Source organism: Numida meleagris, chromosome Z (assembly GCF_002078875.1).
Source record: "Numida meleagris isolate 19003 breed g44 Domestic line chromosome Z, NumMel1.0, whole genome shotgun sequence".
Lineage (NCBI taxonomy): Eukaryota > Metazoa > Chordata > Aves > Galliformes > Numididae > Numida > Numida meleagris.
The window spans coordinates 15,458,963-15,531,051 of record NC_034438.1 but is presented as its reverse complement, the minus strand read 5'-3'; positions in this window follow the sequence as shown (position 1 = coordinate 15,531,051).

The window sequence follows — 72,089 nt, the reverse complement described above, 5'->3', positions numbered from 1 at the left end:
ATTATATTATTATTGAATGGACTTCATAAATCAACTGTGAAGCTTTGCCTACACAACCTTCATTTCTCCAGTTGTAACCAATGCTGCTTAATCTCTAAAGAAGTATCAGGCTGGATATTTTTAAATTTTTTAAACATTTCTGATTTGATAAACTTTTTTATAGGAATATTAACATCAACTATAATCATTAGATGTCTCAGTTTCATTTGGCTACTGGTTAATAACTGCATAAGTAACTGGCCTTCAATGCAAAATATATAGATTACTTTAAAAAGTTGTATCTGTCTGTGGCATATCCATTGTCTAATCATTTGTGTTTTAAAAAAATGACTTGGAAGAGTAAGCAGACCTAAACAAGAATGGCCCCCTAAGAAAAAGTCCTTCTACTGCAGCTTATTTCTAACCAGTCATAGCTAGGAGAAGCTGTTGCTTTATTCTATAATAAAATGAATATTTTGAAGGTTAAAGAGAAGTGAATGGTATAACTTATTCCAGTGACTTCTTCCCAGCTTACTCCTCCGCATGTAACTGCTCTCCATTCCAAACCCAGATTTAATTTTTAATTAATACGTATCAAGCTGTCTCAAACCTGTTTTCAACACAGTGCTCTCAGTCACAGTTTAAACTTCAGTTATCCTTTAATAAAAATAAGCTGTTTTAAGATCTCAGCCAGCTCAGTCACATACACCCATTGTTTTCTGTTCTGAATCAGAAAAGTGTGCTACAGAATAAATCTTTTTTTCACTGTGACCCTTTGTAAAATTTTTGCTGAAAAGCTGGCCTCAAAGTGCTGTGTGATCATTTAGGCTATATTGTGGCTCTGAGTCTTACAACCAAAACTAGTGTTAGAAAAAAGATGAAGTAAAATTCTGCCTTGGAGCCTGATGGCTTTTGGGTGGCTAGGTCAAACTAAAACGAGGCAGGGCCTCTGGCCCTCATTCTGTCAATTTGGCTTTAAATCTAGGCCAAGGGAAGGCTTAGGCCTCCAAAGCAGAACTGCAATATCAGAACTAAAGCTTGCAAACTCAAAACCACTCATCCTGTATAACCATAGAATTGGTTAAATTCAACAGCTATATTTCGATGCTTTTAACTGCAGATTCTAGCTCATTACTGCAACCAGCAGCTCAATACGTGTGTCCCGACTGGGGATCAGTATAGAGTTCAACTTTTGACTAATTTTCATGTAAAAAAAGTATATTTGCCCAAATGAAGCTTTTCAGTGATAGTAACTAATCAACTTATAGTAATGGAATACTTATTCAAAACATCATGATACCCTCACGATACCTCACGATACCCTACTTTTATATCTTGGCATCTTCGTCAGGGAGCTGAAAGTTAGACAAGGAGGTACCAGAAGCATTTGGAAACCTAAATTTAAAGAGTAGCAGAGGGGAAGCTTCTAAATCAATTTCAAATATCTCAGCTGTGTTGAAGGCCTCCTTAGCACAGAAGACTTTTACTGGATGTTTTTAACAACTTCTTGATCTGTAAATCCGGGCTGTCAAAACCAGGACACTATGAGAAAATATCTGTTACAGTCATTGTTATTAGTATTAGTAATGCATTTTGCATAGCTATTCAAATACACTATATTTTATCCACAGTGCAACTAGATTTGAAAAAGTTGCTTTGATTCCTGAAAATACAAGATGATTCATTATAATAATATACTATATTATAAAATTATGTTTTTGAAACTATATATTCTTCTCTAGATTTTATCATCATTAACATTTCACTCTTTTTTGCACTCAATGCCTAAAGGTACTCTCAAAGTACATGAGTTTGGGAAAGTCACGAAAAAGGGTAGACACACACTGAGAGTCATCAGCTGCTGAAAGCTAAAACTATAAGAAAACAAGCTAAAAACAGTATGTACATTTTTAATACATTTAGCCACAGGAACAACTAACAGAGAACTGTGGCAAATTCATAATCACCTGAGGCCAATACAATCTAGAGGCCTACTTTTCAAGTGAAGTTCCAGGGCAACGTGTAATTCAGATGCAATATCTGCAGCTACCAGGGAAAAGGGGAAAATTGTGAAAGCGTAGATGAGATTAAAGATGTTGTCAATGGTTTACAGGCTGGTTCGGCCCACTTCCATGACAAATGGGACAGGGGACCCATGGACCCATGCCCCGGGAAAGGGAAAAAGGGAAAAAAGGGTAGGGAAATGGGCCTGAGAGCAAAGAACAGCGGCAACAATCTGAGGAGAAACAAGCCAATTTACTAAATAAGATATCGGAATGCAAAACAACACATTATAGTACAGTATAATTACAATTTAAATGATAATCCAATGATAAATGATAAATGATAATCCAATGATAAATCCAATACAGCGAGAGAGAATATACAAAAATCAAGGTAGGCCTTACTCTAATACCAACGATAAGACGGCTGGGGAGCAAGATGCTGCCAGGACGAGAGACGGGCGGAAAGCGAAGGGACAAGGTCTCATGATCTGCCAGTTTTTATCTTTTCCCTCTGGCCGGAAATGGTAACAGAGGAGCAAAGTACCCTGGGGAATGTAGTAGTCCTTCTCTTCTGAGAACCAGGTACATACACTACATGATGTTATGATGTGGAATACCAACAACGGAAAATCACAAAACCATGACAGATGTAGTTTATTCTCCTAACTAAGAAAGTATGTGAACTAAGTTTTCAGTGAAAGTAATGGTATTTAAGACAGAGGCAGGTGACGTTAAGGGATGTCTGGGAAAGGTAAATTGTTTCATCTCAAAGGCTTTTGAATTTTACTTTACCTTCAGCAGTGGCAGTTTCTGTTCCATGATCCTGAAAGATCTGACACTGCATATTCAGCAAGACAAAGTATTCTGTAAATGCATTAACTTCAAAATGATTTTTTTTTTTTTACCACAGATCAGTAAACACCACGTTCATGATGAAAAATAATTCAAGCAACAACAAGCTTTAAAGCCTGAGCTCAATAAAGTGCAAAGCTTCTGAGAGGGAAAAAAAATATTAAAAGAAAAATAGAAAGAATAAATATAGGGAGATATGTTGAAAAAAAGGATGAAATGCAAAATATCTTTGTCAGAAGTAAATCATGTCAGTTTAACCCTGCTATCCTGGGTTTTAAATGGCAGTTGACAGAGGAAATGTGTTCCGTATAGTCAGTCTAGATTTCACTAAAGCATTTGATATGGTGCCACATGGGAAATTACCAATTGAATTTGATAATATGCGGCTAGTAGAAGAACTTTTAAAGCGGATAATATGAGCTAAGTGGGAGGTGATAATGGATTATGCTGCAAAGGGAATTACTAGCTTGGAGAAATGCAATTCCATGAATAACCTAATGACCCATTTTGAGACCAGTCTTATTGAATACTTCGTTCAATGCCATGGGCAAAACCAGAGTACTAGTGGTGGTTTATGACAGGAATTTTGGAAGGCATCATTAATATGGGTCTTGACTGGACTATTGTCTGGGAAAAATCACATGATGAATAGTGTGCTAAAGTGTGTTAGTTGCATTGTCATAGGAAACTCTGATTGCACTGAAGAAGATGCAGAGAACAGTGGATAGGAGGATCTGTATTTCAAAACAGAACAGCAGCACAGGAAGGGTGGAAATGGAAATCGTCAAGGCTGATAGTGAGGAACTGGCAGACTCTTGGTCTCCAGTGCAGCTTATTTTGTGCTTTTCTCTAGTTTGTTCCTAAGGACTGTATGTTCATTATTGTTAGAGAACCTTAGCTGGTCTCATGAGTCATTTTTTTTTATCTTCAACCTAAAAACATCCAGACTGTATACTGAAAAAGCCCCATGATGCAAGTTGAACCAATACAAGCACTGACAATCAGTATGCTTCAAATTGCGTTCTTAGTTCAAGAAAATAATAAAAGAAAATCTTGTTCAGATACAGTGGGTTATATCAATTTGCTTACAATACACAGGCAAGTGAATGCAATTTGTGTTAAAAAAGGATATTCATGTAAAAAGATTATATAAACTGGAAAAAAGTCTTAAAAGTAGTTGGAAGACAAAGAAGTGGCTCAAAGTCATTTCAGATCACATTATGAATCCTGCCATTAAGTTCTATGAAGCTCATCAGCCATGATTTCTGGAAATACTCCATTGATGTCACAAGGGCAGGAAAACAGCAGAACAAGCTGTCTTAGATGTTTTTTTTACATTTTTCCTTTTTTTTTCTCCTGAAAGCTAATGCAGAAGAATGCAAGAATGGGTGACAAATAACAAACAGTAATTTTAATTACTGTATTTATTCAGTGCTGTAAAATTATGGTATTTATTCACTCTTTCTGTACCAGAAAATATTCAGGGTTGTGTTCCAGGAAACTGTTTGTACCAGAACTATTTGTTCTGAATAGGAATTACACTTTGTCCTGGTTTCTGATGGAACACAGTTGATTTCTTAAGTGTCCGGTATAATGCTGTTTTGTCTTTAGGAGAAAAATAATGTTGATAACACACTGATGCTTTAGTTGTTTCTGAGCAGTGCTGCAGAGAGCCAAGGACATTTCAGCTTCTCAAACTGCCCTGCCAGTGAGTAGCTGGGAGGTAGAAGGAGCTGGGAGGGGACAGAACTGAGACTGTTGACCAAAACCAACAAAAGGTATATTCCATATCATAAGGAATCATGCAAAAACTATTAAAATTGGAGTGAGTCAGCCAAGGGTAGTAACTGCTGCTCAGGGACTTTTCTAGACATTGGTCAGTAGGTAATGAGCTACTGAGTTGAAAATCACTTGTTTTGTAAATATATATATTATTATCATTACTATTATTCTTTCTCTTCTCTCTTCCTTTTCTGTTTTGGTAAATAGTTTTTATCTCAACTCATGGGTTCTACTTTGTTTTTTTTTCCCCTGATTCTCTCCCCCATCTCACTGGCAGGGCTGAATAAGCAAATGGCCTTGTGGTGCATAGCTGCCTGCTGGGTTAAATCACAGTTTTCTTCTTAGGAAATAAATAAATGGGTATCTGTCACCAAACTCCTGAATCTTTTGATCACATGAAGTCTATCTTTTATATCATAAAAATATTTTAGTGATTTGTTTGCTTGTTTGTTTCCTTACATTGTTTTAAAGAATCGAAGTTTGATGGAGGAACAATATCTCATAAGATAGAACAGTGGATAGATCAGAGAAAGGATGCTGTGGCTGAGAAGGCTAGCAAAATTGTGTCTGGAGAGCATATTTTTCTCGAAACACTTGGAGGGGAACTTACTAATAAGAGAGCATGTGCTTTAGCTGTGCTGTCTGGAGCGTAGATAAAGTGCACGCAAGTAAATCTAATTCATTCTTATCCAGGGTGACCAATATACAATAAATGCACATATAGTACATATATTGTACATATAACTGTATATACCTAATATGCATATTATTGTTATGCACTTCTTTTGCTGCGGTCAATTTTTATTTCATGTCTTTTACCTAGGGATTTGTTCTTGGGAGAAAAGGACTCTTCAGTCCATTAGTTGATCTGAATTTATGATGATAAATCCCTTGATGTTCAGCCATGACAGGAATTACTCTCCTCTAATGAGTAATAAATGTGTATAAGTCATGTGTCCCTATGGATTTCTTGGCCAGAAATTGCATTTAGAAGAAGGCTAATTGTCTTAAATTTATCCAAATTCAATACAAATTTTATTGTCACTAATTGCCTTTCCAGGTTTTGCAGCATTAAAAATATTTAAATGTATTTGTCATAGCACTTTTGTGCATGGGTAATGCTGAAGAATAGTACCAACTGCCATCATATTTAAGCATTTCAACTATTTCTGTAATTCAGCACTAAATCATTATGGCTTGCAACACAATTTTCCATTTTTAATACCATAACAGATCATGTTTTAAAAATTTTATTAATGTTTCTGTCATAGAAGGTGTCTTTACCACATTTGTTTTGTAGCTCTGACATGCTTTAATTACCATGGCAGTGTTATAAGCAGGGATACTGTAGTCACTAGAGTTAAGGTTGTGTCAGCATTACAATTATAGACCATATTTTTCAGGTGTTTTCAAGTCAAATGGTACAATTCACTGTGAGCTTGAACTATAGCATGCATTGCCTCACAGTTTAAGCTCTGCAAAAGCGTTATGCAAGGTGGAGAAGAGATTATTATTATAGTTCTAACAATATATGCAGAATTGACAGGAGATGCTGCTGTACTAGAGTCCCTGTTCCCAAGATGCAGCTCCCAAGGCCCTTGCAAACACTGTATTTCACATAAGTGCTATTGTTTAGGATTACTGTTTATTGAAAAAAATAAAAGCTATGATGTGCTTAAGAAAGATGGCTATGTTAGTACATAGAATCATCGTCTGTTTGGCAAGTATGTTCACTGCATACCAGAGATAATGTGGAAAGCCCATTGTAGGATGTCTGTTACGATTAGGGTCACAAATGTTCTCTAATACACAGAAGTTAAACTTTATGCTTTTGTTATCACACTTTCATTCAGTTTTATGGCATATTTCTATGCAGTCAAAGGAAATGTGAAAACTTTCCAGTACATGGATTTTTACTGCACTAAAATACCAATGCACGAGATTCAGTTAGGATAGGTTAACATTTTCCTACTATTATCATTATTCTGTTAAATTCAAGTGTTTTTGTTGTTGTTTTTCTTTTTGAGTTGGCAGCTTTTATTCTTGCTATTTAAAAAAAAAGATTATTTTGAGGCAGATCTGAGCAGTTTGCTAGTACAACTGTTTTTCTGCAGAAGTCAAGAATGAGACTTCTTTGTTAGTGTTCTGATTTCCTAAGCCAAGACCAAAGGATGAAGAATCTCAAATACTGAGAATAGGAAATGAGTTATTGGAACATAACCCTTTTTTAAGATACTTAGGTTAGAAGTACAGATTTCACTTTTCCCGATTTTAGGTACGGTCATAATCTATGTGTTTAACTGAAAGTGGAGATGGTGAAGAGAGAGAAATGAGGAGTGACTTACAAAATGATGAGCAACAACATACTCCAGCCTTTCATGTCCTATCCCTGTGACCTTCCCTTCTCCCAGAGAAGATGGTAGCTTACAGTCCTCATGTCTTGATGAGCAGCATTCCAAAGTTTTCATCTTCCAGCACATCTGTCCCTTTGGACTGTCTCCATTAGGGAATAGAGCTTACTGTACTGTTTTGCTGTTTTTAATAATAATTTATTTTTTGGCCTGTTCTTAAAACTTTTCAACTGGCATGCTCTGAAGAATTATGTTGCCTTGCCAAGCCCTTTGCAAAGCTTTCCTTTCCTGATGATTATGGTGTGCTCAACTGGGTTTCATTTCAACCAATAAGCAGAGTTTTATGCAAAGAATGGGAGAGTCCCTAGCTAACTGTTCCATTGAAGTAAACAGTACTGCTTGCACGCTTAAGAACTGGAGTTGCTTAATCTAGAGAATGAAAGGCTGAAAGAAAGTATGATAACACTGCATATATGCAAAGGCTTTTGTGAAAAGAAAGGAAATAATCTTTTTGCTATGTCTGTAATATATAGCACAAAGAATAAATGGTTTACTTTTCAGTGAGCAAGAATGTTGGATGTTAACAGAAACTTTTAAATACTGTGGATAATAAAGCTGGCAGATAGACATGGAAGGCAGTCAGGTCTCCATCATCTGAATACACTGGTGTAAGGTGATCTTAGTTGAGGGAAAAGAAGATGTCTTAGATAATCCCTTTAGTCTTCCTTCACCTTTTTAAATCAATCTTTCCTTCTGTAGCAGTAAGAAAAACAGTTTAGAAATCTTTCTGCAATAAATGATACTTGAAACACAGTCATTTGAACCAACCAAACAGAAAACATCACGCTTTCCTGATACTTCTGTTCCCAAACTCTTTCTTCAATTGTTTTCATTGATGAAAAACAAGGCTACTCCCATTGGCTGATCACTGAAAACGTGCAATGAGAACTTTTAGTTGAAAATCGTTGTCAAAATATCTCAATCTCAGTGATGAAAATGTGGGCAGGTGTGCTCTGTGTAACTATGGCATGAATAATAACTGTCCTATTTACATTCTCTTCTTATAGTTGTTTAGAAATTTTTAGCCAAGGTTCTCTATCAGACCACAGCTATTTCTAACAATAATGAACTTTTTGTTGTATTCTTACTCCTTTGGCCTTCTGCTTGCAATCTGTTCAAAATTCTGCCTCTTGTTTAATTTATTACTGTTTCTGCTACTCTCATATTACCCTTTACTCAGTCAACTGCATTGGTTGACTCTAAAGCTGAGAATCAACTTCAAAATTTTATTGTTAACATTAAAGGCTCTTCAAACCTTTTCCCCTTTCTATTTGTGAAATCTGGTTCATGTTTATGACCCCTCTCATAATTTATGTTTGGCTTCTGACCTGTTTCTCCTCCATTCCTACCATTTGCTTTGTCAAAATATCAGGCTTCTCCTCACTTAACACTACTATTTTGGAAGTCTTTCCCTTTGTAGAATTCTACAGCTGAATCTTTCAGACCATCTATCTTAGAAGTAAACCTTTTGCTGTTGCTTTCTGAGAGAATATTATTGAGAAGTTTATTTTATGCCCTATTGTGCCATTCTTCTTTGTTATTTTGCTGTAATCTGATATTTAAAGGTCAGATGTTAGTGCACAACAAGGTAGTTGTGTTTGTGATTATTCAGCTTAGATAGTTGTAGTTATTATTTGTGTTTGTAATTTAGTTCCCAGGCATGATGTACATGCATACAAAACCTTAATTGTTGTCCTGGAGCTGTAAACGACCTGTCATCTGGAGAGAGCAGATGAAGAAAACCAAACAAATTTAAGAACTATAAAGCAGGTCTACCATTTGGAAAAAAAAAAAAAGTCTAATTTATAATCTGTAAACATAAACTGTGCAAACCAAATATGTTTAGTTTTAGACTCAAACTAAAATCACCTGGTTCCTAAATGGTGATGATGATACGTCAAAGCAGAGCTAAAACAAAATCCTAAGATGTCTCCTGATTTAAGCAATTACTATTTCATAAATCTCCAGGTTGCTTCATAAATCAGTTTACATCTTTTCCTCACTATTGGTCATGGAATTGTGCAGTGTACCGGATATGAGTTCTGAGATGGTTGTAGTTCTCTGCAATGGAGTTTTGTGTGTCTTCTTCACAGACAAAAACATCAGACTGTATAAAGGCTGTGTCAGCTGCATGCCTGTATCATGTACCTCTGGATGCCTTGCCAGAGTAGTCAGGTTGGCTGAGGGGCAGCAAACTCCTTGCTCAAGTTCCTTTTCTTGATCCTCTGTTTCTTCATCCTACTTCCTTTTGTCCATTTGGTCAGTTGATGGTTTGTTCTTGTTGTTATTGTCTGGGTTTTTTTGTTTGTTTGTTTAGTGGGAACAGTAACTTCATGAGCGGTAAAATTCAGGTTTTTTCACATTCCAAAAAAGTTCTTAGGTTGTGACGTCTTGTTTCACGTGTTTTTCTTTCCCTTTTTCAAAAATTAGTATTTTGAAAGACTTTCCCCTGCACTATTTTTAAATCATGGAGACCTTTACTGATGACTTTGCGCAGGGATTGCTCCCATACTGAAATGATGTGGATCAGTGCTGTAGTTCAGTAGCTCAATTTCATGTATAATTCAGGCTTCCAGCTTGGAAGGTATATTTTTTTCTGAATAGACACATTCAAATTGAGATATTTTGAAAATTACACTGATTTCTTTCTCCATGATCCCCAGACTGATTGTGCAAATACTATACTTAGAGCAACAGCAATCATGTGAGCCAGTCACATCTGATCTAAATAAATTTCAAAAGTTTTTATAAAGGCAGAATGTTTATGTACCAGAAGCCCTCATGATGCGAAAATAATTTTTTTCTTTTATTCTGATACAGAATCATACTCTTACAACTCAAAGGAAAAGCTTTCAGCTTGCATCTGAAACTATATTAAAGGAGACTCACAGTCTCGTTTTACATATGTAATTGTCTTTTTCTTGATAGGAAGACATTTCTCTTTAATTCCTGCAGTGTAAGTAATCAATATTTTGTGTACTTGAAAAGATTTTCTTAAAAATATACTAGTGTAATTTGAAGCTGCATCTTGACTTCCACAAGAGCAGATCCAGTCTATTATATTGAAATATACTGGCCTAATATTTGTGTTCAGAAGGAGAGATCTAATACAATGAAGGGACTGTCAAAATTGTGATGTGTTTGAAACATGTCTGTACACTTTGGAGCTGTTTACACGTCTTGAGTAGGTGCAAAGACACAAAGATTGGAGTAGATACAATAATTTCCTGATTTAGACAAGAAATTTTAGCTTTATGGTATTGCAGGCGGTGCTGTAAACATGTCTCTGTCTCAGAATACTTGTAAGTATATGCAATGATTGGCAAAGAAAATACTATTGTTATTACCAAATTTATCATGAATGGGTAACTTCAAGTATAAAACAGTCTCCAATGCAACAGTAAAGTAAAAACAAATACACAGTCAAGTTGCTTGAAATGTATTCCGGTACTCTGTCATTTTCCACTTTAATCAAAAGGTGAACTAAACAAGTACCTCAGTTGAGCCTGAGGCTGCAGATAAGCTCTTGTTTTTGATAAAATCTGGAGCACAATATCAAATTTGAAACCATATTTTTTACTGTGTTTGACTGTACTTATCTGTGTCCCAATTTTCTAACCTGTCTGCTGAGATATTATTTATCTATTTTACAAAATGTTAAGCCTGAATTAATTGAGACACGATTTTAGCCTTTCCTCATATGTTTATGAGATTGGAAAGAGAAAACAACGAGTTGTACTGGTGGCCAGCCACCCTCTCATCTCTGAAATGGAAGTACGTGTTTGTTGACCATCAATGTGAAGATTGTATCCCCAAAAGAAAAATGCCTAAGCCTTTGTGGGGACCTGTCAAATCACTATTGCATGTATTTGCACTCTCTTGGTCAGCTATGTAGGCATAGGGTCTTCAGGGCAACCTTAAGCAAATTTGAGTGTCTACCAAATCCTGGGTGACTTTTGAATTAAAACCTCTACATTTATCCACACACATCACCCTGCAACTACTGATAATGTCACTGCAATTATTTGTAGAACAAAAATGTTATCTGCACGGTAAGTACAGAGGGACCTTGTCCAGTGTGCCAGTTGCACTTCCCAATGAACACCTATTTGCAATCTGGGTCTGTTCCTGCCCACTTCACAGTCAGATTTTGCTTTAATTCATGATTCTGGAGGAAATTTTGTCTGAATCATGAAGCAATGATTCCAGCAAATGGAAAATGATACAGAAAATACTGAGAGCAGTGTACTCTACAAGCTGTCCAGAGATACTAGAGGAGCGTTGTGAGCACAAGTCACACACTGGGCAGAACTCGTGAGTGCCCCCTGAGTCTTCTCTCCCCATGTCATTACAGCATCCTTCATACTTAATGGCGCTCAGTACCTAAATGATTGATATGCATGAGTTAAAATTGTGCATCTAATCTTTTTTTTCTCCATATGTATAAGCATATCCAATAGCTTAGGAAATGTTATTTGGAACTCAGATTAGGAGGACTAGTATCTTGCAGAAATGCACATATATAATTTAAGGAAATACTTTTTATTTTAGAGAATGCTGTTCTAATTTTAAAAATATCTTTGCAGTACCTTTGATCCGAGATCTTAATCGGTGGCCTGCAAAGTCAGTGCTCTAACTTTCATATGGTAGAAGAGTCCTCAATGCACAGAAAGGCAATAACAGATCTTGTTATGCGCACACTTACTATCAGTGGTGTGAAAGAACTTGGCTGGGGAGCTGTAGCATGGATGAAGTGTCCTGAGATGTCTGATTGCAATAATGGCTCCAGGAGACAGTTAACAGCTGGCACAAGTTAAAGAAATGTTCGTGTTGCTGAATCATCTGCTTGCAACAGAGTGGTATAGAAGAGCCTGCTCTTTTATCTCCATTAGGTCTTACTGTTGTTAATTAAATTTTTCTCACATGAGCCACATAACAGACTGCTGTCTTCCTGAGTCTGCAGACAGTTACATTCACTAGATCACAGGGATGAACTTTTGCAGTAAAAATAGTAATAATAATAAACTGACAATATAAAAGTCACAATTAGCTGTTTCATTATTGATCTCTCTAAAACCAGCAACCTGACGTGCTCATTTTGCAGTTCCAAATTTCTGCTGACAAATAGCAATGATGATACACAGCTCCCACCATCTCTTTTTTCTCTTTCAGTTTGTCGTGCACTCCTGCTGAATACTAAAATATATATATATCCATAACATAATAAACATAGGGAGTATTCATAACACACATAAAATCTATTTTAAAGGGCGTGTTCACCTTCTGCTTAATCTGAGGCCCTGGGCAACTCAGAAAAAAAGGCACAGGGGCAGATGAAATGGTAGATGACTCTTTAGTCCAGAGTAAGAAGGGAGGATCTACAGCCTTCCTGTCCTCTAATAGGTGTTTATTGTCAGTGTGGATAAGTACCAGGTGTGCTTCTTACAATGCATCCTGTAAGGAATAGGAAATTGCATCTCCAATAGCCTGTCCTGCTCTGCTGTACAGAAGCTTTTAATTATGCTCAGCAGAAGCAACTAGATTTCCTGGAAAAGCAGTAAAGGAAGATGAGCATTTCATCTGGGTTCTATTTTCATTTGCTCTATTGAAATTTAGGATGTAGGAAACGGCACTGTTTTAGAGGGTGGGGGCTAAATGTTGAAAAAATTGAGCACACTGAATATATAGTCCATTCTGACTATGGTTCCTAGAATGTATTATACATCTCTTTCAAAATTCTGAATAGTCTAGTGCTTTTCAGTGTATACCTGAAGTAAATCTAGACTTGCTCTTGGATTGTATCTTCTTTATTGTGGTGCTTGAAATAGTTCACAAATGTCACAAGCAAATTAGTTAAAAAACAGAGTCCCTCTGAGCAATTTTTGAAGATAATTGTATGCCATAGGCATACACATAATTTACTGATAATCCACAGCAAATTTTTATGTGGTTAACATTCTTCCCTAAGCCCTCAGATGACCTTGTATTTGCTGTATATGCATACAGACTGCTGACATATGGTAACTGAACCCTTCACGGCTTTAAATAGATTTAGTTTACTTCCCTGTAGAGGTGAAGTCACCTAACTGAACTACTATCACCTTAGGTGCATGCACATATATTATTTCAGTTCAACTAATTAATGTGATTTCACTTACTGTCTTAATTCAGACAATATTCAACAAATATTTACCAAATGTCTCTATACAGATAATTCATAAGCAATAGTCTGTCTTCCATTATAAATAATTCTAATTTGTCTGAGTTTCTATTTTTTTAAAAAAATTCTCTCCTTGTATTTCATCTTCCAGTTGTGGATAGTTTCTTTGACATTCCCAAGGGCTGAGCTCCTTTAATAAATTACCCAGGTGTCTATATTTCTCTTTTATCTTGAACAAGCATGGCATACAGTCTCTGCTGGTTTTGGATTAGTGTAAAAACAAAGGTTACATTGTTAATTGGAATGTTCTTGTAAATGCTCTTGATAAAACTGTGCCAGGCTCAACTCTAGGTATCTGCCATGCATTTGATTTAGTTTCATGGAAAGAAAAACCTTCCATTTTAAAAATGCATTCTGATTTAACTTTTTCTGGCTTACAGTGTTTGTCTTTTTGATCAGTAAGACCACAGTCTTGAATATCACTGATCTCTCATACACTTGCACACCTATGTGCATATATTTGCATGTAATAAATCCTAGAACTGAATGTAACTTTTACTTAGAATTTACTGCCATGTCCAAACAGAAGCTTTATTGTGAACTTTCCCTTTTCTTGTCATTCTACCAAGGATTTCCATCTGAAATTGCTCCCAAATTTTTCAGTATCTCTCATGAGTGCAGCTGAGGAATTGTGGGTTGCTGTTGCACAAATCTAAGGTCAACTGAAAAAAAAATGCTTTAAAGAGAGTGAGAATAAACAGGTTATCTTTTTTTGCATATCATAGTTGCACAATTTTTCACATTTTTTTTCACATACTCCAGATGCAAATGCCTCCTACCAAGCTCAGACATCACTTTATGAGATCTCATTTTAGATTAATCGTTTCCTATTGAAAATGATATTCAATTAATAACAAAGCTGCAACAGTGTGCAGGAGCACTTGGAGCCACTTTTGGAGCAGATCTACTCATCACTGTTTGAGGTTTGAGGTTCTAATATACTGCTCCACCAGGAGTGTCCACCAGCAGAAAATGACCTGCATGGCAAATTTGGGAGGAGTGGGTCTGCTCCAAGAGCAGCTCTAAGCACTTCTGTGCAATCTTACAAGCACTCCAGCACTGATGAGGCTTCCAGCGCTCTTCAGGCACTGACAATCTGCCCAGCCACTTGAGGCACTGGCACAAAACTGCCTTCATGGCATGCCTACAGGATAAACATGCTTCAGAGATTAACAAAATAATAAGAAATATGCTTACTAGCAGTGCCACACACAATATATATGGCACCAGAAAGGTATAGATGCAGCTTAAAGATCAGAATAAATGCAAAAAAAAAATCACTTAATTGCAAGTATAGTGTCAAAAAATTCTGGAAATAAACTAGGTTTGAAAGGAAAGTCCCAAATTGCAAGCAGAGAAATGACAAGGACCTCCATTTTCCTGACAACTTCCTTGGGGAAAGGGAATTGTTCTCAGGATGAGTTATGCAGCACTGACAGCTTGTCTGTCTACTTTACGCAAAGCACAGTGCCTCATTCATCTCGATTTTCTCTGTAATTTTTTGCACAGTGAAATAATTATCAGAAATGCTTATTTCCTTATAGTAGTCGCCAGATGATTTAAAAGAATAAAAAAGGAAGAAAATCTCATTTTAAAAAAGATTAACTATTTTAGCAGAATATGGAATAAAATGAATTCTAAATAATACCATTTTGCAGGTAATATTTCCTCAAAAATTAGTTTATTTATCCAGATCCATGATCTTGTCATATTTATGATTTGTTTTTTAAGAGCATTTAAGTTGTCAAACTTAAATTTTAACTCAGAGGTCTCAATATGCATTGAAACCAGGGAATTAATAAAGGACAGATAGGACAGTAAAATTCTGAAATTTTATATATATATATATATGTATGTATATAAAGAGAATTTGTCCTATGTAGTGATTTGTTGAGAGATTTGAGACTGTAGACTTACCAAAATAGTTGCTTATGATGTACCTACAACCACAAGTTTTGAATGTAATCTATGAATATGGACATTGGACTGCACTAATTCAACTCAAATAGTGAATATTTGTAACAGGTTATGTACAAATAACTCATGAAGTTTGCTCATCAAGTGAGTACCTTTGAAATCATTTCAGAGCTTACTGAAATATTAAAAAAAAAAGATTGGGTGATATTTACTCAGGGCCTTTGACTTTGGAACTTGATTCTTCCATTGATCCCAGAAGTTTGCTGGCCCTAGGTCACCCTGCAAGACAAATTTATTACCTTCTCTTGACTAAAGAAATCTCTTAGAGTGAGGTGGATTCTGTGCTCACACTGAGAAGGATTACTGAGTTCACATCAGATTTCACTGATTTTTGTGAAGTTTAAGTACATCAATCTAGATCTACAGTAGCATATTTTACAAGCCAGCCACTAAAACACTATATTAATTTACATATTTTTCTAGGGAGTGATGAGTTACCATTTTCACCTTAGTTTGGTCTGATAAGTGATAAGAATAATTTTTTAAGTTACTTTATAGCTGAATTCTTCTAAGTCTGCTCTTCTAAGGTTAGCAGCATACAACTCTTTACTTTCAATATATATAATTTAATTGTGATTGGTTTGGTTGTGTTGTAGGCTGTGTCCTTTGATGAGAACAGATTTTTAACTTCTGTATAGAGCTAGTTGAATTTCTCACTGCAGCCAACCAAAATAACCAACCTACCAAGTGAAAGACTGAAAGACTTACTTTTAAAAAATCCCTTTTCCTCGTCATAGCTATGTATTGCTTTAAGTTGGCTAAATATGCTTTTTTATCTTTTAGTATTTCTTCTCTGAAGTACAACTTTCTACTGTTCAGAGGTTTATCTCTACAGTCACACTTTCAAAAAACTCAAGACAAGTATTACAAATTGTTTCAAATGAAAAGTATGCTAGTGTACATATTAAGTAAATTCTTTAAACTGATTTCATTCTAGTTTTCCAATTTCCATCGAAATTAATCATTCAATGTAGTAGATAGTGAAAATGGTCCTTTTGGTAGTCCCATCATAAAGATTGTAGCAGTTCACAGCACAACATGATCCAATTAAATTGATTGACTGACTTCCGGAAAAGTCAACTAGATACACTCCTATATACTTCTGTGGTACTGATGGCATTTTTTAAATTCATTTTTAGTAATGTCCTTCAGGTATTTTTATGCTACTTGTTTAAACCACTTTTTTTCTTTGAAAGCTGCATGTTGAAACAGTCTTTCGAATTCAGCAGCAAGTGTACTTATTCATATGCTTTCATCAGAAACATCCACAAGAATATGCTACTCAGAATTAGTTCAGATGAAATTCGATAGACAGAAATGAGACAACTTGACAGAAAAAAAAAAAACTGCAGTACATTCCTTGTTTGTAGAAGCCAAGTATGTACCCATTTCCTTTGTTTTTATTGTAAATGTCAATATTTCATTGAAAATCATATGATATCGGTCATCTTGATTCGTTTTCAAAACCAGCAGAAGCATATGGGTATGGTCTGAAAAAAAGACTTAAATGAATGTATCAATTTAGAAGCCTTCTCACATGGTCAAATCATACCAGAAATGTTAGCTGATGTACAGGTAGTGATTTCCAGTTGAGTAATACTGAAATAACCCTGAAAAGAGACCATTATCATCAAATGATCGAATCATAGAATGGTTTGGGTTGGAGGAGACTTTAAAGACCACCTAGTTCCAACCCTGCTGCCATGGGCAGGGTTACCACCCACTAGATCAGGCTGCCCAGGACCCCATCCAACCTGGCCTTGGGTGCCTCCAGAGATGGAGGCAGCCCAACTCGCTCAACATTTCTTCATAGGATAGGTGCTCCTGCCCTTTAACCATCTTCATGGCCCTCCTCTAGACCTGCTCCAACATTTTCACACCCCTCCTGTACTGGTGTCCCCACACTGGACATAATACTGCAGGTGGGGCCTCACAAGATCAGAGCAGAGGTTGACAATAACCTTCCTCTCCCTGCTGGCCATCTCTATTTTGGTGCAGCCCAGGATACTTTTGACCTTCTCAGTTGCAGTCACACAGTGGTGGGTTGTGTCAAGATGATGATGTAGCATGTAGACTGGAGTTGTGATGCTGGAGCTGTTGGAAGCTCTTTCTAGAACTAATTTCTCTAGATTGGTGGTCTTCTTGTGGTTAGTATGGATGGGAAGAACTGCATCTGTCATTCGAAGACCACAGAAGTACAATGCCCTTGTTCAGTATCTGTGATATTCACATATTTGGTACAAGCAACTGCAGGATTTGTGGTTCACAAGATGTTACATGGGTCTGCTGTGGATCTTGACCAGATCTGGCAGTTTTTCAATGGTTTTTCACTGACAAAGTAGTCAAAATTGTTTCATCCATGGATAATCTACAAACAAAAGAAAAAAGACAACAGAGAGTATGTCTAGTCCATTTTATCAGTTACTAGGTGCAAGAAGGTCCCTAGATCTGTCCAGCAATCTCCTGTTACTATCCTTACTTTGAATGTTCCTCTGTGTTTATTCCAGCAAGGTACAATCCGTATACTGGAAAGCTTGAAAGTAATTTTTGTATTTTGTGTTGAAAACATTATGTATTTCTACTTTTATATTTCCCATTAATGGTTTTAGAAGTATACATATGTTACTGCATTAAATATACAAATTGAAAAATATATGTATCATTTTCTGAAAATTTGAAAAATAACAAGTATTTCTACAGACAAAGTAAATCTCTATGTACAGGACTGAAAGTTTTGGATGATTAATATTCCCACTAAAAATTTAGTTATTAGCTATGTGTGTTTATACATGTTTGTATCTTCCTAGATAAGCTAGCATATTTTTTTTGTTCACTAACTTCATTACCTAAAATATGCAATCCATAATGTAAACCTAAATATAAAAGCTGTATTCACTTCTCTTTTGATTGGAATTTCAAGGTTGCATAATTCAAAGCTTTCAAGCTTTTCACATATATCACAAGCAAGTTATGTTGTGAAAAAAATTGTAATGTTGAAAGGATGATTAAGGTCATTTGTCCAGTCTTTTTCAGCATCTCAAAGGACATAAAATGGAAGCTCTCCTAACAAAATTGTTTTGATTAAGAATGCTTTTCCTGAACTAAACTCTTGTATTCACAAACAGCCAAGTTGCTTTGTCCAAGTCTTTATCGTTATTACAAATGAAATATGGGCCATATGTAATTTATACATATTTATACATCCAACTGTTTATAAATACATACTCAGTGACAGAAAATAATTTTTTAACTCTAAATGTTACTTTATAGTATTTTCAGTTATAAAAGTCGGAAAGAATTGGACTAATGTTCTGATTGTTCAGGAATTTTTCAAGGTAGAAGTACAAAAAAAAAAAAAAAGAAGCACAAAACAGCTAACAGCCTTCAGGCAAGACAATTTGAGCCTTTCAAAACAGTCTCTGTTTGAAGTACTACTTCATTTTACAGTACAAGTGAAAGAATGTTGCTTTTAACCATCTGTGTTTTCACTTTCTTTCCACAAATGTGTTTCTTTGCCAGCAATTTGGAATGATATGACTGTATAGTTTTTTGAGACCTTTGAAGTAATCTTTTTTCACTATCTCATATTGTAATTTAGGGACCTGTCATTGGTTACATGAAAACTATCTTGGCTTTGCCTCCCTTTGTGGTATCCAAACACGGGCTAAACCGGCACCTTTATATTCAAAATTGTCCTTCCTGAGAGTACACTGGAGTGGAAAAATATTGAATCAGCCTTTTATTACTTAGCTGATTATACAAATCCCTGAATACTTGCTTACAAATATTTTGTTTGTTTCTTTAGCTATTTTGCATTCTGAATCTCTCTCTTTCAAGGTTTCCATAGCAACTCTTGTACAGCTTGATCATTAGAAAGAAGTTCTCTTTAATTGATTTCCTAATGTATAGCTTAATAGTAACTGTTAAGCAGTCTTTTGTTTCCAGGTCATATTTAAGGTTCATATATTTGCATAAAAACATCTCATTAGCTCAAACCAATCATTATTAGTAATTTTCTTCCTTTAGTTTTTTAATAACTAAACCCTCATTGAGGTTTTCCAAATAGCAAATATTTATAGCTCGTAGAAAGAGCTTTCTCTGGGAGCCTGGGTGCTTTGTTTTTATGAGCAGCAAGAAAATTATAGAGCTTCAAAATTTTGATCACATAATACAAAAAGAAGGTGTCTTTTTCTCCAATTGAATTTTAAATAGACTGTGCTAACTATAGGCCAGAGGCAATATTTAATGGCAAAGTTGCAGTGTATTAGAAGCTTGTACAAAAACGAATAACAATGTAAAAATAAACAAGAATAACTGAGAATTTCCCTACCCCCACTGGCATCACAAAAGCCACAAAATTCTGCTAAATAGCAGATTTTCAATGGAGTCCTTACTTGAAGGAAAATTAAGTGTAGATATGTGAATGTAGATATTACTATTTACCTGACAATCAGACAACCAACTTGATATCTGTGATTGTTACATGAAGAATTGAGATTAATTATATGTTTCTCAGAGAATAAATTCTGATAGTAGTTGCAGATTAATATGAGTATAAAATGAGTGTTAATTGACAAGATCCATTGTAAACACATACCTCTACAAATGTGCAGTTTGTGTCATCTTTTTCTGTATAGAACTGAAACATAAATTTGGATACACTGAAAATGGAAGATCTTCTAGTTAGGGAAACTGTGGGGCAAAGGGAGTGTCAGCTTTCATTAATTTAATAATCCTGTATTTTCCTCTGCTATTCTGCAACAGATTTCATACACTACTATAGAACAAGTTAATATTGAAAGAATAGTTTTAAAATAATATCATCAAGCCAAAACGCATAAACATAGGTCACACCATCATGCTAATCTCCAGAAAATGTAATTAGCACATATAATCTTTTATTCTTTTCCCCTTTTCTTGTTTTTCCTCTTGCATCCTTGACCTCTGTGTGTCTTTATAGAAACTAATAGCATTAACATTATGCTACGATTAAAAAGCTAGACAGCACAACAATGCTGCTTGACAAGATATTTTTACAATCCTTTTTGATGTCATTCTGTTGGGATTGAATGTCCTTTGAACTCTTGCAAATTAAGTGGATGTTCAGTGAATGTATTCTCATATGGGCTTGCTTTGTGTTATCAGTTAGGTCTCTTCTGCTGTTTGGAATGAAGGATTTGTTTCAATTTATCCTAGCACCTATAATTTTGTTAAACAGTAATTATTTATGCATAACATGGATTTCAGAATTGGATTTAAAAAATAAATTTACTATCACTTTGCAATATGCTTAATGTATGTTTTAAACAATTTGTATTAATTCTATGCAAGCTAAGCTGATAAAAATGCATGAGTTTTTGTTTCCTGCACTATGTTCATCATTTAATATCAGAGTTTAACCACAAACATGAATCCTGCTTGCGGAATATCAGCAGTGTAATGTTTTTACTGTTTGTATTATATTTTGTATCTTCTTGTCATGTTATACAGGCATAACAACAGAAAGACTGAAAAGTTGTGTAAATTATGTGTGCTATCTAGAGAAAGCATCAAAGCTCTTAATGGGGTAAAAAGAAGAGCATTATCATAGCATGAGTTCCTTTTACAACCAGGTTACTGCAGAATTAGGAGATAAGATTGGTGCATTTTCAGTTGAAAAGACATATAGTCGTTGTTAGCACAAGATCTCTTCCCTCTGTGAAAACCAACCGAAAACCTCAGACGTATGAACATTTATTATATAGAGTTGCAACTGAATTGCCTTTGAAAGATGGAAAAACCAGAAATAAACACAGAATTCCTGAGGAATGTCACAGATGGATATGGAGTGGAGTGGCTTGACACTAACAGGTTCCAGCAAGTCAAGAAGCATCAACCTGGATTAAAGCAGATAATAGAAGAACTGAACAATGCAGTTACATTTAGATTTATGAACCAGGAACAGGAGACATTTAGTTAAGGTGCAAAAACAGAGAAACTGAAACAGGAACTGAAACTGCTGATAGAAGACAAGCTAGGTTTCTGATGGTTGTGTTGTCTCATTTTGCCATGCCATCAGAAATCTGACAAGTCAAGATAATAAATAGATAGGATAGTTGTGAAAAAGAGTGAAAGACTGGAGAATGTGGAAACTAAATCAGTACGGCATACTAAAGGGAAGCAGAGATGGAGATATTTAGTTTTTACACCTAAAGTGGATGTTTTGCTCTTGAGAAGAATGAGAAACAGATTAAAAATTGATTAACTTATGTTAACACATAATTTTAATGCATAATTCCCTGAGAGTAGCAACTCTCAGAAAAAAAAGAAAAAAAAAGGAAAAAAAAAAGAAAAAAAAACCAACACAAGCTCTACAATAATGCATTTTTATTTCATACAAAAGATAACATGCTGACACGGTCTTACTAAACATTCAAAAATAACAATGATTTTGCTTTCCCTTAATCCAGGTTTTAGGACATAATTTGTGTTTGCACTACTTTTTCCTGCCTGAAACAGCTGCCTATTTTTACAAAAGATAGAAATTTTAATTTCAACTCATTGTTCCATGCAATATCTTGTATGTTTCCAGTGCACAATTCATTCACTGAATTGAAAACAGACTTACTAACTCAGACTTTCTCCAACAGTCATCAGTTTAAGTGCACCACAAACTTTACTGGCTTAATTTGTCAGGTGAAAGGCTATTACTTCCATTTTATGAATGCCAAGATAAGTCCTAAGGAATTATTTTCTCAGACAGATTTCTATTTCCAGAGAGCTGAATAAAGATTAGGTTTAAGCGTGTTGACTTGATTTCAAGTTTTGAAAGAGCAATCTATAGTGGAAGCAAGGTTTTTTTTTTCTGTCCATTTCCTCTTGCATTGCACTTTCTGTTTCACCTGTTCAAACCAAGGCCTCCTCCATTTTTTTCTCTACTTTAGCACTTTCTCTTCATTGCATTCTCAATTACTTTACATAATCTGCCCCATTCAACATTTCTCAAGCTTCAGATTTCACTTAAAATCTCCTTATTTTAGTTTTCTCCTAACTTTTTAAGCACTCCGTTGCCATCTCAGGCTCCACCAGGACTGCTGGAAAAACTTTGTTCACGATGGGGCTGTAGTGTGGGAGAAAACACTGCACAGCATACTCAGAAATTGCCAGGCAAGTGAGCTGTGGTAGGAAGATAACAAAACAACATGCCAAGTTCCTTGCAGACTGGGAAATCTTACAGAAGGATGGAGCAGTATGGATTCGGGTTTCCTGAATCCAGGAACTGCCAGGTTTCCAGCAGTTAAGGAGAACCCAAGTCAGGAGCATTTCCAGAAGGATGCATAAAAAAGAGGTAAGGCAGCGAACACAGTCAGTATGAAGGGATTTACAGCAGTCCTAGATGTGTTGCTCCTTTGATATATTCATCGAAGGCGAGGAACTCGAGGTCAGTAGGAAAGATGCTGCAGTGACTATAGGCTAAGGATAAAAAGGAAAGCATGAGGGAGGCAAAGCAGGAGCTTTCTAAGGAGAATGCTACCTCTGGCAGCAAGACTGAAACTCTATGTGTACCCACAAATATTCACACAGAAATTAAGGATTAGGAGTGTGACACTGCGAAGAGCAAATATACTCTATTGGGGAACCCAGTCAGGACCCCTCAGTGTACTGGGTTGGGACCAGGGCTGTAAAGAGGAAGAAAAAAGTCACAGTGTTTGATGACTGCCCTGTGTAGGCAGAAGCATTCATCTGAGCTAATGTCTGGATAAACGCTAATCAAAATGGCTGAGCTCTTTCATCTCCTTTAATGTTAAAATATACATGAAGAACTAAGTAATGATGGATTTATATTTCAGAGTCTTTTATTAGAATTACAATTAGCTAACATAGCTATCTACAAATGTTGAGGTTCATAGTATGGACTGGAAGCACTAAAGAAAAGTGAAGGTCATTGAGATCTGGAACAGATAGCCCAGAGAGGTTGTGAAATTTCCTTCCCTGGAGATATTCAAAAGACATCTGGACATGATCATAGGTGACATCGGCTACCGAACCGTGTTCAAACAGGGAAGCCCAGCACAGCTCATACTACATCCCAGGCCCTGCCACCATCCCATCATGGCACTAACTCTTCTCTTCCTATCATGGCACTAACTCTTCTCTTCCAAGGGCCCCGACACAGCCCTGGGCATGCATCCATCACTCAGCAACAACCAAAACATCAACCCAAGACAACTCCTCTCAGTGCAGCCCAGGTAAGCCAAAAGGTTGGACACCCATGTGATTATCTTCAGAAGTCCCTTCCGAAACATCAAGTATTCTGCGATTCTATGATTTTGTGAATGGAAATAGCTACACCAGTTGTCAACTGCTGGTAATCATTTATTAACACCAACAGGCAACTGGAGACAACTAGAGAAAAGCAAATATTAGTATTAAGAATGAGAAAGCTATTCTTCAGTAATTTAACTGCATTTCTCTTAATGAATACTAAGGGAGATACACATTTTTGTGTGTAGCTAGGAAAAATAGCATAGATTAGCAGACACAATGTTTTTTTTTTATCCTTCCCCTCTACTCTGTCCCAGTGAAGCCACATTTAGAATATTATGTCCAGTTCTGAGCTCCCCAATTCAAAAAAAGGCAGGGATCTCCTAGATGGAGTCCAGCAAAGGATCACAAAGATGATAAAGGGCCTGTAGCATCCCATATGAGTAAAGGCCAAGTAACTTGGATCTGTTCAGCCTGGCAAAAAGAAGACTGAGGGGGGGATCTGATTAATGTTTATAAATATCTAGAGGGAGGTGGAGGCAAACGGATGAGGCCAGGCTCTTCTCAGTGGTGCGTAGTGAGTGATAGGACAAGGAGTAATGGCCTAAAATTTGAACATAGGAACTTACATACTAACATGTGGAAGAACTTCTTTTCAGTAAGGGTGATGGAGCACTGGCACAGGTTGCCCAGAGAGATTATGGAGTCTCCTTCTATGGAAATATTCAAGACACGTCTGGATGCTTAGCTGTGCAACCTATTGTAGGGAGCCTGCTTTAGCAGAGGGGCTGGACTCAATGATCTCTTGTGGTCCCTTCCAACCCCTGCAGTTCTGTGACTCTGTGTGATTTTGTGAATTAAAAATTTAGTTCACAACAGAAATACAAAAAAATTATGTTAGTCATCAGATACAACACTTTGCTCAAGCATAATTTGTCTGTTAAGCTCATCTAAACTGTTCCAAGTAAATTGTTACACAGCAAGAATGATCTAGTAATTATATAGAGTGCCTTTCTTGACAGTTTCTTCCCTATTTAGCAAGAGAAGAACTGTGTTTCACTGAAAAGTTACTGCTACTGGATAGCTCTGATCTGGCATACTGCTGTTGACAACATATGTTCTGAAGTCCCTGGCTCTAGGGTGGAAATTGTAAGCCACGTAACCCATTCATACACACATTAAAAAGACCTACAAGAGAAGGTAGGAGGCAACCTTTGTAGCAGGTGTTTGTAACTTCTTGACTTCAGAGATTTATTTTCAGAAGGATTTATCACTAGTCCTTCCTGGGAAAAGTCTTTGGCATCCTACACCTTACTCCTGGTTTCTCTACTTGACAGTTTTGCAATGCATATGTCCTCATATGCAAACTAAAGGGATTTAGTAGTCAGCATCTGTTTCACCCAGAGAGAGGACAGTTGAAGGATTTCTGTATGTGGATGTGAGTTACATCGTGACATTCATCCTGAGGTTGAAGAATACTGCTTTATTTATTAATACACATGTATCTTGGCAAGTATAAAATGAGTCTATAATAATGTTAACACAATGTTATGCTACATATTTTGAGGGAAGGATGAGGTACAGATGTCTATGTGTGACCTAAATCATCTAGCAGCTTCTTCTTGCCATCTTGCTCTGCAGGCTGAATTTGGAAAGAGTTTTCTTTGAAATGTAGAAATACAAGAATGAAGCTGTAGAAGCAAGTGAGATATATTCCCACCAAAGTTTGAGAGAGGATCTTGAGGAAGTTTTGAATTTTCTGGACTGATAACAAGACAAACGGTGACAGTAGTTTGTCTAACAGCAATTAATTTCCTACATGTACCATTGCACAAATGGAGTATACATATAATGTGTATAGTAATTTAGTTAAGTCAAAATATTTTTTTGGGAAGCAGAGATCTGATCTAGTGACTTCTTCAGCTTTCTACAGCATCTACTGTTTCCAAACTCTTGCTTCTCATTATGATGTAATAATTGTATTTCATACTAAGATAGGCTGAAATAATGTTTAAGTTCCTCAACCCTTCCTCCTTCAACTCAGAAAAGGACACAAAAGTGAAAAGCCCGAAAAAGCACACACTCCCTGTAAGAAAGGATAGGTAAGACAAAGGATTCAAAGTATAATAACTTAAGCATAAAAGTTCTAAAAAGTGTTTTATAGTATATCAAATCTACACCAAACACTTCAAAGTTTAATAGTGGAAATATGTACCTGATAATCATTTTCATATTTTTTCCTCACTATTGTGATACATTTTAGGTGCCCACAGTTAATTTCATTCATATTTTTGCCCAAAACAATGAAAACAATATATCAACAAAAGTGATAGATATCTAAATCATTTACAAAATGAAACATGTGAATTCCTGATGATGTTGAATGAAGAGAAAATAATACACTTAAAAGAAAAGAAACACCAAATCAATACATCTAATGTTCAAAAAAAAAAAAAAAAGAATAGAAATGCAATTTTAAGAGCTGGAGAAAATCAAAAGGGAAAAAAAGTATAAGGTGTAGTTAGATCATTTTTAAAAGGTATCATAATTCTAAATTGTAATTTAGAATACAATATAACAGTTCAAAAAGACTGCATGAGAATGAACATGAGAATAAAAGGAGCGAGATAGTGAGAAAGAGTCAATGATCACATTAAATGCTACAGTGAGAATTTCAAAACGAGAGCACAGACAAATCAGAAGTCTGAAGCGAACAAAAGAAAGGTAAGAAGTGTCAGTAGTAAGCAAGACTAAAATTACATTGCTGTTAAGGTTTTGGTCACACTCATACTGCTTAAAGGAACAGTTTAAAAGACCATCATATTCAAAAGTCAAAACTACTAATACATAATGCATTCAATGCATATTTTAAGCATTGCAGTAAATGTCCTGTATGCTGTGCTTTGCATATGAATTGTTGTTTTATATACTTCTGTACTTCTGGAGAAAACCAAATATAATTTGTGTGAAATCAATTCATAGAACCACAGGCTTTAAAGTCAGAAAAGCATATTAGATTATATGTTTACAATTTCTGTGAAATGGAAGGCAGGAAATGGTACATCTTCAGCCCTGTAGTTAGTCTAATAACATCTAAGGTCATCATGCTGCATGATAGGCTTGAATTTGCAGACCACTGTAACACTGTAATAGCTAATCGTTTAAATAACTATTTAGTACATGTCTAATTAGACATGCATGGAGAGTCTTATGCAAAGGTATTTACCAGTAAGTCTAAAAAATTCTACATTTCCTCCTTTGCAAAACATTTGGAAATATATAAATGGAGACGCATGGTTTAACTCAGCCTGACTTACAGATATCTGATTTATTAGAAGACTGTCCTGGTTTTTTAGTTATTATTGGTCATGCAGAGATCAGTTCACTCCACCAGAAGTACAGCTGAGAGAGAAGAAAAAATATAGACAAAAAATTGTGTTTTTTTTTCAAATACAGTGAAATCTTAAGGGAGTAATATTCAAGTAATGCAATGATGCTAAACTGACTTGAATGGTTTTATATAATTCTCAGAAGTCCAAAATTGATAATAAGGAAATGTGTTTAACTTCTAAGTCAGTATTAAATTGAATGATATCCAAGACAAAGATACATCACTGAGACTGATCAGTTAAAGCCTGCTGAGTTGAACTTTATTTAAACTGAGTTTAATTTTCTTCTTAGTTGAAAGCAAAGTGAAGAGCACCTGAAGGATCAATTATTTTGCAAAAGCATGTAGATGATTAGAAATATGTATCAGAATCAAGAACAATTAATGTAGCAAATGAAATCAACAGGTAAGCGGCACTAATACTTCACTTATTTAGCTATGTAATCAAAATCTTTGTAAACTGTTCCCAGAATACAGTGAAGATAACAGCTGAATTTAAGAAAGTTTTAAAAAACATTTTCTATGTAAAGACAGTGTGCTGAAGTTAGAAGATATTTTTGGACTCCTAATATCAGGAAGCAATCAGGTTTGTTCAGCACTCAAGCGCTAAAACTCTATTGCCGTTAAACTGTAAGTGAAACATAAATATATGTATAATATAAAATCTTAATGTCATTCAAAATACGAATGTGGCATTGAATCTCATCTAGCAAGGTTTTTGACTGACAGCTCAAGCCAGAGTTACCAATCTGAAACAAAAGAAGAAGGAGAAGAAAGAAAATCTAGATTGATGGAGCAATCTTGCTCCTATTCAAGTCAATGAAACACTCTCATTCAAACATGATCAGGCTCCTTTTGTGCTATATACTAAGTACATAGGACTCTCCATCTTTGTGCAAGGGGGCTTACCTGGAGAAAGGTGAAATTTAAAATTTCTCTGGATCATTAGACATTAGTACTTGGTCAATATAGTAGTCATCATTATTATTTATGCTCTTGGTACAAGGGATTTTAGCATTATTTAAATAGCTGAGAATCTTTATTCTTTCCTGAAACTTTTCAAAACTGCTAACTGATTTGCATTTGTTTGTATTTGACATCTTATTTTACTGAAATCTTTAGTCCTTATTACTACTCACTCTGAAATAAAGAAAACAACTCTTTTATATTTAAATGATTCATGGGTTCTGTGTAAACAAATTCTTTCAAATTAAGCATCATTTTCTCGTATTGGTAACAGCTTCAAATTTCTTACACATAGAAAACTTGTTCTAGGCACATATGCATACTTACAAAAAACTTATATAAAAAATATTGATTTAGTATGATGCAAATGTATGTAAAGGAATAACTCTATCTAAAACCTGAATGAGAATGAGGTTTTCTCCATTCTACCCTCTAATATAGGAGAAAAATTGCAGTTCATTCTCCCCTTTTAGCAGCTTGTTTACAATCTTCTAGATAAAATCCTTTTCAGTGTTTCTCATAATTTTTTCAGTTCTGCTTTTGGGCATGGACAGAACAGTGCCAGTCTGCACCTCTATTTCTTATTTAAACTTATTAGCACTAAAAATGGAAAGAACCACGTCACCCAATTATTCTGATCCAGTCAAAATTCTCAGAGTGCAGTTAAAACCATGTATCTTTTAGGACACACTTAATAAAGCAGTCTCTGTTACTTTAACAGAAAGAGGCTTTATTTCAGGATTAACCTCCAGCTTCACAGGCAGTTTTTAAGATCTCCTATTCCTACATCCAAGTAAGTAGTAATAACTTGCCATAAGAAACTAGAGCCTTTACATAAATCAGGTTAGGACTGGAGGATAAATGCAACAGATAGCTCCAAACTAACAAATAAAATATTGATCATGTCCTTTATCCACTCTTAAATTTTCAGTAGGGAAATTAAATCTCCTTGCTCCATCAAGTGTACTTGCAGTTCAACTCTTTTCTTTTTAATATATTTTCTTTATTTTGCTGTTTTGTGCCACTTACGTATTTCATAACCCTTTTTCAGCTGCATTACAACTGCAATAGGAACAGACTAGTGGTTAGAGTTGTCCGCTCCTGCCAAGGGAGGACAACAGAGATTTTGCTCTTAGTAGGCTGAGGAAACATTTGAATATAAATCACCACTCTGCGAGCAAATGAATAAATGTATTAACATCTGACATTGGGTGGTAGCTGTACTAGAGGAATAAAAGTGCTCACCTGCGTCCCCAAGTTAGATATATAAGCTACTGAGTGGAGTGTGTTTGAGGAACTCCCCTTAGCCGGTACTTCTCTAATAAACGGATTACAATAGCTCCCTTTCTAGACTGAATTTTACAAAAGTATAAATTTGAACTGCTTTACTCTTCTCTAACAAGACATCAAACATTACACATGTAATGGGAAAGTGGACCATTATCTTCATGCACTGATGTTACCAAGAATTTGAGTTTCACTGCAACAATGTCACTGTAGTGATAGTGAGATCTCAAAAGCAATATACATTCCAGATCAAAAAGTGAAGTGATCTGTCAAATCAAATTTAGAAACAGAGATATGGAGCTTGTGAATAGCCGTAAAGGTCTTAATTTAATGAATTTTAAATTAGTAAAAAGCATTTGGTATAGAAAGCGAAATCAAATACTTTAAGTACATTTATTTTCACACTTTGAGCCTGATTCTTAGGTGTAAATTATCATATTGATTTTTTCAGGACGCCAGAATACACACTACTATCTTTTTTTCTATAAATCCTTAAACACTGAGGATTGTCCACACCTGTGGAGCACTTTGTACTTGCTGGTTCCCACATAAATCAAGTAGAGTAGCACTGAGAATCTTTCAGATGTGATCAAGATGTTCTTCTAAACTCTTGCATTGTGTAAAAAAAAAAAAAGCATTAAGCACTCTAATATTACAGCAGCTGACCTAATGACTAGATTTTCCCAAAAATTCTTTTAAGTAAATATGTTTGTCTATCTGTAAATTAATATTAATTAAATTTTAAAAAATCTTGATCTCCAGAGTTTATATTTGGAGGCACCCTTAGCTGAAAATACATATTTCAGTATCTCTGTAAAATATATCCTTTAGTTAAAGTCCATTGTAAACTCAAGGAACTCAGATACTTTAGGAATATTTCAAGTGATTTGGTTGTCATTAGGAAAGTATTAATAGCTATTGTTTATAACTGTTGTAACTACAGTCACAGACAGTTCAGCCTCTTGGGTCACTCTCAAGTAGTCTCAGGGGGATTCAGGGCAGCTCAGGCACTGCAGCAGCCCTGGTAATTTGCCTCCTCTGCCAGATGCAGCCCATTCACACACAAGCAAGGGCAGGCCATGCACAGCCTGGCTTTCCTGTAGTATGACAGGCTTCAGCATGGATTAATGCACTGGGACACTGCAAGTTTCCTATGGAAGCTTGTGCCAGTTGGTGTCAAGCTGATGACTTTATGGGAAAGATCATGACCTCAGCAAACTGAAAGAAAAAAAAAGCAAACAAAGAAATAAAGAAAACAAAACTTTTCTCAATTTCTTTATGAAATAAAGTTTTATCTTGGGAGAAAGCTATGTTTGGAGCAAAATTTGGAGCAAAATATTTTGGAGGAAAAAGTTCAGTCATGAGAGTAGCAAATTTTTCTAAATTCTTCTTTTGATTTTTTTTTCCTTCTCAGTTGTGAAACACTTCCTGTACAGAACACGACCACCACACTCAGTTTCTAATCCCAGGGACTGCAGCGGACTTTTGATGTGAGTTGTTACTTCTGATTCATCTTGCTTTCTCTCTCTCTGAAAGCTTTGCCACTTAACAATGACTGGCTAAAAAGATAGAGATATAGGATGCACTGGAATCTTTCTTTAAAATGTATGCTCAAATTTATTTTATCAGCCCACTCTATGTTGTTTAAAATAATAAAAATTAGAACATTGTTAAATCTCTTTGAAGAGCTGTTAAATCCCATATTAAAAACTATTTTAATTTTTGACTGGATGTGTATGTTCACCTTACCCAACTAGATGGCTTTTGTTCTTGTTTATAGTTTGTAAACACAGGACTGCAAAAGTCTTTCTGGATCACTGGGTCCAGTTGCCTCTTATAACATACACTGCTCCATCACAGTTGTTTTAACATCTATTTTAAATGGTTTAAAAGTGTTGGTATTTTGTTTGATTAATTCTGTTGTTACCACCTTTTTTATGTCTTCGTTTGACTTGCTAGAAGAAAATAGTTTTGAAATGGAAGAAATGATAACTGAACTCATTCATCAATTCTTGCATGTTTTTTCCTTTTTTTCCTTCTTGATAGTAAGGAATAATGAAAATACTCAGTCTCTTTTCATGAGAGATTCTTTCCCAGTTTTTTAACAGCAGAGTCAATCTGTGAATGATCAAAATCTCGAAATCCCTATCTTTCCCTAGTTCTTTTCATCTGATTATATCTTTGCACATGGTAGGAGCTTCTTACTAATTCCAAAATCGTTGAGCTTCCATTTTGCAGTATTTCATCCCATTTCTGATACTTCGGTCTCTCAAGATCAAGATCCTGGTTATTCCCAGATGATATCCACATATACTTTTTTCCTTCGATAACTCAAGTTATCGAAGTTTTGTTTGCTGGGTTCACTCATGTTCTATTGTAGAGAATTCTTTTATTATTATGAAAAAAATGTCTGTAATGGAAATAAACATATTGGTCCCAAGATTTATCCCTAAACTCCCCACATAACCTCCACAGAACCCAATAGATCCTCCTCAGCAAGCTTTTGTTGTCTTCTGCATTTCTTCATCCACCTGACAATTCCTATCTTAATCCCTGCATTCTCTAAGTGAAGTAGTAATTTCCTGTGTGTCACCATATCAAATACTTTAGTAAATCTAGTTTCTATTTCCCTTGCGTAGAAAAATATCATTATCTAAAAAGGATATCAGATTAGCCCAGCATGATCTGTCTTTAGCAAACCTGTGTAGCATTTTCTACTATTTTATCTAAACATCTACTTATTCAACTCTTTAAAAGTTAAACCATAGCACACTATGGAGATGAGATTAATCATCTCCCCCACCTTTCTTCCATCCTGCTCTGTTATATGAAGTCTTATATTTGCTGTCTTGTAATCTTACAGCAGCACCAGTGGCCTGACAGATTTCTTTATTTATACCTCCATAATCAAAGCTCAGAGCTCAGAGCTCTAGCCAGCTAATGACTTCAATCATGAGTGAGATCTTTCAGTTTATTAAGGTTTGAAAACAAGCTCTCAGAACAAGCATACTGTAGTTAGATTTCCACTTTAATTTAAACTGGACTAGTTCACAATCTCTCAACCAAATATTATTTGTACTTTCTGACTTTTTACAGCAACTTTCTTTAGATATGTTTTGGTGAAAAGTAGCATCACTGCTTGCTAATTCAAGCTTTAATTGATAATGAAAATAATAACAATTAAACACAGACAGTGCATTGCTATGAGTGAGGACACTAGCTGCTCGGGTCCACAGAGACCTGAAAAGGACTGGAGATGACTGGCACATTGCTCAGGGTGTCCAGCTCAAGACTGAAATAATGTCAATGTGAAATTACTATCACATCGAAGGGTTTTAGAATAATCAGAATGTCACCAAAGGATTTTTCCTGAGATATGAGAGAAAATGCACCAGAGTCGGGAAGAGAAACATGAAGGACAGGCACAAGCTAGTTCGGTCATAGCATTTTGGACTGATGTCACCAAGCACAAAAGTGTTTCGCCAGCATTCTCCTTTGAACTTCAGCTTGGGACTTTCTCATCCAGAAGTAGAGTTTTGAATTTAATATCACCTAATGGATTTTACTTCCCTTGATTTGTCTAGTCAGTAGTTCAATATACGTACACTGATAGCATCTGCAGCTTCCTGTTGCAGGGTATTTTACAGCTTAACTGTATTTCTTGAAGAAGCATTTCCTTTCCTTGAATGCATTCTGTCATATTTGCATTTGAAACCTGCTAGCTCTTGTCTGGGGAGATACAGTGAGCAGTCTCATCCCTACTATTTTCCCAATGTCACTCATAGTTTTCTAGACTTCATCTTCTCTTTCCTAGCTTGAAGAGATCTCATTTTAGCTATTTCCTGCTACAGAAATTATTCTATGTTCTTGAGTTCCAGTAAATTTATACTGCTTACAAAGAAGCATGTGAAATATTTCAAATAGGAGAAATAAAAAAATATCTTTTACTTGAGCCAATCTTAGCTCTTCTCTCGATGAGCAGAGATGTTTGAAAAACTCAGTTACAATTAACTTTTTTTGTTATCTGCGTGCTCTTATTACTGTTGTCTGGGTCAGTCTGAAAACCTGTATTTCAAGCAAAAGTTAAGACAGATCAACTGCATTTCTGTAAGATGTAAACAGAGACAACATGCAGGTGCAGTGCCTCTCTGCAAACAGGCAGAATTACAATTGCAGTAAAACACAACTGTTCCATCCTCAGTGTCCACCCAAGGCTACAGCTGTTCTGCTGTTCTGTTCACCACAGTCAGCATAATCAAACTATTCTTTTCTAGGCTTATCTTTTTTAACCTGAAATACATACCTCAGTGGCACATGATAATCACCAATGACACAAGGAAACTTAATACTGCCATTAATACTCAAAGTGTTTGCCTACCTGTGTCCTTTAGCATCCCGCACTACTCTTTTTCCTTTGATAAAAATAATCCCACAATATGGAAAAGACTCAGCAGAGTATTGAGCAAGATCTTCCAAGTGAAGGCATGTGTAGTGTTACAGGAAAAATTCTCAGCACAAGATTTTACTGAGCTGAAACCAGAGCAAATGAGGAGGCAAAGGACTCCAAGAATCTTATTTCTTACAACTGTTCCTAAGTATTGTATGCATACAGAATCCTGAATTAATATCAAAAACATCTGAAAGTGTTTCCCTAGCCATAGCTTTGCATCTGTAGGTTCATGCTGAGATACCTGGTGTGAAATGTTTAACATGTACTTTTAACTAGCACATGAAAAGAAAATAGAAGTACGCTTCATTGTCACATTTGGAAGGTTACTCTATTCTACAGTATGTCATGAATGAGAAACAGAAGATAGCATCTGAAGGACACTGTTCACAGCACCAGGGTAATTCCTAGACTGATGGAATTGAGCTAACTTTGAGTGCTGAATTTAACAGGGGTGATTTGTTACCTTTCAGTATAAAATATTCATCTGTTAACTATGAGCAATAATTAGCTCAAAGTACAATTAGTACAATAACTTCCAGTAATTTTGGTCAGCTAAAGCCCACATTTTGCTCATAATATTTAATAAAGTATTTAAAAGTGTGACTACTTTTATATCATCATCTTTAAAAACCACACTAAGTTATTTTAATCAATATACTTGTTTTAAGTAAAAGCCATTTAATCTTCTGACTTATACATTAACCTTCCATTAAGTATTAGTGAAGAAGTTAAATGCACCTTAGTCAATAATGCTAATGCAGGAACTGTTGTATTACCTATGGAGAAATGCGTATTCATATTATGTTAAAGTGGCTATCCTTAACGATTAGCTATTATATGTCAGGAAACTGATCATAAATTTGAAATATTTTGTAGGAAAATGAATTATAATGTTGAAACTGAGTTCTCTGTACTGTAATAATTCTGAAATGAGGTCATCTACTTCTCCTGGTCAGTGCTTTTTAAGACAATGATATTGAAGTGATGAAGATACCCTTGATGATACTTTAACCTCACCTTGTGGTTTCACATCTTGGTGGGTAATAAATGAGACTGGTAATTGAACTACCCTAAACTGAAATATATGAATGTACTTGCAGGTATATGGCAAAGTTGTTTTAACATACATTCTCATAACTCTATTTCTATCAAGGAATACCTACATGTAATAACTAAAATGAACAAAAATTTTATCATAAGATGTCTTTGTCATTTTTCCACATTTTAGCCTAAATTGCAGCACCAAGAAAAATACTTAAGAAGTTCACTATGTATGCTCTGAATGGCTTTTTCTGTCTTTATTTTCCTACAACAGACTTTTTACTAAACTAGTTTGTTCCCCAGTACTCATTTTTACACTAATTTAACAAACTGCTTCCACACTGGGCTACTACTCGCTTTCTACTTTCCACTGGTTGTGCACTTCTGCTGCTTTCCTCGTGTCAGTTCTAATGTCTGTGTGAATATTGGGTGAGTTAATTCAGCTGGCTGATCCAGGAGAAACTTTTTTGTTATTAATAGAGAATAGTTTTATATTGAGTCTGCCATCAAAATCCGTTTGTCTTTTGGTTGCACATTTGCTAAGGCCACCACAAGAAGGGGGAGTGTGTGGATGGGGAAGCAAACTGAAGCTACACCTTTTGCCAGCAGTTCATTGGTGTGTTGGCTTAACTGTGATGTAAAATGGCACCTACATAATACATAGTACAGGTAAACATGAAAGAGATAGCAAAAATTTGTGCAGGTGCCCAAGTCTGTAATAATGCGTTGTAATACAGACTAATTCAAAACAGAAGAGAAAAAGGGTTATGGCGTACACTTGTGAATACAAAACATTTTGCCTTTCCCTTGAGGATGGACAGTTGATTAGTTTTCAGGATGTCACACTCATTAAAAGCATTGATTTTTAAACCCCATGTCAAAATATTGTTTTCCCCAATCTTTTCTGATCTTTGATTCAGCACTGCAAATGATTTGTTCACTCACTTTTACCTCTGTTTGTCCTTGCTGTATCATTTGAGTGCTTTCCACTTTTCCATCCTGAAAGGTAGATCTGGTGCTCCAAGTATGAAATTTATATGTTTGAAAAAAATAAAGATCTCAAAGTCCTAATTCAGTTGATTGTTAAAATACAAATGCTGTTTGGCATTTATATAGCAACACTCAGATGTCTATCTTCCCTATTTTAAATAAAATAGCATTTCTAAATATTTCTGAAGTTTCTGAACTTGTTTTTCTATTCCACAGACCAATTCTATTTTTTTTTCTCAAAATATTCACATCTATAATTATAATTAGAAAGATTTAAGTGATAGAGAGGACATTCATGCAATTTGTACACTATCTGAAGTACTTTCAAGCTCTTTCCATGATACCAAGATTTTCACTCTTTAATCAATAAAATAAAAATCCGCACAATTATTTCCCTCCAAAGCAATCATAAATGCAAGTCTCATAAAAAATAATTAATATATATATATACCTGCATGTGCAGCAGGAAAAGAATGAGAAGTTCAAGGGCACTGACAAAGTCTCACATCCATTCAACATGAAATGTGTGTTTGACCCTGTGTTTCATAATGCAAAGCAGAAAAAAGCCAAATGAACAATAAAATCTTATTCCACAACTCTGAACATGGTACAGTTCAGTGCTGACTCCACTGTTTGGATTTGGTAGATTTGAACCTATATCTAAAACAAAACAGATTGTGAGATTTCTCACTGTCAATATCTACTTTCCATTAACTGACTGCCTTGATGCTCCCAATTTCCACATCCTCAACCAGCAATCTTTATTCTGTTACTCTCCCTAGTAGTCAAGAATATCTCCTACTCTTTCACCTAATTCATCCACTCCTTTATTTATGTATATATTTAAATTTACTATGTATTTATTCCACATTTTTAAGGTAAATTTTCCTTTGTTGTTCCTGCAGTCAAGTCTTCAATTAGATCCCGCATTCATATCTTGAAATTTCAAACATCATTTTGTCATTTTCAGGGCAAATTTTGAGTATACTTTAAACCTTAAAAAAGTATAGTATATTCTTGGCCTATCAGTTGAATTTTTTTAACTCCTAGAATCTCTCTCTACTGCAATGCATAAAAATAAAGGATATTTTACTTCCACATTTAAATAAAATCATGAATAATATTTTGCCTTCATTTACTGGAACTTGTCATACTTTTTCATTTATCAGTGATTGCAGCCTCAAAACTGCTTGCCCACATTTTCCTTCATATCACTTTTCAACTACTAAGTACTTTATCTTCATGATCATTAATGTCTTTTCTTCTGTCCAGTAGCTGAATAGCAACTATGTCAGTAATAACTTGCAAGAAATTGATTTTATATTAATAAAGTTATAATTTTGTATCTAACTACACAAAAATCCCTACAGAAATAAAGACATGGGCCTCTTACTACAATTACACCAGCTAATGTAGTTGAGATTAAAGGCCAAGTTTTCAAAAACATGAGCACATGAGTCCCTGAAAGCTCATCAGCTTCTTGTTTTACTCTGTTCTGAGTTTACAAGGAACACTTGCATTCCTTAAGATAACCACCACCAAATATTTTAAAGATGGATATGTGATCGTCATGGTTATCCACGTGTGAGTTTACTTACTGCAAAGCAAAATACTCCAGAAAATTGATGCAGATAGTTTTTTAAAACACCCTTGACAAAGTCCTAATATAACTAGATTTTGTAGCTTGGCTGGAATCTTTTTTCATCTGTCTATTTTTGGTGGGGCAGAGGAAAGAGAAGGGATTATGGGGAAGTAAGTCCCGCTTAGCTTAAACTGATGTTTACCATATATTGAATTCCACTGAAATTTAAAGCAGAAGATGTATTCTGAGGGGAAATAAAAATCATGAAAGATATTTATTTTTCATTCTATTTTGTGAGACAGTTTTCACACTATTCAGAATTCTGCAGCTGTTTGTGTTAGAAATCTGTCATAAGTTGAGACAGATTTGCCTAGAAATAATTGAAATCAAACTTTGTCTTGGAATGGAATAATTTCAAATAAGAGATTTAACTTCATATCTTCTAGAGGTTAAACTTTTCTAGGTGACCAGCAGCAGTGAAGATTAATCAATTAATTTTCCTTTCAATTTCCATTGCAAAAGATAGAAAAAAAGCCTTAATGTAACCTGGCTAGTGTACAAATACTTTCAGTACTTGCTTGCGCCAGTCCTGAATTCATAAGAGCTACAACGGGGCAGAGAAAAGGGAGTGAAGATCAGCATCAGTATTTAGTTAAACCATTTAGCTTTTGGTTTTCTCTGAAAGCCATGTGCCAAGTTTCCCTCTTTCTGGCTGAATTTGTTGGCTGCCCGTCTTGTCTACAGTAGAGAAAACACAGAATAATATATAATTTACATCCAAAGTAGTGTTTTGATAATATACATTCGTATAATAAAGTAAGAAAATTCTCTTTAAGAATCAAAATAATTTCAAAAAACTTCAACTCAGAGTTTTAAAATGCCTTCAACCTGAAAACCACAAGAAATTTTGAAACATTAATACATATGATCTGTTGGACTTTTATCTACTTTAAGGATATGGATAGACTGAAATAACTCCTAGACAGCACACACCACTAAAAAGTTTGGAATCATTTCTACTTCTGCAGTGCTATTAATTTTTATGTTTTCTTTAAATCTTTTCCTTTAATGACTGATACTTCTGTTCTCAAGAACAAACTAAATACATTGATGGGACTACCTAAAAAAAAATGTGTTTAGAATTTCAACTAATGACATGAAAACTGACTGATGTGAATGGAACCTTACTCTCAGTGCACTATTGCATGAGGACTGCTCTGAAAATAGTGCCTCCTACTTTATGATGTTGGCCCACAATATCAGAAGCAGGTGTTGACAGTACCACAGTAGAGAATGAGCTTTCCCACCAATATTCTGTTCCATTTTGTTGCCTTGTGACAAATGGCAGCAGAGAAGAAGTCTGACAGAATGATGCCTGACGTGGAAGTGGAGATGAAGAAAGGCAGTTGAATTCATCCATGCGGAAAAAGAGGGCACCCCGTGACATTCATCACTTTGCTCTATTGCACAGTATTATTGTGCTCTTCTTATCTGATGTAGTTTCCATGGAAATAAACAGGAGGCATTACTTTTAGACCAACCTATGTATATAAGATACCTAGTAATCTCATTGCATGAGCATACAAGTAGGAGGAGATGATGACTGTTATTAGTATTATTCTTTCAAAATATTTCAGATTTAGACATTTTACAGATAAGAAAATTATGATCAAATGGTAACATCTGTAATTTAGAAAATGCTGGTATGTAAGATTCAGCATCATTTTCCTTCTAATGGAAATTCTTATAATAAACTGCAACTACAAAAAAAATCAATTTATAAATTCAGCAAGAAATAGCTGCTTGCTCAAAGAGTATGATAGCTTTACAGGAATATGTGGCCAATGTCCTGAAATTTTGTATTCATTCATTTTGAGGAGAATGCTGAGACTTCCCAACCTCAAAATTAGAGAAAAGAAAGTAACAGAAAGGAATATCAAACAGAGATACTTTGTGGAGATTTAAAGTATATGGAAATTTTAATTATTAATCCAAGTGGGGTTTTCTTACACCAAAGAAGTGCAATAAGCATGTAACAATTCAAATATATGTCTGAATTCCAAACTTCAAGGGATTCCCTCATCATTTGAGGTTTATAACTCTATGGTTAATACTTTGATGAAACAGAAACATTGGCCAGGATCATCTTGCTAAGAAAAACTACAGGAAGCACTGATGATATTTCAGTTCTTATAATACAAGACAATACTTCTACAGGAATTAATTATTTTTACATCTGGCACATCAACAGATTTCATGGACATTGAAAAGTGCTGTTGTCTTCACCTTAGTAATATGGCATACACAGAAAATTATTTCTTTAGATCATCCATTAAATACATTCAAATGAAATGGAAATACTTATTTGAACTATTGAATTCTAACAACAAAAGAGTATAGGGAAAATATCAGGAAGAGAAAATATTTGTGAATTAAGAAAAAAATCTCAGCACAAGATTTTTCAATCATAACTGCATAAGGACTGTAAGATTTGTGGAAATGGAACTGCTTATGCTATGTTCTAACTCAACTTCAGCAATGTTCAACAATTGTTTTCTGAGCAATTCTGTGTAGCTCACTCCAAAAGTAATGCCTCCTATTTATTTCCATGGAAACTACATCAGATAAGAAGAGCACAATAACACTGCGCAATAGAGCAAAGTGTCAGCTACAGAAGACTATTTTTAAACATAGTACCATTTGCTAAGCATTTTCACTAGCAATGAAGGAGAGCTTGCATGCTGAGCTTGAAATATCTGCACCAGAGGAGGTGACCCACTATCACTATCACCACTGCTGAAACACATCACCAACTGCTCACTGTGCTCGCATCTACTGCTTGGTCCCTATCAATGTTCAGCAAGGATTGATGAATGTCATGGGGTACCCTCTTTTTCCACACAGATGAATTCAACTGCCTTTCTTCATCTCCACTTCCATGTCAGGCATCATTCTGTCAGACTTCTTCTCTGCTGCCATTTGTCACAAGGCAACAAAATGGAACAGAATATTGGTGGGAAAGCTCATTCTCTACTGCCAATAGCATAAAATAGGAGGCATTACTTTCAGGGCACACCTAATACAAAATAAACCGTTTCAGGCCCTAGTTCAGTATGCATCTAACCTGAAGTCTGTGACTTTTCCCACTAAAAGTAACGGAGGGTGTTAGAGTTCTTAAAGATACGTACCTCCACAGACCCTTCCTTGAACCTTGCTTTCATTGAAATCACACTGCTGATTTCAGAGAGAAAAGAAGTAGGTTTATGAAGTGGGAGTACCACAATGGAAATAAATGCACTTGCTTTTTCTAAAGTAAATGGGAGTGAAAATGTTTGCAGGACTATAGCCCTTCTTATACAGGCAACTTTAGAAAGTTGACTTGCAGTGATATTGTTAGTGGTTTTGCTTCTCTTTTAAAAATGAGAACAGTCTTCTGGACAGAAAGAGTGATTTATGTCCAGGATTTTCTGCTCCTGTGGTTCTTCTTGGAAGAATCACTGAACATACAAAAAGAATTAGCCCTGTTGCCTGTTTTCTCCAACTGAATTAGAGTAGATAAGAAAATAGAGATAACACTCTCTTTACCAAACAAGGCAAAAGACAGTCGTCCAAGCTACAATGCAAGAAACTATTGTACTTTTAAGCGCATCTAAAAATTTTGAGAACAAACTTACTAAGAAATGAATCCAAATGTTTACCTGAGTTGGAAGGGAATTTAGGATCATCTATTTCCAACCCCCCTGCTATAGACAGAGACACCTCCCACCAGACCAGCTTGCTCAAAGCCCCATTCAGCCTGGCCTGGAATGCTTCTGGGGAAGGAGCATCCACAACATCACTGGTCAGCCTATTCCAGCATCTCACCACCCTCACAGTAAAGAATTTCTTCCAGATATCTAGACTAAATCTACCCTCTTCCAGTTTAAAGCCATTTCCTCTCTTCCTTTTGCTGCAAGCTCATAAAAAGTCCCTTCCCAGCTTTTCTGTCAGTTGCCTTCAGGTACTGGAAGGCCTCTATAACGTCCCCCAAGAGCTTTCTCTTCTCCAGGCTGAAGAGTCCAACTCTCTCAAACTGTTCTCACAGGGGAGGTGCTCCAGCCCTCTGGTCACCTTCATGTCCCTCCTCTGGGCCTGCTCCAACAGCTTGATATCCTTCTTGTGTTGGGGGCCCCAGAACTGTACACAGTAAGATATTTAATATCTGTCCAAATTATAAGATAAATAGTAGGCAACCTCTTTTAAAAAATGGAAACATTTTTAGTTGGTTATTTTAGGACTCTTGTGAACAGATTGGGAAGAAAATGTTCTCATACTACAAAACTCACAGAGATTTAGGAAACATTCCCATTCCTTGTTGAGAGGGTAATCAGAATTCTTCCTTTTTTATCTAAATATGAAAAGGTGTACCTAAAATATTGAGTTATCTTTTAAAACAGACGTCTACAAAATTCCACTTCGACTTATAATTAAGTAGTCTTTCTGCTCTTGAGTAAGGTGGACAAGGAGAAAGATGGTCAACAAGACAAATTTCAATTCCATGTGGCATTCCTCAGTCTTCTTTGTCACTTCAGTTGTGATGAGAATTTTCCTAAGACATATTTCCTAACGATGCTTTCTCTAAATTAACAAGTTTTTATGTTCAGTGTGTTTAAATAGTTCCGTTTTTATTTTCCAATGTTGAAATTTTAACAGATACTGCTGTTCTGTGAGATACTTCAAAATAAAAAAACATCTGAAAAGTTAGAGCACAGAGGTAAATCTCAATGTGCTGTTTGATGTTTGTGTACACAGAGGAATGTTCTCAGTAAGTATTTGGAAGTCGTGCTGCAAAGTGATGGTGATCCAACTTACAGTTCTCTCCCAGCAATTTAGAATTCCATGTATACACAAATATATTTCATATTGACTTCAATGGGACCACAACAGACCTGCCAGCTCTTGCAATTTTAGTGTGAAAAGAGAAAAAGCATAGGAAATGCTAATGTAAAAAACAGTCATGGAGGGTGCATAATTAGAGGGGAGGGCTTAATCAAGGGAGAAAGGGGGAATATGGAACTATTTATGGTAAAAAAATCAGGAGTTTGTTTGTGTGCTGTACTTGGGCCCAAGACCTAATGGTGAAAGGAAGGCATCAGTGTCTACGAGGCAGAAAATTATGTTTCTGGAAGTCCAAATAATAGAGGATTTTTTTGTTGTTGTTTAATAGCACAAAACTGTGGTTTTGAAGATGGTTTTAAGTTTATACACTTATTTTAATTGTAGCATTCCGTGAACTTTAGATCTTTTTGTTTATAAATATATTTTTTCCATTCTGAGAGACAGGAACTCTGCTTTGCAGATGTAATGCGTCATTAGAAGGCCACTCTTAAAGCATATACCAGCCATATTAGCAAATATGTTCATTCTCAACTTTCCTTCAGGACACTTCAAAAAGAAATACTTTGAAAGGGAGAAGAACAAAAATTACCCCTAGTGCAATAAATCAGTCATAGTAATTTAAGTTCTAGCTAAAGATTTATATATTATTTTAGGAATATAATTATAGATAGTTATGCATATTTTATTATTTCTTATTTGTATGTATTAAGTAATAGCTCATTTATCTGCTTTTGGAACTGTCGTGGGCTGGTATTTAATATATACATGCATGTATATATATAACAGAATTGTCAGAAATATCAATTTGTTTTTAGTATAGTCTTGTTATTTATGTGTTGATTGCATGGAGTTTATGTAGCAATTTATATATTTACTAATTTTATTACAATTCCATATTTTGAACGCAACTGTTATTTAGATGTCTAACTCCTTTAAAATGCAGCGTGACATGTAAAGATTTAAAAATTAATTAGTGTGTATCATAATTCCACAGTGAATCAGGTAAAATGATATGTTTTAGTATGCTTAATATTATTGAATTGAGGAAATAGCTGGATAATAAGGAACAGAGTCTTTAATGCAGCAGTCAGTAATAATACCAAAAGTTATATTGATTTTTCTTGATCAATCACCTGCAACTTGTACATATTTCTTATACTAATAAAACTGCTCTACTGTGTGTAAAATGAAAGAAGCAGTTCTGTTCTTTTTCCTGCAATAATATTGATGTATGCTAAAAATAGAACAGAACCGCACCTAGGAGTGAATAGAAGAGAATGGCACATACCTTCATTCAGTCTAAACCTTAATTAAAGTGTATGGACATGCAATGTTGTTTACTGAGGTCGCATGTACCTCTCTTTTTCAAAATGCTTATCTATAACTGTTATATATCTATCTATACTCACAGATATTTTTTTTTAATATCAACTTTTTTGGGGTTTTTTTGAGCATGGGCAAATCACAATGACACATTATCATTAAAAACTGCTTGGGAGGACTGAAGGGATTTCACATATTTTGCAGAGTGACAAGAAATAGGGAAATGACCTGAATGTATGCAATGCTTAAATGTTGTCAGATATTCATCATATTTATATGCTTTTCCTGCCTCTCTGTCCAGGGTGATTTAATACTACATTAAAGTAGAACCTGGGAGGACATCATAAACAGCTCTTGTTTAAAGGGCATTGTGAAGGAGAGCCTTTAATCTGATTGATGAAATAAATGGAAAGTAATCTATCCTCTATTCAACAGCTTGTTGATGATATGAAAGAATTCCTACTCAAGCAAGCAAAGCTTTAAAGAGAAAGACCTCTTTCATCCTGTCAGCCTCTCATTTTTAGAAAAAGTTAAGTTTTTCATCATGGTTCAGGGGAGTTCTTGTAAAACGTTCATTGAAAATTTAAGAGCAATTACAGTGTCAGACAGCTAGAAAAATTGCTTTTACTGAGTGAGAGTTCTCTGACAGATGCATTGTGGGAGAATTGATTCTTTCTAAGGGATAAGTGAATTGTCATTGTTAGTCTCTTCTCATGACATCTAGCTAGATGTCATCTGCTTTGTAACAGAAGATTTGAATCAGACAACTGTACTCAACACTAGACAGTGTCTAGATTAGTTCAGCAAAGAAATAAGCCTGTACTCTGCATGGCATCAACTGAGCTTTTAAAGATTACGAATGAGCAAGGTTCTGAGAAAAAAAAAAAAGTTTGAAAAAAATCAAAAACAAAGCTCTATAGCCACTTCAGAAAGCCTGGATGTTTAACCTGTAAGGAAGTCTGTCAAATCCTTGAGGAAACCACATAGAGAAAGATCAATAGAATACCTACTGGCTCCATTAGCTTGATGTAAAAAGGGGAAGAGGGAAACCAGCTCTTCCACAAGAGAAGCTACATTATTCCAGGGATTAAGCGGGATCAGTTCTCTTACAGAAAAGAAGACGAGAGAAAAAATGAAGATTCTTGGTGGGCCAGAACTGGAGTGAAAGGGCTTGTCAGGTAATCTAACTGATGATAAGAGAGCAGTTTGTTGAATAGGAGGTGTCTCTAATTAGGTGTTCATTAGCATAAGGGTAGGTGCCAAATCTAATCTTGAGTATGGTGTAGAAAATAGGCTGTCATTTCCTATGCAGTCCCTGATCTAACTTCTTCATAGTATTTGCTTACTGAATCTACTTCTGATTTTTATGTGATTTTTCTGTTTGGACTGCAGAGGTATATTCGGTGTGTAAGAATGTCATTGGCATTTTCCTGAAATAGCATCGAGGTTCATTAAGTATTCACAGTATTGAAATGTTATGTTGTTTGAATACAGGATGTATGTATGAGGTATAAAGATGAAGTGTTATTTAAAACACAATAATATATCAGTTTGAAAGCTACATGTTACAGCGTTTGCATCTGATTTGTATCTAACCTTTGTTTAAAAAAATAATTTGCAGTTATCCATGCTTAAAATAAATTGACTCCTAAGTACCAAGTTATCATGAAAAATAATCAGTTAAAATATGTTCTGTGTTATGTTCAGATTAGTACATTTTTAACCAGTTCAAATTTCAGTGATATTTTTTTATGGATGGGTGTCAGACAGTATCATACTTCTGCTTTTTAGACTCTTCATTCTGTGCATTTCACGTATTTAAAGGAATGTATACAGACTTTAAGTTAAATACTGAGAATACTTTTTACATGCTTAGGAATTAAATGTTAATACATTTGTACTTTTTCATATGTCTAATTACTTAATCCTTTAATGGGAAAATATTAGCATTTAGACTTAAATAAGCTTGCGCATTTTGAATGTGTTTTATTTTTTATTATATATATCTTTAAATCTTCACTCATTTTTACATGATAAAATCCAGTTTTTCAGCTTTAGGAAGAGCAGTCCTGACCTAAACTGTGTTTGTTTCCCTTAGAATATCATTTTAGGATTTTGTGTGCTATTAAAATGTTCTTTTTATGCTGTGGAAATGCAAACTGTCAGGACAATACTTTAAAGAATTTTCTGATACTAAAAATCACTGACCTATGCTAGCTTAAGTATCATTTCAGGCATTTTTGCCATTAAGATTCCATAGTTCTCTTTATCAATGTTCGTAAGTCACTTGGATGAATCAATAATGATGATGAAAAGCAAGCCATAATTCTTCAGAAAAAATCCTGCTAAATAGGGCCATATGCAAAATTGGTACAACTTCTTAACAGCTTTCCATTCAGTATTCTAATTACTTGCATTTTCACCTAACAAAATGTCCTTTGATACCTCACCAATAATTTAATGTATTTTTTGAGTGTTCTGATCTCCTGAAGCATTATCTTGTTAAATGTATAGCAGAATGTGTTACTCAGGATCACTAAATCTTTGTAAAACATGTTTTCTTTTATTAATGATTATAAATGATTTTTTTTTTGGAAATGCTTTCTTGACTAAATTTGTTTTTGCAGCTGTTATATTCTGAAAGTGTATGTATTTGTAAGTAATATGTAAATAAACTGACCTTTTCTGATTCAATTTTACTTTAAGGAAAATTAGGTAAAAATTTAGTTTTGCAACATGTAGTAAATTATAAGCAAAATTGCAAGCAAACAGATTTACTGATTGATACTAAGAAAATGATCAAGTTAATGGGAGTCTCACTGCTGCCCTTGGATCAAGCCCAAATCTGAAAGCTATATATGGTATTATTTCTAAATACTGCTTTTCTTCCCCACCCCAGATTTCTCATTACAGTTGAAGGGATGGAAAGGGATTGTTTTGAGTTTTTGACTTGGGATATTTTTATGAATGATATGTTTCTATTCTTGCTGCAAATTTCTGGTTAAAAAGAAGGTTGTGACAGGTACAACTTTTATATTTTGTATATATAACAGACTGCAAGTGACGACTGAATGAATGCTGCTTGCAAATAAGCTGTGTACTACAAATGGTTTTTTTATCCCCTATCTAGGCAACCTAATATTTCTCCAATGATTATTTCCAGTAAAAATACAGGGTAATATGTTCTATGAAAGAACATCTTTACTAACATAATGCATAGTCTTTGAAGAATTTTAGCTGATAAATTATTTCTCTTATTTAGTGATTTTTCTCATTTACTGATAATCACAGCTGGAAAATCTCACTTTGGGACCACTGTTCTGAGGAAAGATTTAATATGAATTACCAGTTTTAAAAAGACAACTTAAAAGGTAATTTATAACCTCCCATTCATGACATTACATTTTTAAGTACCTATTTCTCAAGAGGCTTTTTGTTTTCCTGTTAATCTTGTTCTGGACCAGATCTCTTTCTCAGAGTTTCTTTTCTGACAGCAGTATAGCAATACTTCTTCACATCAGAAATCTGTTTCACTACTAATACCTAGAAGAGCTAGATATTTCTTTTCCGAAATTATCAGTCATGTTATTTTCATGTTTCACTGCATTACACAATTAATAAAATGATTTATAGCTATCAAGTAGTCATCAAATACTGCAGCAGAAACAGCAACTTTTGAAAAGCAGTGTCTGTATCATAATCATTATATTTTAAAAAAAATTAAAGGAAGTTTCTGAAATAGTTAAAGTTGGACTATATGGTTTCATTCTGGAATTTAGCTGCCAAAGTTGAATGTGATGAAAGGCATCTGCAGTTGTGTTTGTGTAAGGTTGTCTTTAGTGGCAGAGTGCATTATCTAGTGTCACTTTATGAAACTTTCAGTGGTACAGCCTTTTTCTTTTCCAGTATGTGTGTAAGAATTACTTTAATCTTTTTTCTCTATGAGAAAAGATAAATATTATCTGCTGTATATACCTGATGAAACACTTATCTTTTTGATAATTAATGAACCCATTTTAAGTCCATGTTAAGCTATCCATCTTTTGTGGTACTGAAATGGATGACAGTGTGATTATGTCTTTGAAAGATAAGTAAATGTGTGTGCTCTTAGATCATCAGGCTTTTAAAATACCAGGAAAGGAGAAGTATAGCAAAACTGGGAGTATTTCTTAATCTTGACTTATAATACAGTGGTTTCTGTGCTTTTATATATAAATGTACGTTTTACTGCACTACATATACGCATCAGATTTCACAGGCTCTGCAAATGACTGTATCAATATTTTATTTTCCATTTATGCCTTTTCCTTTTGTATTGACGAAATAGTAAATATATAGTATATTGAATATTACGTGACTGAAAATTGATTTTTGTGCATATGACAACAGCTTTGGTAAGCAATGAATAAGGCTACATTTTGTGTAAGAATACTCAATACCATTACAAGTCAAGTTAATCTTTGATTTATATTTCAGTATTCTTGTCAATATAAACTGGCTTACAAAGACACATTTAGAATGATAATTGACGGATTTCTCAAAATACCTTTGTCATTGAAGAAAAGTATATACTTTGACTGAATTTCATTAATGCAAAAGTGTATTTTTAAGAAGTCAAACAGATCCTCTTAAATGTCTTAAATGGTATAATTTTGGCCGTCTGTATTACAGTATGGAATAATGTCCAATTATCTTGTTTATCATGGCTTGTGGAACAGCTTACACTATAAATTCTGTTTATTAAAGGCAGAATTATACTGTCAGCTTCACACATGCTTATCATTGAAAAGTGACTTGCAGACCACAGTTTACCCTTTTAGAGGAGGAATAAAAATCAATGGGAAAAGGTCATTGGATTTCTGGACACTTGTATCCCGTATGCTATGTGATTCTCTTGTATGTCACCTTAAGGCACCAGTAGAAAAACTGCTGCAGCTTGGAGGCAGTATGTAGCTACACACTGGCAGTACATTTAGACTCAATCCAAGGCCCCTTCTTTTAGGCATATAGCTGCATGTGAAGTTCCTGGATCCATATTTCCATCAGACAAAATTCCATGGCTGGGAAGATAGTTATGTTTTAAGACTGTCCAAATCCATACTTGGAGACTATGTTTCTTATATGAAATAAATAAAAAATGGATAAACAACAACAAAAAATAACACAGCTATTGAGTTTTAAATTACCTGAACCTCTCCATGTGCCATCTATAAAGTTAAGAATGGTCTTTTCCAAAGGTCTCATTGCCCTCTTTTTCTGCACTTGGAAAGTGTCAGAATATCCTGTCTAAAGATACTTCAGACTGTCTGCATCCAGATTAATCCAATTTGTCTTGACCTCTGGCTGTTCATCAGAAAGATATGCTTAACTACTGACACTATGATGGAAGGTATCACTGTGCTAATCGTGACAAAGGATAATTAGGAAACATATGCGGTTACAGTCAGGTTTACACAGATCTGTACATTGTCATGAAATATGAATGGTACTGATCAGCCATTAAAATCATTTGTGAAAAAATTTAAGAACAGAGGAATCAATCTAAACTTTTGATGCTGAATACAAATTTATCTCAAAGTTTTATCTTTTTTACCATAGATTGACTGTAGGCCATAAAAAATTAGTGCATTATGCAAATAACCAATATACAAAAACACCATTCCCTGGGCTATAACTACGGTATTTGGGAAAAAAAAAAAAAGGTAGTAAGTAGATGATTGATTTTATTTCTATAAACTAAACAACGTGTGGAAAGTTAACTAAATAAAATACAGATTTTGGACAAGTACAGTTTTAAATGTTGTGAAAGAAGATTGCAGAAGATTGTAGGCTGTCTTCAGAGTGAGCTGGTATACCCTTCACAAGTTTATGCTAATTTGGCATTTCAAACTACTGTACATACTCTGAATTAATGACACACCTTAAAGACAGGGCAACCTGACTTGAACTTAACAGACCCAGTGAATCACTTGTTTTCTATGTTTCCTCCATCAAGTGTGTCTTCTTTTTATAGCACACTATAGTCATTGATCATTTGAGTTACTTTCTATTAGAAATGACTTGTTGAATATATAGACTCTCTGGAGATCTGGAGTGTCTATGTTTTAAACTTAAATTCTTGGACTCCGATACCTTCTTTCTCTATAGGTTAGTAGCAGATTCTGCACATTCTACAGATTGAAAAATATTTCTTATAGAAAAGAGGTCTAATTTGCAAAAACAAGTAATTTGCAAATATACAAATGATAAAGAGTTGTTAAGTATATTATGCTTTAAAGGTTCCACGATTTTCCTATGTCATTGTTCGGAGAGTCACAACCTAGAGTTGGCTTCATACCCAACGTCATCATCTTTGTTCAAATTTCTGAATGATATCCTTTTGCATGAGCTTCTTTTTTTCCCAAGCTTACTTTTGCAAGATATCTTTTAAGTTGTCTATTAATTTTAAAATTGATATTAAGTATTTATTTCAAAAGTTCACCAAGTAGTAAGTATACATATCAACACTGCTTTTCACTGGCTGATGTAATTTATATTACAATTCTGTCTTTTATACAGATAGAGTAGGGGAAGGGATTGATTTTTTCTCTTTACTATCCACAATTCTCTCTCTCTTCAGAATAAGGAAAATTTTGTTGCTATAGAAGTTTTCATATACAACTCAAGAGATCAAAGTTCAATTATTGTAACTTAGGTCACCAGCTGTGTTCTGAAACAGTAAACATCAAAAAATGCATTTTGCCATATTTTATAAGTATGAATACATGTTTTGTCTTGATTAAATATGTTTTATTTGAGCACAGGTTTTCTGTATCTATATATGTGTAAAACATCTAAAATATCATCACGCTTTTTATATTACCCTCATGCTTACACAGTTACTTTAATTAATGTTAAACTATACTATAAAGAGTTATTAACATTAAAACTGATCTGAAGAAGATTCATGCAACATACATGCATTTCCAACACATTCTGAAATACTGTTCCATGAACAATTTTGTTCATAGACTATAAGTCATTTGCTGACAAAGTATAAAAGTCTCTCCTACTCAAATGTGATGACATACATAAAAGACATGAGAGTTGTGCACCTGTTTTGAAGGAAGAACATCTCACATCATCTGTCTATATGCAGTGTGTGCAGGAATCATATCAGCAATTGGATGATGCGCCATTCAAAACATCTACATAAGTACAATAGCAGCACTGAAGTTTAGAAAACATTAGGCCTAAGAGATGATAGCTAACAGCATTACAGTTCCTAAATGAGGAAATCATATTTGGCTTCAGGTATCTTTCTCATGTGCTTTGGTCAGACAAGAAGAAATCTTTCACTATCTCATGCAACATCCATTGTAGTGCTAGGTACAGGTCCGAATTACCACCACTTCTATCAGTTTTGATAGCAGCAAAAGAGAAAAAAGAATAAAGTGGTTATTCAGGGAAAAAAAATTATGGTGTTATAATCAGGCAAATAAAGACAGGACAGAATGAGGATCCAAGGAAATAATTTTTTGCTGTGTGTGACACTGTGTACAATTATACTTTTTCATTATAATCTTTCAGGAAAATTAAATAAAAACTTTTCATCAAAAGAATCAACAGCAATTAAATCATAACTTATGTTTATAACATTATCAGGAACTTTGTGTGTCTATCACTGATTACAAATTGTCTCCTGATACGAGATGATCATTGTGAATATCAGAAACTTTCTAGCCCTGTTCCAGCTGGAACAGTAAATTCATTTGAAAAACCTGTATTGAAATACCTTTATTTCCATTTTTGTTCACTTGTCAAAAGCAAAGAGAGTGTTGCCATTCTTGTACTCAAAGGATATGAGGTGACACATCTGACAAGCAGAAATAGATTGGAAGTAAGTCCATTAATATATGTAAAATCATTTTGTAAGTGATCGTTTTTAATATACATGAGGGATTTACACCTACACATCCAGAGAAGAATATACTCACTTTGAATGTGGCTCTTGTCCCCCTCCATTGCATATAATTAAGTCCTTTCTGTTTTAAATAATTTCTTCCCCAACCTTTTTCTCCTTGCCTGAGATATTTTAAAGCTTTTGACCAATATCACTTATGATTGGAGGAAAATTGTATTTAAAAGCAACAAAATCTGAGTCTGAATAGTGCAGTAGCACAGTCTGAGTTCACTCTCTGACTGAAAAGCAAGAATTCTCAACAAAACCCTTAAGGTATCCAGTAGAGTCAGTGGAGAAAATCCTGGTCCCAGTTTACCTCTCATCTGAAGTATAACTTTGAGCAAGTCACTTCACCCTCTTTCGGTTCTCCTTACACAATGTGTTTTAGGAGAAAGATGTCACTTCTGATCACAAGTTTTGCTACCACAAATCCAACAGTGCTCCAACTGCAACTACTGCTTAGCTCCAACATAACACTATAATAAGAAGAATTGATAATGATATCTTTGGAATAAAAAAAATAGGCTGGTTAAACCCTGAGATCTCAGACGGAAGAAAATCACCTATCCTTAGAGGCCAGTAGCTTCAAAGTGACAGTGAACCCATACAAATACCTTCCTTCTCACAGGAGAAAGAGAAAAATGGAATTTCTCCCCATCTGTTAAACAAAGATGTGAATGGCAACCTGACCTCACACAAAATTTCTGTGTCTCTATGTAGGGTATCTTCCTTTGCTAAAAAATAATACAGCTAAGAAGTCATTAATCTTCAGTATTCTGCATTTTAAATGGTCTTTGTATTGATTTTTATTACTATTGGAAAAGACCTATTTATACAGCAGCTGGTTAAAGAAAGAATGCATCCTGAGCAGCACCATAAGAAAAATATCTTTGTCTGTCCTGTGCCGTTCCTAGTAAAAAATGATGGCATTTTCTCCTTGGGAGTTCTTGCCTTGCCCCTTTGTGAAATTGTTTGTCCTAACTTCTTTTGTTGACCTTGGAAAATTATTACATGAACAAAGAGATTACACCTGAAGCCTTTACTTTCTGACTTTTCTATGCCCTCTGTTTGTTGCTTTTTATTTCCTTTTCTGCTTTGATGTCCCGCTGTTAAACTTTTTTCACAAAATATATTCTGCTACACATAAAATACATACAAAAAATTAATGTAACAATGCCAATTATCGAAAAATGTAAATGCTGTGAAATTTTTATTAACTCCTTCATATACGTACATTGCAATGCAGTCCTTAGTTTCCTCATCATATTCTAATTTTTCCTTAGGAAACATGAGACCATTCACTGTGAAAGACTGACAGAATCTCACTAAATGAAAATCTCATTGCTTCCCTGTGATCAAAAGAAATACTTCCAGTGTTCAAATTCTTCTTTTAAGACAGATTTTTCTTGAAACCAAGAATGACTGAGACTGCAATGGCTTTTGAAGACCTCCAAGGAGGAGACTCCATGGCCTTCCAGGGCAACCTAGATCGAGAGTCATCTACACAATAAAGTGTTCCCTGTTGTTAAGATGGGACCTCAGGTTTCAGTTTGTGCCCATTGCATCTTGTCCTGGCATTGGACACCACCCCATCCTCTTTGAACCTTGCCTTCACACATTTTTATAAACTGGTGAGATCCCCCCTGAGCCTCCTTTTCTCTAGCCTGAACAGTCCTAGCTCTCAAATTTTCCTCCTAGGAGAGATGGTCCAGTCTCCTATGGACATTTGCTGGACACTTTCAGTAATGCCTGAATATCCTCGTACATGAGAGACCAGAACTGGACACATCATGTTTATCATAATTGCAGAATAGGAATCTTGGCACAAGCAATGGATGGATGTATACCAAACTGTTTCAAGATTTTATGAATGATTTCTTTAAATTCATTTCTAGCTGACAGGCAGAACCTGGAAGAGGATCTAAAGGCAGAAGGAAATTTAACTGGAAGTAAATGATGAAATTCACACTCCCTTCCTCCACCCCCACACTCCCAAAAAAAGCAACAACAAAAATGAAATTGGGTTTTACAACAGGAATCTTATTGAAATAATCTATCTTAATAATTAGCAAAGAGTAATTGTTTTCACATACAAGAGGGATAAGAAGCATGATAAAAAATCACTGTGCTTGTATCAAAGAAATCTAAAAATAATCAACATCATGGGAAATAAAAGACACAGCTAGAATAAATGTTAGGGAGCAGTTCGCAGAAAATGCATATAAAACCAGAATGATAAAGAAACCTAATAACAAAGAGCAAAAATGGTCAGATGAATTACTCTAGAAATTCAATGATGAAAGAAAATTATAAAGAAAATTTAGATTCATTTAAATCTCTTACTTTATTCAGGAATTATCTTAATAAGTTACTTTGATTCCTGCTTTGTATCTGTTGATAAGCACCAAATAAAAGAGAAATTTCAGATAATTAACATCTATTGTGACCTGAATGCCCTTTAAAGGAAAGAACAGTCGAAGAAAAATGGGGTGCAGAGGTATAAGCAGTCGGTAAGTTCAAATAAAGATTACTTTGGAATTTGTAAACAAATAGCACTGTCCCCATGTTATTAATTATTATCTTCCAGGATGTCAGATTTAATTTCAAATAACAGAGAAGGAATCTGTAAAAATCAGAGGGCAGTCTGAAAGAGGCCACACTGAAGTTTGCACGACCAGTCAATACTTTCAGTAGGAATTTAAATAATGGAATAAATGAACAGAGACAGAGAGACAGTTTACTGAGCAAAATTCAGAAAATCTCAGTTGAAGGAATAAATATCAAAAAATATAAGTAAATATCAAAAATGTACAGAAAAGACAACAGCAAATGGTTAAATACATACACAAATAAGAACAAGAACCTCTGTACTGTGTGAAAAGATCTGAAACCTGTAGTATATCGAAAGACCCACATTTGACTATAACATAATGCCATTCAAAAAAAAAAAAGAATTAACTTGACAGATTATTAGTAAAATTACTAATGTAAGGGGTAGTTTGTTATTCTTAGTGCTGTCAAATCAATTTCTATAGTTTCTCATCCATTTCTATTAACCACATTTTAAAAAGATAGTGTATGAAAAAAGGTACAGATAACAATGGTAACAATGGTAATAACAAAAAACCAGAATGATGAAAGAAAAACACAAAACTGATTTGCCAGTTAGATAGGTAGAGAAAAGACTAAAGCGGGAATATAACAAATAGCCCTCCAATCAAAGAATAAATATTCTGGAAAATGAAATTAACCTAATTTTCAGGAGGAAATAAGCAGGTTAGAATGCTAAAACAAAAGCTTCCTGTAATAAGAGTGTTTTAGGATGAACTGCCTTTTCATGGAGATGCAATCCATTTTCTTCATTGGTTACATGCATGCTAAGAACGGTTACATGCATGCTAAGCACAATCCCAGAATGGCTAGGCTGCATGCTCACAACTTTGTGTACCTAGTTGGAAATGCTTGACTTAATTCTTCAATATAGACGTTATTAAGTAGTACTGTATGTGTTGAAACAGTCCTAACTGCCACTAAACTATTTAAATTGTTTTGCACAGTACTACAGAGAATGTCAAAGATGAGCAAAAATCCAGCTCATCTAGTTTTGCCATATATCCAGTGCCACTCTCTCATTCACTGCACACTTTTTTTTTGTTTTCTTCCTGTAATCTTGTATGACAAGCTCTGAAATGTTTTGAGAAAACTAGTATTTCTCCTTTTCAGTGTCTCAACTGCCATAACAATGTTATTCCAAGGGCACGTAATTAAGGAGGTCTGGGAAAAAATGTACAACTCAGTTCAGAGCTCAAAAAAATATAGTATTCCTATACCTAGATTGGAGACTACTTCCATGGGAGCTCTGATGGCCTTGACAGCCATTATGCCTGCTTCAAATGAGGGATGGCGAGCAGGGCAAGGGAGGTGATTGTCCCCCCCTCTACGCCCTCATGAGGTCCTGTCTAGAGTACTATGTCCAACTCAGTACAGGAGGGATGTAGAGATGTTGGAGCAGGTCCAGAGGAGGGCTATGAAAATGATTAAAGGGCTCTAGTGCCTCTCCTATGAAGAAAGGTTGAGGGAGTTGGGCTTGTTTAGCTTGGAGAAGAGAAGACTCCAAGGGGACATTATTGTGGCCTTTCAGTACTTGAAGGGAGCTTATAACCAGGAGGGAGAATGACTTTTTACACAGCCTGATAGTGATAGCACAAGAGGAAATGTCGTTAAACTAAAAGAGAGTAGATTTAAGTTAGATGTTCGGAAGAAATTTTTTACTCAGAGGATGGTGAGGCACTGACATAGGCTGTCCTGAGATGTTGTGAATGTCCACTCTGGAGGCATTCAAGGCCAGGCTGGATGGGGTCCTGGGCAGCCTGATCTAGTGGGTGGCAGCATTGCCCATGGCAGCAGTGTTGGAACTAGATGGTCTTTAAGGTCCCCTCCAACCCAAGTCATTCTATGAATCTGTGATTTGATTATACTACATTCTTATTTTTCTGTAAAAATCTTTTACTTCAAGTTGTGAAAGTTTTAAATAAGTATACATAAAATATAAAAGAATTTTGAGGAGGAAGAGTGGAAAATTAATTCATTAAAGTCACTTTTCCCTTTCTTTAGATAAATTTATATTTGCTGAAAATAATTGTAATCCTCCAGTAAATTGCAGCAGTCTTCACTGGCATTTCGGGAAATACGGAAAAGGTCAGCACTCATAAAAAATGGCTGATACTGAAAAAAAATATTTCAGACATGATCAAGAATTCAACCCCGAAGTCTGCATTTTTAGGAGAGTGATGAGAAAACAGGGAGTTTTAATGGAAACTGTTCTACAACTCTAAGTTCAGCTAGCAGGTGTTACTAGATAGCTGCCAAAATTAAATATTTTATATATCTCAGAATGCAATTTACGTTTTTAACTGCTCTTAAACTTTCTTACAAAGAATTTTAATAACCTTGTTCAATATTTCTAAACCAGACATCATAACTGTATATTCCCCTTCAGAAAAGTGCCCAACTTTTCTTTCTAATGTGTTTAATCTACCACTAAAAGTAGCTCAGAATCCTATGAGCCTAATGAATTTTAAAAGATCCATCTAACAACAGTCTTCTCTTTCTCCCAAACTGTTTCCTAGCAAATGTCATCCGTGTATGATGCATTCTTCCTCCCAATTTTCACATACATAAAACCAAAATAATTGTAATAAACTAAACTTTATTTCATTTTCAATTGAATTAATTTCTTCCCCCATTCAAAACCAAATATTTATTTTAACCTATTAAAGTGGCTTTCAGACTTTGTTAATGCCTGTCATAGATTAGGCTTTTATTTGACAGTAAATCAAAAATTTCCTAGATTTGTGGCATGTCTCTTCTTTTCTTCTTATGTATATATTGGGAAAAAAAATTCTTGTAGTTTCAAAGTTTACCTTGCATGTTCTTAGAAATTAAGAGAAAAATTAGAAAGCACCTATTACCCATTGTGCTGAAAAAAAAAAATCCTTTTCATATTTTAATGTTAGCTATTTCTTTTGAATCAAATATCATTGGGGTGGGGGAGTATAGGGAAAAGAGAAGAGGGAAGCAAGATTGATGTTACATATTATAAGTTATTATCATGAAAAGAAGACAGAATTTTACTGAACAATGACAAATCTAAGCATATTTATTCTAGAAAGAATGTGTTTTGGTCACTCACAAAATATTTTTCCTAATATTTTCTTTCAAGGAAAATGGGAAAATTTCTACACTATTCTGAAATAAAGTGGTTCTTGAACATTTCTCAGAGAAATAAAAAATATTACAAAATTAATTGAAACAGAAATACTGGGATGTGAAGACAGGATTGCATAAATAGCTTGACAGTATATACTGACTTTATTACTCTCATTACAGTAGTATTTTACCTTCTTTCATAAAGCTGAACACTTTCTTCAATTAAGACAATAAAAAGAATTGTTGATAAACAAGTATCAGATAAATGAGACATCAAAGCTCTATGTGATTTGGACACAATCATATAGAGAGTACGTGCTCAATCTGAAACCCTTTATCCAGTGATACCATTTTGCCTGACATTATACAGACAAATTAAGCATCAATTGTCTTTCTGAGACTTCTACTTGTTAAATAGTAAAAATATTAATTTCTTATCTTCAGCACCTAATCAAACACAATGAATTTGTGATTAAGGATGGCAGTCAGTGGAAGATCAAATCAAACTTCTGAACAAATAGAAGTTACTCATGCTATTTTGAAAAACAAATTTTCAAAGATTACCTCAAAAAAATAGCTATTATACAGCCTGATGTAATGACAAACTGAAATAAATACATTTGAATCAATTAAGAAATTGAGGGGAAGGGAAGGAAGATTTCTAGCTCCAGTGATATCAGCCTTCAGAACAAGGAACTCATCTAACCATGAAAAATTTTACTATTGATTTTCCATGCACTAAGGATTTCACACATACTGAGTGTTATCTTGAACTGTCAGCTGCTGTAAAGCTAATCCTGAGTACTATAACATTTGAGTATATGGCCTACTATATGTTAAATCCCGATCCAGCCTCCTTGTATAAATACATGCAAATATTATTAAGATAACATTTTTAATACATTAGATTTCACTGATTAATGAGGCTTAGCATGCAAATGAACTCTTTTATAAACTCTAGTGTAAGCATAATCCCATATAATATGTATCTATATATCATTGTAAGATGCACAAAGCAAAAGTCTCCCTTTTTGTACAGTCATCCAGGATTGAAGGCCAAAGTACAGTTTCTTTGTTTATGTGGAATATTTTAAGAGCTTTTCAAAAGTAAGTATATATACAGTATGTATGAAATAGAGCCCAATTAATCAACAGCTTTGAGATTTTCACGTAGAAATTTCATGACAATTACACTTTCTGTGTAATTGAATTTCCTTAATTGTGACATTCTCAGTGGGAAGTTTCTGCTTTGCAAAAAGACAGGACCATGGCTTAGTTCCCTTCTGACAAGTACTGTTTCCTTTTTGCTTTGCAGCACTTGAACAATGAGATAATGCTGTTCATAATTTAGCCTGTTTACAGCTCCAGTCCAAAAGATTCATTTTAAATACCAGTGCTTGAAGTTAAACATCTTGATAAGAATTTAGCTACAAATCTTCCATTAAAACCCATCCACTAAAATGGTCTGAAAATCTCAATCTGAATTCAGTAGGTAGCACTCTGACTAGCTTACCCTATTTCCTTTAATCCATCAAGTTTCTATAAGGATGTTTAATGGATTACAAGCAAACTCTATCCACACAATTTTGACACCAAAAATGAGATGAAGTTGTGATATTATTTAAAACCTGAAATGAGCCCCTGAACCACGGCCAAATCCAAAGACAGTCCAAGCTGTCTGTATTTTGACACTAGCTTCCCAGGTGCTAAGGGTTCTGTAACTGTGCAGACCCTCAGGTTTCCCCTATCTGACAAAATGGAGGAGGGCCAAGCCTGGCACATGGAGAGCTGGCCTGAGACACAGAACTTCTGTGTTCCTCCTTCTAAAACTGCTGAAGGGATTAAAGTCCAAAACATGTTTCCTGAGCAGTTTTGGGCAACATCCCAAACACCAATATCCCTTGAAAATATAGCAAAAAGAAGAAATTATTGTGTAACTGCCCTCTGATTTTTCTTAGTCTCCAAATCCAAACACAGCAGCTTTGTGAGTAGGGAACTTGCCTGGGAATCCCAAATTTTTCCCTCTTTTCTCCTTGAGTGCTTCTGTATCCAAGCTAGTATGTACAGTCTGGGTGAGCAACCAGCTGACCAAAATCTTGGTTGGATAATACGGTTAAAAGGGCCACGCTGAATGGGATAAAGCCCTGAGTAGTCTGACCTCCTAGATGCCCCTGCTTTGAAGCAAATGCCGGCACAGAGATATCCTCAGGTCCCTTAAAGTCCCAAATCCAAACTGAATTGTCTTGTGATCCTGTGAAAAACTGTGGAAGAGTCTCCAATGGCATTAGGGTGGTTTTTACAACTCTTGTCAAATGCATGCTTTTGGGAAATAACATTTGTTAAGTCAGAAAAAAAAGAAACAAAGATAGTGAACAGTACACCTACCGGAAGAATGGGTATAGAAACTTGTGTTTTGTATTATGATGAAATTTTATTGTTCTATCTTATGTTATTTTGTATCTTTGTTTTATTCAGAATTTCACTTGAGTTACAGAAATCACCGGACTGTGATTCAGACATTCTCACATATACAATGTGCCTACATAGGAACTGGGACAGAGACTTAGTCGTGGACTCATTCTAGCTAAACAAAATTTGAATTAGTCCCTATATATAAATAGATTTCCTCCAAATAAATAATTTTGAGAAGGGCATCTGTCTGGGGACAATAAGGAAAAGCCATCAGTCCAGTGAGTCACTTCCTCATCTTAATGTTAGTAGTATATAGAAAATAAAAGGTAGTATATAAAGAATTTTATTTTATTATTTTATTTTATTCTACGCACTTAAAATACTTTGACATTCTTTTGATTGTGGCTCACATTCTCTAGTTTCCTGTCCTCCAGTAAAACACAGAAACTACAACTAAATAAGAATTAGTGAGAAACAGGTAATGTGTCCATATTTTCCTTTATCCATGTGTTGGTTGAAAAAAAAAGACATCAGCATCACAGAACACATTATTCTATTCAATTATTTCAGGTGCATATAACAGTCTGATTGTACCCATACAGGAGATACAAACTTCCCTGGGGACACTATTCAGCAGAGAATTGAAATCAGGTGTCCAAAGTATTTGAATAACATGGTAAAGGAAAAATAGAATTTTGAATTGTTGCAATAAATTTTAATGAAGTCTTTCAATTTGAAGAGTCTGATATTTTCTCTAGATCAAAATAGTATCAAACAAAAATACTTTAAAATTTCCTTAATATGGCAAATTTAGCTTTTCCATGACAGTATGCAAAAGATTAAATGAAAATTTGCCCCTGAAATATGATTTATGGATTTCTAGAAACTCCGTTACCTAATAGTCATGTACAGGAAATTTAAATGGAGAAAGCTATTACAGTTTTCTTGGCTTAACTTTGCTGTAAAAGCCTATTACTATTTACCAGCAGTGTTCTTTTAAGTTGTGAAAGGAAAAGGTATGTTTTGAATATTCATGTCTAACATATTTTCTTAGCCATTTATGTCCTTAGTAGGGAAAATCTGTAATGATATTTGTTTACAGTCTAGAGTCTGTAAATTCCATCTGCAAACACAGAACAGTAATGCAAATCTTTAATTCCCAAGCATTTCTAGAAAAAAAAAAAAAAAGTGACAATTCCATTGGTTTTAAGTTAACATATGTATATATGCATATTTTAAATATATGTGGGTTTTTTTAAGAAATGTATTATTGAGGTCTATGGGTAAATGCTGTGAAATTGTGCTTGTCTAGGGATAAATCACTGTGTAAACTCACTGTAAATTGAGTTTTTGAAAATGAATTAGCAAGTTCCATGTAACAAAATCCTGGACCAGTATTTTATCATTCCGAAGAAGGAAGATTTAGAGATAAAATTTCTCACATTAATGTGTTCTATATGGATATTAATATGTTGTAAAATCTCACAAACCCAAAGTTATAGCTAAATTTGTATTAAATCTCTATTTATAGTCAAATGACAAATTAACACTTAATCTCTGTATGCTTATGGTTAGTTATGGAGCATCATTTGGAGGACTATATCTCTCTTTTCTCTGTTTGATCACTTATTTGTATTTTGGATGCTGGTATTTGCTCTCTAAATTACTGACTTAAGTTGGGTACCAAAGCACCCGTGTGATTATCAATGATTTGCTAAGATTTACCACTGTATCATAAAGAATGATAAGAGTTTAAAATATCTGTAAGCTGTCATAAAGTTACCTAATACATAATTACATTTGACAGGTCAATTTGAGGCATGGGGGAGGAATGGACTGTGATAGTGGAAGCAAATGTAAATCCTTCCCAATATCCCACAGTGTCACAAAGAATGGAGGAGTAAATCTTTTTAGGAATGGGAAAGTAGAAGCTGAAATTTCCAGGTTAGCTAAGGGTAAACAATTACATAAATTTTTCAGGAGTCATCATCACCCAGATTTGTACTCCTCCAGCTTGGCTTCTTCACTTGGTAGTACGGAAATCCACTAATATTGAGCTGGTGCTTCAGAGAAGTCCAGGAGCGCCCATGCCCTTTGAATGAGACTGGAGGTGAGAGAAGCATGCTGGGAAGAGTAGCATATATGAAAGTATCAGCTTCAAATGGCTGAGAGATGTGACATCAAGTACATCTCTTGAAGATGTCTCATTGTAGTTTCTTATGCGCTAGGAAAAAAAAGGGGTACCTATCTCCGAAAAATTTGCTTCCCATTCTGAAGTCTATGTGACAAAGAAAACTAGTGCTTTTGTCCTGCTTTCAGAGAAGTCAGAAAAATAAATCCCCTGTACTTCACTAAGCAGCATTAAGATGTGTGCACAAGCTTAGATAAAATCCTGAATTTTGTCATCCTTATATGGCACAGAACATTCATCATTCATTTTTATATGTACTTCTCACTTCTCTTTTCCACAATGGTCCTGAGCTCTTAATCTCAAGGCATTCAGATATACGTAATTTGAATTTCCATACAGCCTTGGGCAGAGAAATAATTCCATCCCCCAAGCAAAAATTTAGAGTTGGGATTAAACATCCTTTTATCAGGATGTGTCCCGAACGATCTCTATTTGACAAAATAGCCTTTCAACCATGGAGTGCACATAGGAAGTCATACTGGAAGAGTACAGGTTGTGCATTTTGAAGAAGGAGGAATCTAATTTTAGAATTAAAAGAATTTTCCCCTATTGTAAACTTTGTGCAAAGCTCCTACACGTGTACCAACTTCATAGGTTAGAGACAATATTGCTAGACAAGGACCTAAGCCTCAAGTTTGACACTAGAGGGAGAAAGCAGTCTCAATAATATAAAGAATTATTTCTTCTCATTCTCAAAAATGAGCCGAGTTAGTCTGAAGACTTTTATTTTTTCCTAAAATTATTTCTTCATTTGGTTTTCCCTCATCTGTCCTTGTGCAGACCATAATGTTCAATGTTTGCCTGAGGTGATCTGGACAAGTGATGTTCGTATTCAAACTGGACAGGATGAGCAGCCAAATTTCTTTTCAATAACTAAAGAAACAAATAAGAAAAACAACAACCCAAAAAATCCCCTTACCATAGGGTTGCTTTGTATTTGATGTAGTAGTAAAAGTAATGTAACTTTGAGCAGATCTGAACTGCTGCAAGTGGAAGGAGTTTGTATTCTAAGTTAGTATATATGCTTATTGGAGAAGAACTGGAATTCATGATGGGGGAAGAATGGACACAACATACAGAAGAGAGTGTCAGACATGAAAAAGTCACAGAAATCTGCTTCTAGCTTTGGGTTGAAGTGAATATAAAACCTCTGCCAATGAAAACTGTTACCAGCAGTAGTAGTCTACACAAAAATGCTTGGCTGCCAGCCGACAGCAGTTTTCTTGTGCCAGATTCCCGTGATGGAGACAGTATGGACCTGTTACACAGAGCATAAAGAAATAAATGCTGTTGTTGTTGTTTTTGTTAAAGCAAAGCTGGAAATTATTTTTATTTTCTGCAACTAGTCTTGGCAGGGCCTGAAAACCAGCTGTGCACAGAGAAGCACCTGTACAATGAGGCAAGCAATAATAAAAAAATAGCAATAACTGAATGAAGGCACTCTTTTTTTCTCACGCTTAATGTCAAGTTGTGAAACATTTTACATTTTTCTAGAGTTAGGTTCCTTGACAGCCCAGAAACCAGCTGCGTACAGTAGCCTACCTCTGCATTTAAATGAAGTGAAACAGGACAAAGAAACAGTATGTGAACTTGAAGTCTTTATTTCTGTCCTGTTTAATGACAGTTGGGCAAATATTTTCATATTCTGTGGTAAAAATTACTCAGCAAACCGCACTGCACAATATGCAATACAGAATTACAGGGTTTACACCTCTTCATCAATAAAACAGTTCGTTTACAGCAGGTGCCACAAACCTTCCAGGGGAATTGGAATAAAAGTGGAAGGTAAAAGTACTGCCCCTGATTCACAGGTATTCTGCATTCTCATTTCATAAATGGGGACATTCCTAAAAATCAAATCTCCTCTGGACTTAGGGACACTTTGGCCCAGAAATCAACAATACAGAATATGAATTTGGAATTTCCAGTACCTTTTAGCTTTACTTTCCTTAAAACTAAAAAGTCTTAGAAGTACAAAATAGCTTACTAAAATCCTAAAGTAAATAATTTTGATTTAGAAAACAATTGCATGCATCAAGATTGATTTGTTTCATGAAGAAATTATTATCAATGCATACATGAGGAACAGCATTTTTTCTCTTTTATGAGAGTGCACCACTAAACACCATTTGCAGCAATCTCTTATGACCACTTCACTCACATATATATGTTTTTGCAAGCACTATAATTGGCAGGTATGCATCATACAGTACATAAATACAGGGCAACAGGGACTGTTTTATTGTTTGACTGTTGCAAAGTAAAGCTGTGCAAGGCTGACAAATCCAGCATTTCTTTGTGACAGTTCATTATGTAGAATGAGGGCTAATCCTGAAGCACTTATTCAGGCAAAACTCCTACTGCATTTGGGCAAATCAGTAAACAATCCAGGTTCAACTGAGTAAATGCTAGGGTCTGAGTGAGCTGATTGTGGACCACAGTTGAAGCAGAGCTGTGAACTGCTCTGAACAGCTGCAGCTGACCACCTTATAGACTTTCTACCACTAATGTCCTGAAAACCAGCAGATGTAAGATGAAAACAAGCCTTTTGTCTTTGCTTGCAACTTTGTGTTCCCAAGAGCCCCATCCAGGTTCTATGGAACTGAATGCCATCTGAACAGGCTGTCAAGCAGTAGAATGGCTGCCGTTAGTCACTGTCCTTCACAATGACATTACTTGAAAAATAAATTATTTTGGAAGTACACTACATGGTACTGCTGAAAGAAATTAGAAGTTGCGTGAGATTGCTCTGCTGGATGCACACAGAGTTCACACTGAAAGTACCAAGGAATATGTAGAGATCATCTGATAATAGAATCTAGAAATTACTTTAGAAATATTTATATCTTAAATTTGCACATAAAAAAATTCTTCAGATTACATACTGGGATTGTATTAATCTTAGTTACACAATAACATAACCACATTTGAAACCTAATGCAAAAGAACGGAAAATGTTAGGTGGATGCCGAATAAATGTTTCATGAAGATATAGGATGGCTATTTAAAAGATGTCAAGATTGCAGAGTGACTCCTATAGAAAAATAAAAAAGATGTTTTCCACCTTTAAAATAACTTTTTTCCTCTACTATCATCAGATCATATTTGCATAATTATTCGATTAATTGGTTTACATTTCAATAGTGTTAGGACACGTTTTTGTTTGGTGTGCATACATGTGAAAGCACATCTAACAATTTTGATATATAAAAGTGGAAAGAAAAGTGAAAAGAACAACATAAGCCATTAAATACATACCTCCACAGCACGTGCAACCTCGAGATTAGTAGACATTCAGCAAAGGCAACATTAGTGATGGTGCACTGCAAGGAGAATGCAAGGATTGGCAAAGAGTAATGCCAGCATTCTAGGTTCAAGTTACAGCAAGGAAGTAGTTAAAAGAAATACGTATAAGATCCTAAGAAGTGAATCATACTTCATTGTTAGAGAGAAAGGAAATAAATCTCATGCTAAACTTCAGCCCATACTAGCTTTATGCTAGGACAAGAAAACATGGTTTGATAGTTAGGTGGTACTTTGTGGTGCTGTGAGCTGGACTCTGATTCTAGTGGGTCTCTTCCAACTCAGGACATTCCATGAATGTATATAGAAAAATTCATTTCTCTCACTAAATCTGATAGTTTGTTTAACTCAGAGTTTTTTCTTAATCTAGAAAGATGTTATTAGTACCTGTAAGAAGTAGTATCAAGTTGTTTGTACACAATAATTTGTAAGAGGTATTCTTGAGACAATGATAACAAAGATAATATTTCTTGTTATAGATTGTAAAAGATATAAGCAGTAAATCCATTAATCCAGGGAAGCTACAATTTCACCCACTAACTTCAGGATTGGATCATTTCTGGTAGACTAACATATTTTCAATGGCATGATCTGTTTATGCAACCGTATAGTTGACTTACTGTAAACCACTTACACTGCTATGATAACTAAACTGCCACACTTAACACAGACTCACTCATAAACCTGAGTAACAAATCTCCTTTGTACAAATAATAATAATAAAAAAACATTAAATTGAATATATGTGTTAAATCTAATCCATTTGTCTGACAGTATCCAAGCACCCATGGCATTGCCATAATTGCAAGAGCAACCTCTGAACATATTCAGGAGTTTCTGCAGTAAACTAGATTTTTATTATGCAGGCTTTCCCACTGAGGTATATCTTTTCTCTTGTTCATGGTTTTCTTTTCAACTACACTTACAGTAGCCTGTGCCAAAACGCTCTATTCTCAGTTTCTTGGTGCAAGACGGTGAATTTTCATAGCTGTTACAGTCTTAACAGTTGCTTACAACACTGACAACCCTTCCAGACAACAACATCTGCTGTTTTAATAGTTTCAATACAGTTTGAGGATAGATTGATTTATCTTAAAAGGCATGGATATGCATTCCCAGCCTCACAACACACAGGAACAGAAACACAAGCAGACAAAAAATACTCATAACTAGTACTGAGGAAAAAAAATAATCTTTGTCACAACTGCTTGTACAGATTTTCTGTGTGTCATCTCCATTATATCCCATCACCAAAGTATTTTTTAAAGAAAGAGAAACATGAACTGTATGAATGAAATACCTTCAACCATCAAATATGAATGCGTTAAAAGTTTCTCATTCACTAATGACTTTTAAAATTTCATATCATTATAAAGTTTTTTTCATCCCATAAATCTAACACATTCTTAAAATATTTTCATATGTATTTATATATGAACAATGCATATGTTTTGAAATCTGTTACTAATTTATATTTTTGTATTTCTTATACAAAAGAAAGCATCAGAAAAATTAAAAATACAAGTGTATTGCACAAATGATCTTAAATTTAACTGGATGTGGTACCGGTTGTTGAAATTCTTTATTTATTAGTAAATTACTTGAGCTTTGTGAAATCAGTAGTTGTATGGGGAACTGACTTGCACACAGTGGTACAGAATTTTGCAGATTGAGAGTGAAGAAATAGAGCCATAGAAGTAGAGCACATGCTGGGAGAAATGCAGAAATAGATATGCTCACTTTTTCAGCTCTGTATCCTCCTGGAACTTATCATGGAAATTCTGTTTCTTTCTGATTAGGAAGAATTTTATCCATCTTAAACCATAGAACCTATTATATCTAGTACTTCAAAATTTGCAAACTTTTCAAGTTATGCATTCTGCTTGAATAATCTTACAGACTTATTTGTAAGAGTACTTTGTTTCTCTAGTGCACCTCAGACAGATCAAGCATTTAATCTTTTCATTCTTTGTAAATGTCTTGATCCTATAAACTCATTTATTCCACAATTCATATAATGTATTTCCATTCAATATCTGTATTTTTATCTTCTACATAGAAACTCCAGTTTATTAGAATACCACATGAACTTAATTTAAAGTTCATTTAACCTAATGTGTAAGCTTTTTCCTCCTTTTTTTCTCCTTTCTCTTTCTGACAATAGCATCATCACCTTTACCAAACAAAACCAGACTGATTTTTTCCTTGAATTTCTCACATTTCTATTTTATCCTGCAACTCCTTCTGAGATAATGATATGATGAACTTGTATGATAACATTCCTTTGGACAGATCAGAAAATTTTCAGTGAAACAATTTATTTTAAACTTTTTGTTCTGTCAAAGGCAAATATTAACCATTATATTATTCTATTTAGTGTTTGGTGGAAAGGTTTTAAATTCTGTAGATGTTTCTAATTTCATAGGATATACATTTATTTTTAAAGAGGGGAAAAAAAAGGCAGTTGGAACAAAGGCTAAGTAACAGAAACAATCCTTCTAAAATAGGACGTATATAAAATTTACTTCAAGCTTAATTCTCCTGTTCATTTTCTGCAGACATATATTTAACCTGAAATTATTTTCTTTTCCTCTAATGCTCTCTTATTTCGCGTTTTATTTATCACACTGTAACTTATGGTGTTTTTCAGCCACCTGTTCTCTTTAAATTCTATAGCCAGTGCATCACACTGGTAAAACTCTATAGCCAGTGCATCACATTGTCACTGAGCAGCTTGCTTCCACCAGAACTAGTTTAGAGAGAACCAGAAATATGACACAAAGAGGAGAGCTTTAAAACATTAAAAGTCTTATTCAACATGTTAGTACTTGGTGAAAAAATAGAACCTAAATGACCTAAAGGACCTAAATAACCTTTAATAGACATAGCTTTTCCTTAATTCTATAACAATGTTGTTTAATTTTCATCTTATTTTAAGTGATTATAGTTGTTTCTGTACATTACAGCTGCACAAAATCACTATTGCTTGTGATGAAGAGACATGCTTGTTAAAAAGTGGATTTTATTATGGCTAAAATAGATTAAAATTTTTTCAGCTCAAGGAAAGTTGCAGCAATTTTACCATGTTTACTTGATAAGACAGTAGAGGACATATAAACACTAATCTATCAATAAATTGCAAACTTAGAAAGTGATCTGAGTGGGTGCAAACTGCTTAAAGCTGATTAACTGGCAGTTTTGGCATTGATCTGATTGCCTTGCAAAGATTCAAGTTATATCTGACATAGTGAATGAAGGTAATGATATATGTTTCATTCACCAAAGAAACAAACGTTTTGTTTCCCAAGTCAGATTCCTTACTTTGCAGATACCTACAGTGGTATAATATGCACCAGTATTATTGTAAAACAAGAGTTTATTACATGGCTAAGTAAGTTGATCTTTGTAAAAGTGCACAAGTGCATTGAAATAAAATAAAAACTACTTAATCCAATCTTCTCTCATACAATTTCTTTCAAGAAGAACAGACACAGCCTGTTAAAATAACAAAGAACGTAGAGTTTCCATTCACATTCACAAAGTGTCCTCATTCAAGCCCCCCACTCTAAAGCTACCTTTCCTCTCCTCTCAACTTTCTTTGGGGCACAGAAATGTGATTCCATGGAACAGACAGTGATTTTGTTTTATGTTAACTGGCAGAGTTTTTCAAGCCTTGCAGACCTGGTGACACTTAAATGGCCTACACTTTGGATTGTCTTGTTGTGAGGAAAAGGTAGATAAGGGGAGGAGGAGAAACATAAAGCAGGTGGGCAAGGGCAAAGTGGCATTTACAAACGTTTCTTAGATCAGAGCCAGCTTGAGGATCATTTCAGTGATAAAACAATTGCTGTACTGAAATGACTTTGAAGAAGGTGTTATATTACTTACAAAGTCCTGAGGATTTGGTAAAACCTGGCAAGAACATCACACAGAAAAAGGTAAGCTCTTCTGAACTTTTAGCCAGGAAATCAACAGAGCTAATATAGTTTAATGACAATTAGTCTAATATGTGCTGCTTGTAGAACTGCTGCCAGTAATACCATGTAGTCACTGTTGTAAAATGCCAACATCTCTGGCTGTGTAAGGGAGTAGATGGGATCTTTTAGAAAAGTACTTGACTTGACATGTAGGTCACTCCCGAAATAGCTTTATAAATTCCTTCTACAATGTATAGACTGCAAGATTCTTAGTGGAAAATCTCAAACAATGCTCACTGTTTATTCATATGTACATTTATCAATGCTTTATCCTCTGGCATTTTGAGACTCCATAATAAAATTGTATATTTTCCTTCCCATATTAGCATATTGCTTTGGTGCACACCTGGCTTATTGATATATCCCGAAAAGTTTAGAATCTAAACTAAAATGTCGTACTGCAGTCATTGTGAGCCTGTCTGAATAGTTTGACTGAAAAATTTATTTTAATTGACTAATTTTTAGGTTTAGGGAAACTTTCTGGCAGATGAAGTCTGTGTGATCCTCTGTTCTTTCTTAGCTGACTTTTTAAATAAACCCTTTACTTTTCAATCCTAATGCCTACTCCCTCTTCTTTTCCTTTTTCTCATCATTCTCCTGATGCATCAAATATACTCACAGTGTTAAAAGGAAAGCCTTTGCAACAAAGTCCAGGAAGAGGCCATCTAATGGGGGCTGAGATATATTTTTGGAAGTGGGTGAGGAAAGGATTCGGTGAGATCCTAGACTGAAAAATTCTCATTGCTTTTATCTCCTAATATTTCTTAAATTCTGAATTAAAAAAAAAAAACACCTCTATAAGTGAAGATAATATGACTTAGAACACATGGTAAACTGAGTATTGGGTTATTATTACTATTGTTGTTATTTTTACAGTGGCTGCTCTCAAAATAATGCCTCATATTTTATTATATTGGCCCTTAACGTCAGAGGCAGATATTGGTGGTATGGCAGTAGAGGCTGAACCTTCCTGCCAATATTCCATTACATGTTGTTGCCGGGTGACAGATGGCAGCAGAGGAGCAGCCTGACAGAATGGTGTCACACATAGAAGGGCGTATGGAGCAAAGATGTGTCACTGAATTCTTCCATGTGGAAAGAATGGCACCTTCTAGCATTTATCAATGTTTGCTGAACATTTATGGAGCCCAAACAGTGGATGTGAGCACATTTAGGTGGTGGCTCATGCGTTTCAACAGTGGCGACAATGACAGTGGGTCACCTCTACTGATGCAGTTTGTTATGAGTGCAGCATGTAGTTCTCATTCATTACTGGAGAAAATTTATAGCTAATGGTGGTGATTATGTTAAAAAATAGCATTTTGTAGCAGAGAATTTGTTCTATCAAATAATGTCATTGTACATGACATGTCAATGTGTGTTGTAGTTTTCATGGAAATAAATGGGAGGCATTAATTTCAGGGCAACGCACATATCATTTAATGACACTGTTAGCCATATTGCTTTAAAATAATACTTCAAAGTAGCCATATACAATGTTTTTTTCTGACTTAAAGCCATCCCACAATGTGCTCAGATCTTGTTAGATCTCACAAACTGCGATTACGTAAAGATCACCTGAAAGAAAACTGCCCTGACCATGAACTAGATACATGACCTACAAATTACCAGGTCACAGCTAAAGCATACTGTGTTTACAAAGACTGTCTAACAACCAGTGATCCTAATAACAAATCCTGATTCGAACATCACAAAGTACAAAATAATTTCCCACCTGGTAATTTTCGTTGTGAAAAACCTTATTCATTTTTAAATGTATTTCAGATTCATTTAATAGAGAGAAAGCAATTTCATATGCTTAACAGATATAGGCTTAATTCTTTGATTTGCATGTATACGTGGCATGCATACAGAAATATAGCTATGGCTTATACTGTATTACAGTTCACAAAACAGCTGGAAACAAATATCATCTTGTAAAGAAGATGGCTATAGTAACTTGGAGTTTTAGTTAACTGGTGATAATGATGAGTCTCCCGGTGAAATACGTAGGGCCAAGACAGAGCCAGGCACATTGGTATGCATTGGCTTAAAGCATAAAGGTGCAGGCAGAAGCCAGGAGGTGGCAGGTTTTACAGCATGCTAAATGTCATGCTGGCCTGAGAAATGTGAGGCAGCCTATGCCTTGCTGCCAGAGCTGAGACAACTCAAGAGCTGGATGTCCTGGCACGAAGGGGGTTGTCGTGACAGGCAATGAACCACACTGCGTTGTGTCTGTTGCTCTAGGGAAGGGTATTGTAGCCTGGCCCTCAAATATTTATGACTTAATCATCATATAAAGTGTACTTTTAGGAAAGCCAATCACAAACCTATGCATTTCACTACTAGTTTCTGGACAAGCTGCTATAAAATTACAGGTCTTTCTTTCCCAGAGCTCTGGATTAGCTTTGAATGTAAGGAAGGGAGAGGGAGGTATTTCTTGCACTGCTTCTGGGGCTGGCGTCAGCACTTCTGTCACCACCACCACCATGAGTAAGCAAAGATACAGGCAGCACAGCTAGAAAAATGGCTGTGCTCCAAGTAGCACATTTCTTTCAAACACACACTCGGGGCTGAGAATATTGAAAAACAGTTAGAATGTCTGGTTAATGTTTTGATCACCTCATATGGTCCCATATATCGCTTCTTTTTTGTGTATATTGGTGGCAGAATAACAAAGGAGCTCAGAGATTTCAGAGCCATTCATATTCATTGTTTTTCCCACTCTATAACTTTGATTATGCACAGTTTTCTTAAGAGAAACTACTAAGCAGTAATCATTCAAGGGCTGGTAGACACAATGGGGCCACTCTTTGAGGCTTTTTCTGCTGGCAAAGTTCCTCTTGAAATCAGGTGAAGGAAGTAGTTGTTTTGTTTAAGAACTGAAATTGGTTATTTTGAGCAGCCAGACATTTCATCTGAAAAATGTTGGATGAGTTAACTTTGTTGACATTAAGGAGTTTCATCCCACATGATGTGGAATTTCATTCAAGTAATGAGTCTAAGATTGTACTGCCCCTTCAACACAGATATTTTGGCTTTCTTTCTGATTAAATGCTGTTTTAAAGAACTTAGTTCTCAACTTGTTCATTTCCTCAAAGATTATAAGAAATCTGTGACAAAAATAGTCTTGAATTACTTGTTTTCTGGTAGTAGTAGCCAATGGAGATTACAGCTGA